The following is a 72089-nucleotide window of genomic DNA, read 5'->3' on the forward strand; positions in this document are numbered from 1 at the left end:
CCTAGGATTAGGAAGGTAGGTAAGAATCTAGGCAATAACTCTAAGAATTTTAGCTACAAGCCTAGAAACAAAAATGCTCATGGACTTAATGGAAAACCAAAAACTAAGGACTTAGTGATGGAAAATCAAGTCTTGAGGTCAAGACTTGACAAACTAGAAGAGACCCTAAAAAGGATGGAAAATATCCTTAAAGGACAAAATGAACAAAATCTAGGTTTAGGACAACAAGGGTCATCGAAGGGCCATAGGGGTTTGGGATACAAACCCAACACCAAAAGGGATGTGCCTTCTTACCATATGGTTCCATACAATTATGGAACCAACCCTAGGTCTAGTGGTCAAGTCAAGAATACTAGGAAGATTATTCCTAAGAGTATTTTTGCAACAACAAAAGTGACTAAGACTTCTAAGAAGTCAAAGAAAGTCATTAAGAAGGTCACAAGAGAAGAAATCCCTAGAGTTGACCTAGAAAAAGTGACCAAGGCTTCTAAGAAGCCAAACAAGGTCACTAGGAGGGTATCTAGGGAAGTTATCCCTAGTGAGTACCTAGAGCATCCAAGGAGCACCAATAGGTTTTGGGTTCCTAGGAGCATCTTCTCTACCCCATAGATGGGTTAGAGAGTGTCAACTCTAAGTGGGAGGGTAGTTAACCTAATCATTAAGAAGTTGACACTCAAGGAGCATTTTCAAGGTTATTATTAACCTTTGAAAATGAAATAGATTTATGATTTACTCTTTGAAAGAGTAAAATGTGCCGAATTTGAGAAGTATTGATTTTATTTTAAAATGACACATATTGGGAAAACATAAGGAAATACCAAGTTGAGATTTTGGTATTTTCTTAGTGTTACTCTTGTGGAAGAACGAAATATGCCAACATTTGAGGAATAAGCTTAATTTCAACTGGCATAAGTTAATCAAGAGAACTAGAAATGTCAATTCAAGTTTTGGCATTTTCTTGGAGCGTTTAGAGGGCAATCTAGGTTTAATTTTTAACTTAGCTAAGGTTTAAGGACACTTAGATAGGTAATCTAGGTATTTTATTTATGCTAAACCTTGCCATGATTGTTTGCTCACTATATGCCATGACATCATATTTAGTTTTGTATTTAGCATTCATGATTTACTATGAAAAATATAAAAATACCATGTCATGTCATACATACATCATGTAGTTATAGGAATCTTTCTTTTGAAAGCTATTTCTTTCTGATGTATGCCGTAACATTATCATGCATCATTTTAATTCCTTGTTTATTAAGGACTAATGACATTAATTAACAAGTAACATCCTTGGTGGATGTCTATAATTCAAAAATGCCTAGATAGATATGCATGATCCCTAGATTAGGGCAAAATCAAATTTTACATCTCACAAAGACACATAAGGTGACTTGTATGTGTTTTAGTGCACATTAGATACAAGTGAGATGTTAGGATGATGAACAAAACTTAAGATGTTGATTTAGTGCATTCTTTTGAGTTTTAAGTTCATCAAAACACATAGTTATGTGTTTTCCCATCATTGGGAAAGCTAATGTACAAGTCATGTACATTAAGCCCAAGGAACATGGTGGGATATTGGTTTTTGAAAATTGTTTTAAATATATTTTGGAAAACCTTGATGAAGGCTATCTTTTGATAGTAATCATCATTGAATAGTTGAACACAAACTTGAAAAAAACACTAAAGTTTTTACAAGTTTTCAAGGTTGTGTCAATCTTTGAAAATATGAAGTATTTTCATAGAAAAATATTTTTCCTTGATGGTATATGCCTTAAGGTATGTCTACATGAATTTTAATGATTTTTCGATTTTTATATAATTTTAGGGGAGTTTCTGAAATTCACTGAAATGAAGATTCAGTTTTTCAGACCTCCAATCGATCACCCGATCGATTGGAGTGCCTCAATCGATCGGGCGATCAATTGGAGTGCCTCAATCGATCGGGCGATCGATTGAGAGTAAGTTTCCCGCGAGCAGAAGCTTACTGGATCGATCAGCTGATCGATCCAAGCAGTCTGAATCGATCAGTGGATCGATTCAGCAGGGTTCAATCGATTGGAACCCAACTCCAATCGATTGGGAATGTTGATTTTGGCTGGTAAAGTCTGATTTCAGCATTTTGGACCAAGTTTAGTCTAGGAAACCATTCCTAACCCCTCAAAATACATTTGTATACATAAAAAGGGTGTTTTCATGTTGAAAACAAGGATGCATTGGTTGAGGAAGACTAAATTGAAGTTTAGGTTGAGGTTTGGTTTCAGTATTGAATTTTTAAACCTCAAACTTCTAAATTTGGGTTTCCTAAAGGTTTAGGGATTCCAAATCATTGTTGGTGCAATGATAGAAGTTCACGACCATGTCTTTAGGGGGGGTTACTCTTTAAGGACATGAAAATTATTTTTCATACACCTTGGAAGGTGGTTAACCTTCTGTCGTGAAAATGCTCAAGGTTGAGCATTTGTTTACAATGGAGAGTGGATATCTTCATTGTTTAAGTTAAAAATGCTCAAGGATGGGCATTTGTTTACATTGGGGAAGAATGTAGGGTTAAAGGAAAATGAAAGGTATGTGACTTTTATTATCGAGTTGATCACAACGAGTGAAGTTGTGAACAACGTTGAGTAACTCTTCAGGGGGAGAATTTGTTTTGATGTGTGCCTAAAGATGGGGAATGTTTGTGATGTGTGCCAATAGGGGGAGAAATGTAGGGTTTAAGTTAGGACTTTATTATCTAAGAGGGAGTTTGCCCTCTTAGGAGGAGAATGAAGGGTTTAACTTATGTCTTCATTACCTAGTGGCATGAAGGAGGCTTAGGCTATGAGATTAGCCTAACTTAAAGAAGGTATTGTCAAACATCAAAAAGGGGGAGATTGTTGGTGTTGGTTGCTACTCGGAAAACCTATAGGTTCCACTGTACAAAAATTTTGTACAAAGGTCTGAACATTTTCCTAGCTACCATGTGTTCTTTTAAATTAAATTTTGGATCGCCTGCGGAACTTAACACGTTTGATCCAAAACTTAATCTATTTGTTCTTTTAGGTTTTGACTTGGATCTCCTGCGGAACTTAACACGTTCGACCCAAGTCTCCTTAAGTTATTAATTCCATTAAATATTAATTTCCATAAAAGGTTCCCAGTACTGACGTGGCGAGGCACATGGCCTTCTTGGATATGGGAGCAACCACCACCGACTAGACAAAACCTTTTATAGAAAGCTAATATTTAATTTCCTAAAATAACTTTAGGTTAACCAAAAAGAACAATCAAATCACAAGGAAAAGAAAGAAACAAAAAAACACAACTTCGAAAAACATATTCGAAATTCTAGAACGTAAGCCTCTTGTATTTGGTATTATTTCCATAAATAACTAGCATGATGCGGAAAAGGAAAAACTACTAGTTATACCTTCTAGAAAGACCTCTTGATCTTCTCCGTATTCCTCTTCTAACCTCGAGCGTTGTGTGGGCAACGATCGAGAGCGAAACCACCAATCACCTTCTTCTCCTCCTAGCTAGGTTCGTCCACAAAGAGAAGCTTCACCAAGGAAGAAAATCAAAACACTAACCAAGCTCCAAGAGATGCTAGCTTTTCTCCTTCTTCTTCTTCTCCGAGTAGTATCCGGCCACCACAAGAGCTCCAATGGAAGAGAAGGGTTCGGCCACCACAAGAAGAAGAGAGGGAGAGGGTGGTCGGCCACACCAAAGAAGAATAGAGGAAGAGAAATAATAGAGGTTGTTATCCTGTGAAGGCACCCTCACCCTTCTTTTATATTCCTTGGCCTAGGCAAATTAGGAAATTTAATTACAATAAAATTTCCTCAATTTCCTTGACATGATTTAATTTAGAAAATAAAATAAATTTTCCAAATCAAACTTCAATGGCGGCCACATCATTGGAGAACAAATTGGACAAGTTTTAATCAACAATTAAAACTTCCTAATTTGTTTCGGAAATTTTAAAAATAAAATTTCTCTTTAAAATCTCTTCATGGTTGATAAAAGGAAATTTCTATAATTTTAATTTTATCAACATGTGAATAATTTTAAAGAGAAAATAAAACATCTCTCCAATCTACAAATAAGGAAAGAGATCTAATCTCTTTCTTTAATCTTTAGTAGATCTTTTACAAGAGAGATATTTTATTTTAATTCTCTTTAAATTATATCTTCCACATAATAATAAAATTAAAATTAAATTTCTTTTAATTTAATTTGGCGAGCCCCTACTAGCTTGGGTTCTGCTAGGCCACCACCCAATTTATACCAAGCCTACTTCCCAAGTAGCTTGTTCCGCAAGACCCTCTGGGTGGGTATAGAAGGTGGGTATAGGTGGGTATAGAACTCTATAAATAAGAGGCTACGATAGGGATGAGAGGAGGAATTGGTTTTGGTCTCCGATAAAATTAAGCATCCGTGTTTGCCCCGAACTTTTATCGATGATAATTCATTCCACTAGAGAACTATCATTGAACTACAGCACCCAATTACATTTTGGGCTCCTTCTTATTATGAGTGTGTTAGTCTCCCTGTGTTAAGATATCGAATGTCCACTAATTAAGTGAGTTACTGACAACTCATTTAATTAATGTCTAAGTCCAAGAGTAGTACCACTCAACCTTATCGTCATGTCGGACTAAGTCCACCTGCAGGGTTTAACATGACAATCCTTATGAGCTCCTCTTGGGGACATTATCAACCTAGTATCTCTAGGACACAGTTTCCTTCTATAATCAACAACACACACTATAAGTGATATCATTTCCCAATTTATCGGGCTTATTGATTCATCGAACTAAATCTCATCCATTGATAAATTAAAGAAATAAATATCAAATATATGTGCTTGTTATTATATTAGGATTAAGAGCACACACTTCCATAATAACCGAGGTCTTTGTTCCTTTATAAAGTCAGTATAAAAGAAACGACCTCAAATGGTCCTACTCAATACACTCTGAGTGTACTAGTGTAATTATATAGTCAAGATAAACTAATACCTAATTACACTACGACCTTCTAATGGTTTGTTCCTTTCCATTCTGGTCGTGAGCTACTGTTTATAATTTATAAGGTACTGATAACATCATCTCCTGTATGTGACACCACATACTATGTTATCTACAATATAAATTAAATGAACAACTACAAACAAATGTAGATAATTAGACCAAATGTGATTCTTTATTCATAATAAATATTTACAAAGCTTAGGCTTTCAGTATACACTCCAACAGTTGGTGCAATATTCCCCAGGTCAAGGTTGACCTAGTTTGACTGAGCTTGAATTGGGTCAAGCTCGAGTCTTAATGTTTATGTTTTGATGGTTTGACAATACATGTTGACAAGACATATAGACAACACATGGAGATTGTAGGTGCAATTGTTCATGTGTGGAGATTGTGATGGAGATTCAAGTAAGTCAAGGTTGACCTACTTTGACTGAGCTTGAATTGGGTCAAGCTTGAGTCTTAATGTTTATGTTTTGATGGTTTGATAATACATGTTGACAATACATATAGACAACACATGGAGATTGCAGGTGCAATTGTTCATGTGTGGAGATTGTGATGGAGAGTCAAGTAGGTCAAGGTTGACCGGATACTTGACTGGAAAGTTCTGGTGAGTGAAGCCAGGTGAAAGTCCTAACTTGGAGGTTAGGCAAAGGAAGTCCTAGTGAGTGAAAGCAGGTGAAAGTCCTAGTGAGTGAAGCTAGGTGAAAGACCTGGTGAGTGAAGCCAGGCAGAAGAGAAGTCCTAGTGAGTGAAGCTAGGCAGAAGGAAAATCCTGGTGAGTGAAGTCAGGTGAAAATCCTAGTGAGTGAAGCTAGGTGAAAGACCTGGTGAGTGAAGCCAGACATAAGAGAAGTCCTAGTGAGTGAAGCTAGGCAGAAGGGAAGTCCTGGTGAGTGAAGCCGGACACGGGGAAATCCAAATGGATCAAGGGTGACCAGACATCTGGTGAAAGTCCAAGTAGGTCAGAGGGATTGACCGGATACTTGGCACGAGGAGAAAAGTCCAAGTGGGTCAAAAGGATTGACTGGATACTTGGTGAGCGAGTTCTAGCAGGTCAAGGGTGACCGGATGCTGGGCAAGATAGACCAACAGGTCATGGTTGACCGGATGTTAGTTTAGGGGACTTTGAACTTGTTTTTAGGCAAAACCAAGGTGCTGGATCGATCAGCCAATCGATTGGGTGAGTCCTCACGACAAAGCTTCTCCCAATCGATCAGTGGATCGATTGGGGAGAAGCATCGCGCGAATAGAACACCTCTGGATCGATCGGTGGATCGATCCAGATTCCCCAATCGATCAGGCGATCGATTGGGAGGTGCGACTTCGTGCGATAAGCCCTGGATCGATCAGCCGATCGATCCAGGCGTATTCCTGAGAGCACAGAGGTGCTCTGGATCGATCAGCCAATCGATCTAAAGCCTCCCCGATCGATTGGGAGCAATCCAATCGATCGGGATTCGACCGTTGGCGTCATATTTAGCTGCAGGCGTTCGATTCCTTCAGCAGATCTTCCGAGCTCTTACACGGTTCACTCCAGATCCTCGACAGCAACTCCACAGCTCTCTCTAAGCTCCAGATCGCCAGTTTTTGAAGGTTCTTGGAGGATCTTCCAAGTCAAGAGGCGGATCAAAAGCAAGAAGAAGAAAGCTAGGGTTAGAGTTTCTTGTATTCATTGTAAGCTTTGCTTATACTTTTGTTCCCTTTCCTTTTTTTCTGTATTGAGAGTCTTGTAGGGCTTCTCCGCCTTCGGTAGTTATCGAAAAAGAGTGTTTATTAGTGAAGGCGTGTGTGTGTGCGTGGATCCTTCGACTAGTCACCTCTTGTGAGGTGGATACCAAGTAAAATCTATTCGTTAGCATTGTTGTAGTTGTTTATTGTATTTCTGCTGCATATTTCTGAAGAAACAAGCAACGACGAGCACCTAGCACGCACCAAGCTATTCACCCCCCCTCTAGCTACATTTTCGGTCCCAACAATATTTATTTCTAATTTGCTAAATCAATTATGAGCAAGACTTGGTTAAATTTTTATACTAATGTGTATTCGAAGAGTCACACTTATTTTGAAATATTCGAAGACGGTTGAGGTATCTAGAGAGCTCAGAATGAGATAAAATTAGTTTTTATGTGTTCATAAAATTCTCTTAATTTTATAAATGTCCTCAACTACTAATTTTATCCCATCGGTTATTTTTTACCACAAAGATGTTTGAAAATTATTAATAACCTTCATAAAATTAATAATCTTAATATATTAAGTAAAATTTATATTTGAGGGCAATCATATGATCAAGGGATTTTTAGAAATCCATGGGATTTGATTTCATCTCATTCTAAGCTCTCTAGGTACCTCAACCGACCTCTGAAAATTTCTTTTTCTAAAAAATAATATTCACAATCTGCGACGAATTTTTAAATTCATCGCAGATTTGAGTTTTTTTATATATAAATTTGGAATTTTCGACGCTGCTGGGTAAACAAATGATTTTTTGCGACGAATACTAAATTTATCACAAAATTGTGACAAATCCTAAATTCGTCTAAAAAATTACGACGAATCCTAAATCTGCCACAATATTTGCAACGGATATTTTAGTTAGTCGCTAATTTCCAATAAAATTTACAATGAATATTATTTTATTGCTAATTGGCGATGAAATTATTTTTGTCATAAACGTTGTTGTTAATCTGCCACAAGTTCTTTTTTTGTTACAAAAGTTGTCACAAATTTGCGACGAATAATTTTTGTCGCAAATATTTGTCGCTAAATTGTAGTTTTTTTTTGTAGTGGAAGGAAAAAGTTTGTCATCTTTTTATAATATTATTCTTTTCCTCATCCTTTAACTTAGCGTCGGAGTGACTGTATTTGATAACCTTTGATTGTCATTCTAACATCTTTTTCTCTTGTTTGATGTTGTCCAGGCTCATAGAACCATATTATCCTCACTGGCATCCAATGATTGGTGATTAAATTAGTAATAAAGTTAATTCATCAATGTTTCATACTTAGATGTTCCTAGACAAGATTAATTTCCAAGCATATTGAATTTATAAAATAGATGCACGTTGCATTTATTGAACTATATTATATTTAAAAATTCTTTTTGATAAAAATTAGGTTATAATGTGATTTATAAATTAATTCATGACTATTTTTACTTACTCGGGCAACTTATTTTGATTAATGCTAATCTGAAACTTTGAAATTAAAATTTTAAAGTCAGTATAAACTTCTTGACGTAATTTTTTTTCTTGACATCATCTTAAATATTGATATTGGTGTTTTTATTCTAATTAAAAAATTAAAAGTAAAATAATTTATAGGTCATTTACTCTGCTCGTGTTGAATTCGAAAGTCTAATTGATTTATGAATCAATTTACATTTTTTTAAAAAAAGGAATTTTGGCGAGTTTATAAATACTTAAATTATTTGTATATTTGATGGATTGTCCATAAATATTCTTTTGATGTCTGCGATGGCATTTTGATTTTCGGTCAACAAGAATTCGTCGCACGTGACGTCTGGGTCCATCGTCTGGCGCATCTATCTGTGCATGATATGAACCATCTGGTCCAATTGTTGACCTGCCTCTCTAATCTCACTCTTATTGGTCATCTCACCCGGCATTAACAGCGCCCGCACCGAGGAATCCGACTGGATTCCACTCCCTACTCTTACCCTGCACCCAGTCACCCGCCCACGCACCTTGCACGACCGATCCTCCGTCAACCTCATCCACACGCACGACGACACGGTGGGGAGGTTACCAGTACGATCGGTGACCCAATCCGATGTGCACGGGCAGCACAGGACCTTGACTGCGCCCCATGACCGGACCCACCAACCACTTCCGCCCACGTGATCCCAGGTGTGATCACCCTACCGGACCCACCACCGCGTCGACACTTCCTGCCGAGGCCATCCCGCACTCCCTGATTCGGTAACGTCACCGCGCTTACAGCGACCCGCACCTTCGCGAATCCGACACGCGGACACGGTGGGCCCGCTCGGCAGCGCAATAATTCGTGCAGCGGTGGGCCCCGTCGCGTCCGCATACGAGTGCCTTGCGTTTCCGCAGAGTTGGGGGCATTTGGGGGATTCCGAAAGTTAAGCGGAGCCTCCTCGGGACGTGGTGTGTCCGTGCGGCGAGCTGACTGCCACCGCCACTGCCACCGGATAAAAACTAGCGCGCTACCTGCACGTTGAGATGCTACGCGTACGGCTTACGGGCAGAATGAGAGCGTGACAAACGTCCCGTCACATCACAATTTTCTATTCCCGCGACCCTACTGCAGCGCCGACGGAGATATTGTGGGTACGGCCACCTTCAGTACACCAAAAAAGTGGTAGGCCAATCGCCGGAATCCCACAGGAACGGTCCGGATCAATTGGCGCCCGCTTGGACGTTGGGGATTGCTGCTGTGAAATTTTATCTTTTTTTGCCTATTCTTTGTGAAAGAATCTATTAGAACTGAAGTGGGTCCGCTCCTTCTTCACGTCAACATCCAATGACAAGTAAGGTAAAATCAAAAGGAGGGAAAAACGGTGTGCGCAGCGCTACCAAAATAAAGAGCTAAATGAAATGAAATATGAGCCGTTCGATTTGAGTTCTGGATAATCCGATGTTGATTATAATGTCACGCATATAGATTTTATGAGGTGGAAGGCAGGTATTTTTTTATTAATTTGAATTTTGCGGGCGAGGGTAACCATGAAATTTCGCAATCTTACTTGATTTGATGATATCGTCGTTCATCCGTCGCTGGCCACTCTGTTGCTTTACTGCGTTGGGTTCAGAGATTCTTGGAGGGCTCGGGCGAGGTGGATTCCCATGGCGACCTCGAAGAACGAGAGCTTCTCCGAGCTCGGATGAGCCCCCCTCCCTACCCCGCCAACGAATGCGCGTCCACGACGTCACCCTGTTCGGCGCCGTGAAGGTTGTCGCTTGCTCGCGTCACTTCTTTCTTACGGGGAATGCGTCGCTCTAAGTTATTTTAGGCATGTCAACCCAGCCTTCGCCTTGCCTCTGCGATGCTTGTCTTTACTAGTCGCCACTTCTCGGAGTTAGGGCTGCAATGACGTTGTTTTGGCAGTTTGAAGAGCTTTTGAAACCCTAGGTTAGTTCATGATTGCTTCTTTGGAGCTTCACTTCTAGGCATTGAGTTATGTGGTCCATGAAGTGGCAGGTGAGGTATTGATTAAAGTGGTCCGTAAAAGATGAAGCTTTCGACCGTAGGTATTGGCGAGCAAGCACAGGAAGGTGCTTTTTTAATCGCTTTTATCTTGTGTATTCGTTTAGTCGTCGTGCTAACATACGTGACCTTGGTCTTCGTGGTGTTATATTAGCTGAGGAGAAGAGATGCTTGAATTCGGAGCTCTGGCATGCCTGCGCCGGACCACTTGTATGTTTGCCGACGGCCGGTACTAGGGTGGTCTACTTTCCTCAGGGTCATAGCGAGCAGGTAAAATTGTGCAAATGTGTTTTTATTTTTAAATTTTTAAAAATGTTTTTACCACCTGCGAGAAGAAGTAGATGCTGACATACTATTATTTTTTTTATTCAATGTCGTCTTTAATTAAGGTAGCGGTTTCCACAAACAAGGAAGTCGAGGGACATATTCCTAATTATCCAAGTTTGCCTCCTCAGTTGTTTTGCCAACTTCACAATGTAACAATGCATGTGAGTTCATGAATTTATTATCTAGTCACACGTCAATATTCATTTCAGAATGAACAATCTATGTAATTAATGGATATTACAAATTATAGGCAGATGCTGAAACTGACGAAGTTTATGCTCAGATGACTCTGCAACCTTTAAGCTTGGTAAATTAGTTGAGATAAGCAGTTCCTATGGTCAATTTAGTTTAATGTTGGAAAAATTGTACATTGTATCATCTGCAGCAAGAACAGAAAGATGCATATTTTCCAATCGAGATGGGTGTTCTGAGCAAGCAGCCAACAAACTATTTCTGCAAAACATTAACTGCAAGTGATACCAGCACTCATGGAGGATTTTCTGTCCCTCGCCGTGCAGCTGAGAAAGTGTTTCCACCACTGGTACGTGGGTTAGACATAGAAGCAAATTGCATTGTTCTTATGGCAATTTATTGGAATCAGCAGAGAAATTAAGTTATTCATTGTTGCAATTTCACTGTATTATAGGATTTCTCCCAACAGCCACCAGCTCAGGAACTTATTGCACGTGATCTTCATGATTTTGAGTGGAAGTTTCGGCACATTTACCGAGGTAAGTGGAATGGAGTTCTAATCTCAGTTTATTTGCAGTAAATTAACCAGAAATACTACTCAAATCAGCAACATATGTTCTGTTATTAAGGCAATTTCTGCTGTCAGAAAATCCATATATGATTCTTGTGGCTTTGTGTTCCACTGATAAAATGTGCTTTATTTGCCTGTGAAAAATGATCATACAAAGCCTGAATACTATTTCAGCATAATTGATGTTCCCTTTATGTTACATGATTACCACTTCCCTTATTATTATCATTCAAAAAGGCAAGAGAAACAATGCTTTTCATGTCAAAGAAATGATGTATTAGGACCTCTGACATAAAAGGAAATCTCCTTTGGAAGTTTGTATTGGGAAATGAATAAGTCACAATCTTTTCTTATCCATATGATTATATGAACACCAATTTTTTGTTGATTCCAATGGCCATGTTGGAGAAGAATGAGATTGTAAGCTACTGAGTTGATGCAGCTCTGACATCCTTATGATAAAGAAACTTTTGCTTTGGAGAAGTATGGCTCCAATTGTATTATTGTTATCTATATTGACATTCTTCATTAATCTTACTTTGATATATCTGCTTCTTATTAATTTAGAAACTCAGTATTCTCTCACTTTCACGAATCCTCGTATCTGCTTTGTCATATTTATTAATATAATCTTCAGTTCTAATTATGCATTATGATGCAGCATGTGATGATCTTGTCTGAAGCTTAGAGAGAAACTAAATCAATTAGACATACTTGATACTAGATGATTTACAAATCTTCATAGTCAATTTCTTCAAAATTGATTGTTGTTTGTTAAAGATCCTTTTGAGTTTTGCTCCCCACTGAGATCCTGGAATAATTAGAACTGAGTCATTAATTTCTTAACAACTTTATTGTTTTACAGGCCTTTAATTTAATTTTGGAGATATAACTATTAGACCCCTCAAATTCAGCTGCAACTATGGCAACAATCCAGTCTCTCTGTTTAGCTTCTGAATAAGTTGTTTTATTGAATCATCCTAATTTTTTACTTGATGATTGCAGGTCAACCAAAAAGGCATCTTCTGACCACAGGTTGGAGTGTGTTCATTAGTGCTAAGAGATTAATTGCCGGTGATTCTGTTCTTTTTATCTGGTCTGCATAATTTTTCTTCTGCTTTCTGTGAGGTTTCAGATAAAATTTTCTCTACTTCTTTCAATAAAAATTGTTTTTCTTACATATAGGAATGAGAAGAATCAGCTTTTGTTGGGAATAAGGCGTGCAAGTCGACCACAAACTGTGATGCCATCTTCAGTTTTATCAAGTGACAGCATGCACATAGGGCTCCTTGCTGCTGCAGCTCATGCTGCCTCTACGAACAGTCATTTTACTGTATTCTATAACCCAAGGTAGCTACAATAGTTTGTACATATCACTTTTCTGTATCAGGGTGCTCACTAAAATAATTTCCCTATTTTTAATACAGGGCAAGTCCATCTGAGTTTATGATACCACTTTCCAAGTACATCAAGGCTGTTTTTCATATGCGTGTTTCTGTTGGTATGCGATTCCGAATGCTTTTTGAGACAGAAGAATGCAGTGTTCGCAGGTGAAATATTATGTTTCTTTGCATTTGATTGAAATACGCTAGTATAATTCTGAAGTCTAGCCAAGTTGATTCCCTTGCATAAACAGCTTTTCTTATTTCAATTTGTACTAAGCGAAGGTACATGGGAACAATTACTAGCATAAGCGATTTGGATCCTGTACGTTGGCCAAATTCTCATTGGAGGTCAGTGAAGGTAAATCTTATACTCTGGTTTCTGTTTATTATGTTAAGTTTTTTGAATTGTTTGATGATTGTTAATTGGGAGATGGTGAGGTCTATTTATGAATTTATTGTTTGTGTTGTCTTTCTATAAGTTTATTATCAATCTCCTTAATCCACGCAAGGAATCAAAGAAAAAAGTCATCAATGTGAAATTTGAAATGATTGGCAATTGTTCTATTTTGGTATGATATTTTTAATTTGGTAGAAGTTTAATGGGAAAGTTGTATTTTTAATATTTATTTCTTTGAGTTCGAGTCTATAAAAATAGTGCCACCTTAATATACAAGGTTGAGTCTATAAAAGAAGTGTCATGTTAATAAACTGATCATCTTTCAGTCAAAACTTTAGTTTGATTAATCTTTATAATAAATTCTTTTTCATCTTTTCTCTGTGAGATAGTTATTCTTGCTAAAGATATTCACTCGTACAAATGTTCTGTGAGTTTTGATTTGAGATTAGGTGTTACATCACTCTTGGTTTTCTCCAATTTTTCTTCTACACTTGCATGTGCTTCTGTTCTTTTATTTTTTTGTACATCATTCTTTTGAAGCATTAAGTTTCTCTAAGTTATTCTTGCAATGACATGCTTGTTCTAGCTGCACTGTTATGCACTAGTATGCAAGCAGGTATATATAGTTTAATATGCCCTCTAACATGTGTCCTAAATTTGGACCTTTTTCCTGACAAGTACCTGTGCTCGCACTTTGAAGAAATCATATTTGACACTAGGATACATATCCATTTTGAAAAAATCACTGTTATTTTGACCTCCTTATATAATATTTGAAAAACTAATGTTAATTTGCTAATCTGCAATTCAAATTCCTGAGCCTGCCATTGTAAACTGGACATGTGAACTGACCAGCATGGTGCCATATGGAGCCTAGCTTTCTTGCAGAGTACACACTTTGATGGTTGATGGATAATGATGTGAGTGCTCTTATATATTATAGCAAAAGGTTATTATGCTCATCTTAGACGCTCCTCACCGCCCGTTTCTAGGTTATGTGAACGGAGGTAAATCACGGGGTTAGCTTTTAGCCGACCATCAAGAGGCTAGGGGGAGGGAGGAGTTGTGAGTGCTCTTATGCATGGAACTTGGATGAGAAACATTCATGAGGATTATCATACTTAATAGTACAAACATGAATGTCAAATTGGATTTTGATTTGCAACCAAAAATAGGAGATACTTCAAACAATTAGGTCACCGCTTTAGAATAATCTTTCATAATAAAAATCTACTTTGTACATTTACAATCATCCTTGTACTCTTGGGACAACTAACTTCAAACCCATTGCCCGTGCTGTTTCCTTGATGTGTTTTGCAGTTGCTTCTGCAACATCAATATAGCTAATAAAATATTTTGTATACTTTGACAGAACTCTACTAAGACCTCATGTGAAAATGAGGTAACCAAACAAGTGAACCACCATCTATTGTCAGTAGCTTAAGTGCTGGGGCTATTACTGAAATGACTGAAACTCAACTACTCAAGTACAATTAAACTACTTGGAGTGGCTACCATTTCTTTGAAGTTTATTTGAGATGGATCACCTAAACTATTGTAAATCTGTAACGGAGATGCAATACCTTTGCAAGGAGTATGCATATGTATGAGTTGAGAGGTATAGGGATTAACTTGCTCATAATTCTGTTGATCATTGAAGTTAATTTACTAACAAAAGCAATGATGAAGGGAAAATTTGGAATACGTATGTGTTGGTAGTTTTGAGAGCATGAAACAAAATCTAAATAATGCGATAACCACTCATAGTGATCTCTCGAAGAATCGCAACCGAAGACGCCGATCGATGAAGAGATTGTCGTTGTCGGAAGCACGATCACGGAACTGTCGGAAAGCGCTTCAAGGTTCACGAGCCAAATCCCAACCTACGGATGTTCTCCCTTTGCTGCCGATCACCTCATTACTTCGATCACCCCGATCCGACCGTCACCGCTCCACCCCTCGATAACGATCGCTTCGACGCCATCTAATATAGCTAGCAAGAATTTACCAACCATGCGCTTGATGGTAGATTAACGGAGGAAGACGGATCGACACCCCGTCTTCCGACGTCAGCATCGATGCAACGCTCAACATCTCCTACTCGTCCAGTCAATTCATAGCGGTCACATAGCACCAATCACGCCACCACATGACTACATGAGCAGATCAGTAAGCCAAAATTAGTCACAAAGACTAAATAAGTCACGTAGACTTTATGAGGATCCAATCACGAAAACCAGAGCGAAATTAGTCACAAAGACCAAATAAGAACATCCATTCCATACATTAGGAAATGTGTTAGCAAGCACAATGAGCATTTAATTGCTAAGAAGATTGTCACACCTTACTTACTACCATGTAACAAATCGTAGACACAAATGTCCATGTAATCTAATCAAAGATATAAACGACTTGCTTTACCCCTGCATTAAATTATTAACATCACGTAAACATCTCAATAGTGACTTATGATAAGATCGAGATTAACTTATAATCTCAAGGGGTTCACATAGTAAACAAGCATGTATTCATTCTCCAACTACACTTATAATCGCCATAGCATATGTGATATGAATCACATGCTAAGATGTTATTCTCTTTACTAAAAAGAGGGCATGTTTTTCTCAAAAATTTAACATTGTACAAATTTTGATGTACCCATAGCCAATAGGAAACATGCTAAAGTAGCAAACACTAATTAGAACTTCAAGTATACAACTAAATAGTCACTTAGGGCAAGATTGAGATTAACTTATAATCTCAAGGTCTCACATAGTAGAGAAGCAGAGATCCATTCTCCTACTATCTTTATTGTCGCTATAGCACATGTGATATAAATCACATACTACGATGTTATTCTTTTTACTCAAAAGAGAGCATGTTTTTTTCAAAAATTTAACATCATACAGATTTCAATCTAAACATATCTAATGTCTAATCCTGAATTCAACATATGAATTCCAATCTAGCCTTAAGAAGATTCAGTAAATGGTGGGTGCATTTACTCCAATCATTACACAAATGATCTCATCTTGACACAAATATCAAGACGACCTTAACTTATGAGTATGTCTCTATTCACAGCTACATAAGCTGTCCCATAAGCAACGGTCTTGCCTCTATTAGTACTTAACAAATAGAGATGATTGTCCATGTGAGTGGACCAATCCCAATTTGCCAACATGCTTATCAAGACTTTTATTCGAATGTAACCAAGACATATACACTGAATAGATCATGACATTTTTCATTTATCAAAATGTCTTTACAATTGTTACATTCTTCGAAGTCCCAAAGACTTCACATGCCCATGAAATGACTTTTTAGTCAATGGCTTAGTAAAAGGATCAGCAAACATATTCCGTGTAGGGATGTACTCAGAATAATCTTTTTCTTGTCAACAATATCCCTTACAAAATTATACTTAATTTCTATATACTTGCCTTTGCTGTGGTATTTGAGATCCTTGAAAAAAGCTATCGCAGCCTGCTGATCCACAAGACACGGATACATGAACAGATTCCACTATCCTCAAAGAATCCTCACGCTTGTAGAACCTTCTAAGCGACAACCTCTTGTGACACCACCGTACATACTCGCCCATCACGACAAGGCTACACAAGCTTGCTTTGCTCCATGAGACGACACCACCATTCAGAAGAAGACATAACCGATGTGGATTTCCGTCATCAAGGTCCCCCGCCTAACTGTATTGAGTAACCACTAAGACTCATATCTGATCCTTGGAAACAGAGGCAATAATCACTCTTTAAGATATCTGAATATCCTCTTCGCCGTGCTTTCCAAGTGTCTCGATCCTGGTTCGACGGAAACGACTAACTAAGCTTAACAACATAGTTTATATCGACGGACACACAACATAGTGTACATCAAACTACCAATAACACTGGTATACGGTTTCTTCTTCATTTCAGCTATTTCCTCAGAGTCTTGGGATACATACTTTTGCTCAAGATGTGCCTTTTGCTATAGGCGTCGATCAATGTTGCAACCGACATATCAGTGTTGCGATCTGAGATATAAGCTTCTCGAGACAAACCCAAAAGCCTCTTCGATCGGTCTCTAACGATCTTCCTAAGATGTACTGTTTTTCCCATATCTATTATGTCAAATCTGTTAAAAGCCAACTTTTCACTTCTATCACACACTTTACGTCACTTCCAATTATTAGCATATCATCAACATATAATGATAAAATGACAAGCTTTCCTTTCCTTTCTTAGTAAACACAATGATCCTCATCGATCATTTCAAAACCATAAGATAATATTACTTCATTAAATCTTATATTCCATTGTCTCGACGCTTTAGCTCATATATAGACTTCAAGTCTCATACTCTTTTCTGGCCTTCAACAACATACTTCCTCTTGCCATATAGATTTTTTCGTCAAGATCGCCATTAAGGAACGCTTTTACATCTATCCGATGTAATTCCATGTCATATCGTGCTACTATAGCTAGATGACACGTATCGACACAAACTTCACAACTGAGAGAATGTCTCTTCAAAGTCAATACCCTCCATTCGGGTATATCCTTTGCGCAATTAATCGAGCCAGATCGATTAATCGATCCATCCGCTTCCTCTATACTTGAGAATCCACTTATTCCACCCCGGCCCGGAGGAAGATCACTAAATCCCAAACTTGATTCTTCTCATCGACTCCATTTCTTCATCCATCGCAACTTTCCATTCTTTTCTAACCGAGCCGCTCAAAGCTTCCTCAACTGCTCGAGGTTCCTCATCATCAACTGGAGAACCATCAATGCCTCATTCTCAATATCAAACCTTCTCCGAGGAATAATCGACGACTACTTCTTCGAAGGTTGGACCGCTGAGAAATCGACTCATTCAGTGGCAAATTACTCCCACTCGGTTGACTAGATTCGGGCATCTCCCGATCCGTTGATAAAGGAACATTATCCTCCTCCTATCTCATATAGAGGAATTGTCTTATCAACTTCACCTCGTGTTGGGAACTCGCTTCTATAAAAGTAGCATCTCTTGACTCTATTTCAGAGACGGTTTACTTGTCGCTCACCAATAAAAACATAACTCATAGTCTCAGTACCTTATAAAGATACACTTCTTATTTCGGTTCAATATTTGTGAGTCTTATCATGAACGTAGGCGGTGACCCCCAAGATCTCAGATTAAAATCTGATCCGTCAACGCCTCATGCTAGTAATGGAACCGACTAAGGCACTTTAAGTATATAGTCGCATTAATAACATCTCCCCAAAAGGAGATCGACAAATTAGATCCGCGCATCATGAACCAACCATTTCAAGAAAAGTCCTATTTCTTCTTTCAAGAACCCCATTTTCATAGCCTCGAGATCACAAATTAGATCGCGCCATCATGACTCCAACCATTTCAAGAAGAGTTCTATTTCTTCTTTCAGAACCCATTTTGCCTGTGGATAGTTATGTCTAATAATCCCTTTCTCATTACATATTATTTTAAACCGATCGGACAAATATTCTCCTCCACGGTCACTGCGCAAGGTTTTAACCTTACGCTCCAATCGATTCTCAACTTCGCTCAAGTAAGTAAAAGCAATCCAATGCTTCAATTGAGAAATCAAATACCACGATCAAACGTGTGAAGTCATCGATAAATGTAATGAAATAAGAATTCCATTTCTAGCCTTCACATTCATCGACCACAAATATCCGAATGAATTAATTGCAATGGTGATTCAGCCCTAATAGCCTTACCAAATGGTTTTCTAGTCTTCTTCCCCAAGACAACGCCACATAGAAAAGTTATCTTAGCACGAGTGCCTAATAGGCCTCCTTAGCTAATTTATTCATTCGCTCGTTCTATATGTCCTAATCTAGCATGCCAAATTTCATCATTAACGATTACTAGTAAGAGCAATGTTTGAAAAACTATTATTATTTCGTTCTACATCAAGAACCATAAAATCATTTGTTACATAATCATATCCAATTAACACAGAGTTAATTCAAGTTCCATATAGCATCAGAACTTAAATCAAGAAGACAATAACGGAATCAGATTCCGACTGACTCGTGAGCATAGGACATCACGTAAAACAAGGTGCCTTCACCACGTAGTCGAGCTTGCAAGTGCCAATTCCTTCGACTTCAACGCATTGCTTCCTCACATATATCCATTGTACGACTACTACATACGTAGCTCGATCACGAGCTACGTGGTTCGTTTCTCGAATCTACAATCCACAAAGGATACGAATCATTAACAACACCCAATATATCGCTGGAAAGAAGACAAAATGGATTTACCTTTTAGCTCAAGACAATCCCGAGCAAACGACCCTTCTTGTCAAATAAAGTAAGTCAACCCGCTTTAGGTTTTCGTCCATTTTTCCTTCTTCTTGATTCGTTTTTCGCATTAGCCCTTTCCTTCCCCTTTCTCGAACCACTTGTTCTTATTCGAACCGAACCTTCAATCAATTCGACCCGAACTCATGATTCAATCCTCTCCGCCTCAAGTTCCATACGACGTGAGACATCGTGAAAGTCTTGATACTCCACTACTGGGTCGTTCTATTTCATTGTCCAATCGTGAAGGGAACGGATAATCGTCGAACTCTATTCATCTAACGATAACCAGCTGCCTTAAGCTTTTCGATCATGCCACCCATCTCCCAGATGTCGAGCCATGGTAACATTCGAGCTACAACTATCAAACTCGATAGTTAGTCGACGGAGCTTACTCGGACCGACTCCACCGTACTTCTCTCAGGGCTAGCCAGACAGCATGAGCCAAAGATAATGGCTCATATTCAAATACCGTGTCATCTATCATCGATTTAATCAATACGCCTTAGCAATGGAATCATTCCTTTCCATTATGTAAGGTCAAGGTGTTCGTCGTTCAGTGAACCATCAACCGCCCTCCAAGAATTGAGTTATAGCCTCTAGAACTTTGTCCTCAAGAACATATCAGATCTCGAGTCAAGGAGTTATCTCATATAATTTCACCACTATTGATATGTTTAGTTTATGAACATAAATAAACACAAATTATTTCATTGTAATTCATATACGTGCAACTATTTATCGACTCAATGTAAATTAGTGTTAGTTTACAAAATCAAGTGATAACATTGTTTCCACTCATCATTTGTATGTTCTAATCTAATCAACACCGAACAATTATATTACACATATCCCAACTAATGAACTAATCATTTAATACGAACTAATCATATTTATATTAACTAATCATATCATGAAACGAACTAATCATTTTCAAGTTAGTTAACATATAACATAACTTTTATTTAATTCGTCGTCATAAAACACGTAAATTATTACATGACTCAAAACCAACGAAATGACATCGCTCGTCAGACATAAACGCGAAATGTAACACTAATAAACTAGATAGCCAGACTACTCCCACTAGACAAACACTAGTGTAGCAAACAACCACCGTCCTTATTAACGGACTTATTTAGATAATCTCGACGGGCAGCTCAGATTCTCTATCATTCATTTCTGGATCTCTTCCTCGAGCATCCTCGTCATCTTCGCACTCTTCGTTCTTCTTCACCTATACGGTGAAGTAGTTCACAAGATTATGACGTCCCTTCATGAAACCCCATACATAGTCCGTTATTATCCCGAGATACTCGCAACGAATGCATCAATGCCTGCATCCTATAATCGTCCCGGAAACTCTTCTCGCTCAAGTTTCCCAAATAGTCTATCCAAATTGCCAACACGTCCGCCGACTCCATAAGGCATTTATACTCTATCTCCGAATCTCCTCCGAGTCGGTTTCACGCCACACTGTCAACGTGGTAATCGTCCGTGTCATCCTAAAAATCGAATTTAAAGTCAAGACAAAACCGACTAACTAGTACAAAAACCAGTAATTCAATTTATACAGCGTACCATCATTATAAATTAAGAAAACAAATCTTCTTTTCGAGAGTTTAAGTCGACCCCATTACTCGCCAATCAGAGTCCTGATGTTAAACTTCTATTGTCCTTATTAGAATTAATCTAATCGACCTATGCTTATGCTATTGTTTAAGCCAATTTGAGTCAATCACAAACTTATTAATCAAACTCGTGTTCGTCGATTCGTCCATTACCCATCGATTAAGTCCGACTCATTAGAACAAATCTATGTTTCGATCAACCGACACAACGGAACTAATCCGTCATTATTGATTAGCCCAACTAATCAAGATCATCCTAATTAATTCAATAATAACCGAGTTAAATCAACAAACAATTGAAGTTTAAGTATCAATCAATTCGTCCGCTTAAATCAATTAATAATTTAAATCAGACCTGAGTTCTAAGGGAGTTGGTCCGATTCCATTTTTAGTAAATTGAACCATAATTATTAAAATATTTATTAATTAATAATACATTTATGTATTTATTTAATTAATAAATATATTTAATTAAAGTTCAACACATATTGTTACGAAAAAAAAATTAAAACACGATCACCTCCAACCTGCGGCTGAGGCTGACCGAGGCTCCCCAGTAACCCAGAACCGACCCGCTCGAGGTGTCCGCTTCTAGGATACAACGACCGACCGTGAATCCGACAAAACATGGTGGTCACGGAGTGGTATCCTCAACTATGCACCTCGCAAGCAAAAGACGCAGCGAGGAGGAAGAAGAAAACGGAGAGCCTTTGTTTTGTTTATATTTTTCACGATCTCGCTCCTTATACGGAGCTGGATCAACCAGAGTTAATGATCTTAATGGTCATTATTAATCGAATAAACGACCACCATATCACCATTATTATTACTCGATTTTATTCATTAATCTCGAATTTAATGCATCCGTCACGAAGAGAAAAGATCTACTGGCAAAATGTCGGTTGCTCCACTGTGGGCAAATTCTGCCTCGACCGGTCCGATATGTGTCACGCCAAAACGAGTCATGGTTCCTGGTTCAAGGCAGATTTGACTCACCCACGCGCTGGAGAGAGCCTCTCCTGATTATTGCTCACATCCTCAACGATGAATTAATATAAACCAACAAAATGCCTTGAAACTTTAATGTGGACTAAAGTCCCATTCACAACGGAGCTTCCTCTTTCATTTCTTCTCCATTCATTTATTCAACAATTTCCCACGAACGGAGATAGGTTATAGACGTAGCAGTCAGCCAAGTATGGATAGGTAGGTTTTTCAATCCTCAAGATCGTGCAGCTTACACACAGACAAGACTGTCCTCGAACTATACCGCTGTCTCGAAGAGTGACAAATCTCACCCAAGACTCTCCCCGATACAACCCGCCTCATGAGTGTATTCTGCTCGCCACGAACACGCTTCGTCTCGTGAGAAGTTCTAAGAATCAGGCTTCCAACTTCACCCCACTTCTTCTCACATATAATCCTCAAGAGTTAGCATACTCTCTCGATCATTAAAAGTCCATCACGACTTCCGGTCTAGTCACCTTCATCGATTATTCCCATGTTGTTTCTAGTCACATTAGTCGCCTTCAACCTAATTTCGGGATCTCCAACAAGATAGTCAAGTCCTCACACCGATCGCCGACAACGACATCGCCCATTCCTCGCGGGAGCTCAGAATCCAATCTCGATTTAATCCTTCGTTAGCAAACCATAGTTATCCTTCGACTTCACATATAAATGATAACTCGCCGAGAGTAGTCCTAATGGTATTATTTCACGATGATACGCTCAGACTTACTATTATACGATAACTCTACGCCGATCGATCATCATCGACTCGTGAATGTATGCAAATTATCACATTTTGCCATCGTGGAATATCTTCTAAGAATCACAGCTTTGACTCTTCACCACATTCACAAGAGCTATAAACTCAAATTCCATCGTGGTTACGATTTTAGAAGATTTCTAAGAAACGACAGACCGCTAAAGTGAAGACATATCCACCATACAGTAGTTTATATCGAGCATCAACTCATGATCGTCAGATCCTTCGATCATACAGGATATCTCAGATAGTGCCCATACTTACGAGTATACCTCAAGTACCTCAAGTTTGTTATCCTTTCCAAAGGCTCAACACCGATTACCAGATATCTACTCACCACCACAGAGGTAAGTCCTGCAGACAATCCATCACATCGACTCAATCACCCGAGAGTACTCTATCCGAGAGATACTTTTACCCCGATTTTCGGATGACGTGACCAGATTCTAAGATTCATTCGCCAACGCAGATCACCTTCGTGAATTTCAAGAATTCACGAATGAGACCCACTAAGAACAAGTCCTTCCGCACTAAGAATTTCGATTCCTATAATCACATCACCAGCCCATGTCTTCATATCAAATCGAGCTTAAACATTTCTGGATCAGATCATCTTATCATTACTTCCAATGATAAATACGCTCTGAGGCACAAGACGGCATAGTCACCGCTTTGTATTATACTATCACATCGATCGATCTCAATCCACATTCCTTCACGGCATTATCAAATTTTTCATGCCACCGCGCTGATGCTTGCTTTAAGTCATATAATGATTTCACCAATCTACAAACCTTGTTTTCCACCCCTAGTACGTAACCCCCAGTTCTCATGAGATTTCTAAATTCCGCTAGAAGATTTTACATCCATTCGATGTATTTCGAGATTCCATAGAGTATGTAGCCAATGGGAAGTTATTCTCGACATCGGATCAAAGGCCTTCTCGTCATTTGCATCCTTCGATTACTATCCTGACCTTATACTTATCAATCGTGTCATTCGACTTCATTTTCTTCTTTAAATTTGCAACCTAGTGGTTTACTTCCTGAGGAAGATCCACAAGTTTCCAAGTGTGATTGCAAGATAAATTCTATCTCGTATCAACGCTCTCCAACAGTTCATCAAGAGCCCATCGCTTCGAGTAACTTCTGGCTCACTCTCCAATCACAAACCGATAAAATCCGATCCATAGGATTTTTCACCCAAATTTTTGTCTAGGCTCAACCTCCATGTTCCTCATCATCTTCTTCTTCTGCCTGTTTTATTCCGCTCGCCTGTGAGGAGCTAGCATTCTCCTGTCTTATACTAAACACACGTCAAGAACAAAGCATTTCATACTGATTATCGAGTTCTTGGTATATCCCAGAGATGTGGACTAATACACAAATCTATACAGTATATAAATAATCAATAGTATTCGTCCTATCTTAATCCTTTTTCGAATCGTGCACCAATACTTGGCAAGACATTTCCACTTTCAGAATTCAGAGGAGGACGCTTGTTCATTCCACAACTCATAAGGACTTTATCTATTTTCTTCCCGGCATCTTATTTAAACCGCTCCTGCCACAGACTCTTCTGCTCAAATGACTCCAGTCAAATTCAGCACATTATCTTCCAGAACTCCATTTTGTGGCGAGGAGTATATGTTGTGTGTCCATCCCATGTTCAAACATCTCAAAGAAAGTGATACATATTCACCGCTTTCATTCTTGAACCACCTTAATTTTCCTATTAAGTTGGTTTTCTATCTCAGAGCAAATTTCTATAGTTTCATCCTTACTTTGAGAATATACACATAAAGTATTTCAGGTTTATCATTTACAAAAGTGATGAAGCATTTACCACACCACATGTCACGCATTTAGTCGCATACCATCGCTGGATTAGGTCAAGTGGCTTCATTACTTTTTCAATACGTCGAAAGGACGACCTTGTCATTTTCGCTCAACACAAATCTCACACTGTGTTGTTTGGTTATGAACGAGGTATGTTGTATATTAATCACCAAATACATCTTAGTTAACATATCCACCACACAAACACGAAGACCAAACATATAAGTAAGAACTCTTTATTTATGCCCAATCACCATTACATCAACTTAAACAACCCAGAGAGATGTCCTTCCTACAAACACTCCAATTCTCCGACCATGCAAGCTTAGTGTGAAGGATCCTGACACTAGATTCTTCCAAATCTTCTAACATACAACACATTGTTCGAGTAAGGTCCTCTCCCGAGGTCATCTTCAAGACTACCTTCCTCGGCCCACGATGTCCGGAGTTGCCTTGCCATTTCCAATTGTTCTTTTTTCAAGTCTGAGCAGCCTCGTTGCAGAACCATGTCTGTGACTTCTGATCAATCCACCATCGTTGCGGTCTGAACCGACCTGTTCGCTCGAGATTACTACGCAGAGGTCGCTCAGTCGACTCCTTGTTCTCTTCTTCGATTTCACCAAGACATCCCACCATAGTCAAGCACTTCCTGGGGTCAGAAGGGGTCAATAGTCTAAAAAAATTAAATCGACCCTTCTCGACTTTTCAAACCAACACTCAAGAATAATAAAATAAACAGAAAATAAAAACGAGGCACCTGATTCGACTTGTTATAACCGGGAGGTTGTTAATCCAAGAAAGACGATCACACTACTATCAGTGGAGAAGCCTCTTTACAACAAACAAAGAAGTAAAGAGAGAAGAATGAGAAGCACAAGTGTTTACAATTTTGAACGATCAAAGTTCAACCAACCAATATTTATAGCCTGTGGGCACAAGCGGTTCCGAAGGCCCCTGGGATAAACTTATCCTCAACGCTCAGATCGAAATCGACTGATCCGTCAAACTTCACGTCCGGCGCCTAGGTTCCTACCGGCCGGCTGGTCCGGGGGCGCCCGACTCTCCGGGCCTGGATCGCCGGCGCCCTCTGCCGTCAATGTCAACAGATCTCGACTTCGTCAGCCTTGACCGGTTCTTCCGGCCTCGCGATGTCGCCATTTCACTGGGTGATTATCCAAAAAGGGCTCACCCAACCCAACTTCCTTCCCAGCGGTGCTTCCTCCCGCCTCGCCTCTCTGACCGTCACGTGTTTCTCTCGCCCCAACAGAATCATCTCAGAGTCTTCGCCCTCGATCGCGCCTGCGGCCGACCTTCCTCGCTCGCCTCTTCCTCCCGAGCAATCTTATGTTCCGCCGCCTCTAACCATCGCACGCCTTCTCATCTCGCCAGTACTCTTCAAAGACTGCCCCTGACGATCACAGGCAGTCCTCTTCGCTGCCGCTGCCTTCCGCCGAGTACCGTGCTCCTAAGCCCCGCACACTCTTGACACAAAGTTAACACAAGACCTAATTTAACTTGTCTGATCACACCAAAACAACTTTGGGTTTCAACAATCTCCCTCTCTTTGAAGGAAACCAAGTTTTAGAATGTAAAATATAATATTTAACTAAATTTATAATTATGCAAAATAAAAGTTAAATTTCGATCTACTTAAACTTATTTTTCTTTCTTGATCACATAAAAAATGAGGTTCTAAAAAAAATCTAAGGGTAAAAACTTGGAAAATTTTGAGATCCTTAAAAATAATAAATTTTTTTGCAATATTAAAAAGTCTCTGTAAAAAAAATTTTAAGTAAATTTTCTAAGTGAAAAAAATTCTAACTTAGACTGCTTTGTAAAATATTTTTTTTTTATAATAAATTTTTTTTTCTAAGTATAAAAGAGAATTTTTTTTTTCTAAGTTAAAAAAATTTATTTTTGAAAAAGAAATTCAAGTTTTTGCAAAATTTATCTTTAAAAGAAAAAAAAAAAATCCTGACTTAAGGATTTTCTAAGTAAAAATTTCACGTAAAAATATTTTGAAAAAAATATTTGAAAAACTTTAAAAGTATTAATTAATTCTAATTTTAATGCTTTGATCGAAAGTTAATTAAACATTTATTTTAATATTTTGGTTTCCAGGTCGTGGCGAGACATTAGACCTTCTTGGTTATTGGAGCAACAACCACTTCCTTAGACAAAGCCTCATAGAGAAATGGACTGTTTAATTTTCTCACTGAAAGCATCAATTTCAATTTCGTTTAAAATTTAGACTAAGCAAGATTTAGGAACCTAATATAGGTTCCAGCCTACTGGATTAACTAAATATTTCTTGGGTATATATTTTTTTGAAATATTCCTAATTTGTCCCTAGTGATATCTATAATACCAATTTAAAATTTTATATTTTCTAACATTAGATGAGCATGCATGATTTTTTAAATTATCTACTTGAATTTTCAGATCTTTATTTTATGATTTCAATTTCTCATTTTCAAATTTTGATTTGTTTAATTCTTTTAAGGGACAAGATTTAGCCAAAATTATTTTAAAATTTTTTATCTCCTTTTCTAATTTGCAACAGTCTTTTGTTAATAGTTTAACAAACTTAAAGAGTTTATCAGGAGGAAGTGATCGTACCTCACTTACCTTGTCGATATCGTCTGCTTCTCCCCCGAACTGCTGCTTCCCCGACATGGCCCCCTTCATCGCTCATTTGAAGAGCTTGACTCGATGCCTTGACGACTGCCATTGAGCAAGTCCGAGAATGCCGACTCGACCCGGCCGACGATCGCCCCACGCCGCCTTTGTGGCCTTCGCTGATAGCTTCTTACCCTTCTCCTCGTCTTCTTTTAGTCAGCGCTTGTCCGATGTCTTCATCGTAGTAGTAGCAACGGATCGCCTTTTTCTTTTCACCGTGGATGGTTAGTAGATCTAGATTTACAAAATTTTCGACTCTTCTTACCATCATTATCATTTCGTCATCGAGAGAAGATTCCACTGTTCGTCCTCTCAAGCTTCGAGGGCGATGTTGTTCTTTGCTCCTTCGAACCCCGACATCTTGATTCCAACTTCAAAAGTCGAGAAAATTTCTTAACAAAAATCTTTCTAAATCTTTAGAAATATAAAAGGCATCTACTAACGATGCCCATTCGTATTTCTAGAAAGGAATTCAAATCGCACCTTAATCCTACTTATCTTTTTCCGAGATTCGAGAGTCCTGACGATCTCCTCGATTCTCGAGTGCAAAGCAACTGCTCTGCTCCCAAGTCGCAGTCAGGAGCTGATCACAAGGTAGATCTCTTCCAATGAAGCTTGCTTCGGTGACGTCCCTTCGGTCCACAAGGAACTCTCAAAGTTTCACGAGTCGAGTTCCCGATCCTATCGACTTCGAGGCGGAAGAACACTTAGCAGATGATATTCTGCTTTTGTCGTTCGCCACGAAGTCGGCCTGCTCTTTTTCGTCCAATTGTTTTTCTCCCTCTCCGCAGTCAGAAACCAAATTCCATCAGAAGCATTAATTCAAAATCGTGGTAAAGAACACCGTCATGCCTTTTTCCAAGTGGGCGAATCTCCTTCATTTCACAGATCCATCTGTCTCGTTTTAGTCCTCCCGCGCCCGCCCGACGATACACCACTGCCTCAGCATGGCAAGGATGGGGTGAATTCCCCAAAAATTAAAATCGACCATTTTCGACTTTTCAAACTAACACTTAAGAATAATAAAACAGAAAATAAAAAACGAGGCGCCGGATTTATCTTGGTTCTATCTGGGAGGTTGTTAATCCACGGAAAGACGATCGCACTACTATTTCCTTCTGGAGGAGAAGCCTCTTAGAAGTGTAGGCACAGAAAGAGAGAAGCTAATCTAAACAAGAGAGGCTTACGCGTTGTTGCTACAATCCTCAATGCATTTAAAAGCGATCAAGGCTATATGAATCCTCGCCGCGCTGGAGGGTTTGCGCTGTGGATAAAATCTATCCCCAACGCTCGGATCGAGATTGGCCTCGATCTGGTCAACCACGGCGCTCAGGCCGTTCCGGGGCCGTCCGGGGCGGCTGGTCGGGCGCCTGCTCCGGCGCCGACCCCAAGTCAACAGATGTTGACTTTTTCTCCCAGAGGGACTGCGCGGTCCGGGTCTTTACTTACTCCTGATCCCGCCACTGGTGATTACATCCTAATCAGGGCTCACCCGAACCCAACTTCCGCTTCTCGGAAAGTGCTTCCTTCGACTTCGCCTCTGAATTGTGTTGTTTCCTTTTCGCCCACCAAAGATATCCATCCGAGCTTGGCCCCTCGCTGCGCCGACCTCGCCATCAAGCCTCCACAAGTTACGAACCATCCGTCTTGCTTCTCTTCTCATCCCACTACTCTTCCGCAAAGATCGCCGTCCCTAGCGTTCGAAAGTACCGTGCCCTAAGCTCTTGCACACTTGTATTAGAAACACATCGACCTAATCTTAATGCTGGTCACACCAAAACAACCTTGTTCCAACACTCCGCAGAACTTCTTCTTGATGCCTGGTCCCATCTCGAAGACTTAGATTCTTCCGCTTCGAAGCCTGAGCGTTCACCACGTGGCTTTTTTCACAAGCCCCGAGAGAACAGCTTTCTCAACTTTGTTGTCTCTTCACGCGAAGTCGAACAAAGAGTTCCTCCACATTCATCTCCTTCCGCCAGGTTTCCTGTAGTTCGGTCTTCCACTGTGAGGCAACTTTGAATAAGCAGCACACGGAAGGTTTCACTCGTAACCATCCTTCCGAGTGATCTCGCAAGATCACCAAGCTCCCCGGACTCCGATCACCATCTCGAGTCAACCATCTTGTAGTCCGTGAATCGACCCAACGATGAACTTTTTGCCCGCATCCTCCGCCTTGTATTTCTTGTCCCGAGACCTCACAACCCATAGCCGCTCTTCATGTTATACATGCGCACCGGTCAAAGATAGTCGAGAATGTAGTTTCGTAGCTGAACTCGGAACGAGTCCATGCCTCCACCTGCATCACGATCTCGCGAGAGATCCTCAAGACGCTGGAGGGTCATCGTCAAGAACCGAGCCGCCGAGCGTGGTCGAGAAGCATCTTCACACCTCTTCGTCACCACTGAACTTCTCTGGCTTTTCCCCGTGGTTGATTCGCACAGTTCCAATCGGGGCGGAGAGGGACTGCACGTGTTGAGTCTGTTGCACCTCAACATTTCGTTGCGTGACCATCTCAACAGAAGCGATTCTGTTTCAAGATTGTTGGAATACAAACAATCTGTTGCGGAAGATTTTTAGGGGATTTAGTTGAATTTAAAAATTACACAAAATTTAATTTCAACTTACAGTTGAGCTGACCTGAGCAGTGATCTCAGGCTGTCAGTAGGGGCTGATTTTTATCCAAGTGTCAACCTCAGAGTGACTGAGTGTGCAGAGCGTCCGAGCAAAGAGGCCAGTTGGACGAGACGGACATGCCTAACATGAGAGGCCAGTTGGACGAGACGGACAGGCCGAGCAAGAGAGGTCGGTCGGGTCGAGCAGACAGACCGGGCGATAGAGAGGTCGGCCGGGTCGAGCAGATAGATCGGTCGAAGCAGATAGGTCGGGCTGTCAGAGAGGTCGGTCGGGTCGAGCAGACAAACTGGTCGAAGCAGATAGGTCGGGCTGTTAGAGAGGTTGATCGGGTCGTGCAGACAGACCAAGTGAAGCAGACAGGTCGGGCTGTCAGAGAGGTCGACTGGGTCGAGCAGACAGACCGAGTGAAGCAGACAGGTTAGGTCGGGCTGTCAAAGAGACTGGCCGACCTGACAGGCCGGGCGAAGACCCCGAGCGGGCAGAGAAGTCTGTCGGTCTGACAAAGAGACTGACCGGGCGTGCTGACCGAGGCCTGCGAGTCACAGTTTCCTTGAAACAGATTCACCCACCTCTGGCTGCACTTCGAGGCTTACAAGGATCGTCTATTTCCTAGAATACAACGGCCGACCTTGAATCCGATCAAGCACTGGTGGTCACGGCGAGCTGAGTGGTACCCGAATGCTATCACGGGTACTCTGTCGAGCAGGAGATGCACGATAGAGGAGGAAGAAAAATGGAGAGCTTTTGCTTGCTGTATTTTTTCTGCCTATGATTGGAGCCTCTTTATATAGGAGCTCGGATCAATGGTCAGAGTTAATGATCTTAATGGTCATTATTAGCCGAGTAGTGAAACGGTCACTGTTTCACTCATTATTACTCGGCCGGTTTAATTCTACATTAATCTCGAATTTAATGCATCCGTTTCACAACAGCAAAAGATCTACGTGGCAAAATGTTGGTTGTTCCACTTGAGCAAATTTTGTCCCGACCGATCCAGCATTCGTGTGCACAGGCCGTGCTCACACACGTGTCAATTTGGTTTAGTGCAATCCAGGTCTTGGATTTGCACTCCCCTTACGCATCCACGCGTGAGAGAGAGCCTCTCCCCATGTTTTTGTTCACATCCTCAATGTATGTGAGTCAATATAAACTAAGAAAAATACCTTGAAATATTCAATGTGGGACTAAAATCCCATTCACAATGGAGCCTCTTTCCTCTTTCATTTTTTTTCCATTCACTTATTCAACACTGAAGACCATATTATTTCAACTAGAGGCTGAAATAGGTGCTGATATCAAAATTTTAGACCTTGCTTTTTGTCATCAACTGGAGTTTTCTTTTGCTTTCTGTGTGTCCCTCACTCTTCTAATCAATTCAACTTGCCAAATTATAAAATCTAATTATTATTTTATGAACATGGTCATTCCGTTTTACATATTTTTTCACATTGCATTCTCCTAAACTATACTAGTTGCTCTATTATAGAAGTTTTTTTTTTTTAATGTTTTTAGTAATCACTCGCATGTCATCAGAATGGATGTTTGAGGTTCTTAAAAAAAATAAAATTAAGAATTTTATGATGTAATTTATGATATTCTCTGATATCGATACTAAGATATTGATTAGGGATAATTTTTAGTTTTTATATTGCTCATTTGCTGCTATTGAACTGATATACCATTCTAGTAACTGCAGGTTGGATGGGATGAATCTACTACAGGTGAGAGACAGATGAGGGTCTCATTGTGGGAAATTGAGCCACTAACAGCCTTCCCTATGTATCCATCTTTGTTTCCGCTCAGGCTCAAGCGTCCTTGGCATCTTGGTGTCCCCTTTCCTAATGGTAAATATTTGAACTCCACTAGTACATGTAATCCATTCAATGCTAAGAATGTTTAACTGTGTTCATCGTCAGGAATGGATCATCTTGCACTAATCTTTCTCAAATGGCAAGTACTTAACAGTGTGCTGAATACTAGATGATATCCATGTTTTAGCGACTGATCATAGAAAATAGTGTGCATTATCAGTAAATTTGACAGTGCATCAAAAATTAGACAATTTTGGTAAATTAAGCACTTATGCATTTTCATTACATTTTAGAGACCAAACAAGATGAGCTAAATGCTCTTATGTGGACGAGGATTGGGTCTGGAGATCAAGGTTTGCAGTCCTTCAATCCCCAATCACTTGGTATGAGCTCATGGATGCAACAGAGATTTGACCCATTGTTAGTAGGGAGTGACATCAATCAATATCAAGCTATGACTGCTACTGCTTTGGAGGACCTGCGAGGGAATGATGTTCTGAAGCAACAATTGATACAAAATCAACAACCATTTCAATTTATTCAACAGCCCTGCTCAACTAGCCATTTGATGCCTCTTCTAGATTTTCAGCAGGCTCTGCAACAGCATATTATTAGTTCTCAATCTCAACATTTACGGGAGAACCAAGCAAATTCTGGGCCCCACCAGCAGTTGCAACACTTACATAATGACCAGCAAAAGCCTCAGGCTCAACAAGCACATGCCTATGCAGATACATTTCTAATGCGTAATAATCATGAGCAACAACAGTCCACTGTGCCTTCTCAATTTTATGAAAGGTCAATCTTTCCTGATTCAAACTTAATTTTGTCATCGAATGTTCCATCAAGTTCTGTACCTGGTGTTGTAGTATCTGCTTATCCTGAAGGAAACACTGACCTCTCTAACTGTTCCCAACTTGGTCTTTCGATGATTAACCAGCAGAGTCAGCAGCCATTAGTACTGAAACAAACTATGGCTCAGGTGACTCCTTTTGATGGTAAAGTTATGCTTCCTTCATTTGTGGAGAACGATAGTTCATTTGTGGAGAAAAATAATTCTGATGATATTGAAAATTCTCCTAGTACCCATAAACATGCACCATTTGGGCTTAGCAAGGATCCGTCTTTCTTCCGCTCTATTGCAGCTCCTAAGTTAACTTTGAATCCAACTGTCAGTGATCCATCTAGCACTGCATTTGTTGCTTCAAATGTTCATAGCTCTCTCTATGGGTATTTGGATGAATCTTCAAACTTACTGCAGAATGCTGGAGAGATTGGTCCACTGGCGCAAACATTTGTTAAGGTAAGAGCTACAATCCAGATGAAGGTTCCACTTCATTAAGTTGGATCCCAAACAATTGCATTCTCCATGCAGGTTTATAAATCAGGATCAGTTGGAAGGTCATTAGACATATCACGGTTCAGCAACTACAATGAACTGCGCATGGAGCTGGGTCATATGTTTGGTATTGAGGGTCTATTGGAGGATCCTCGTAGATCAGGCTGGCAGCTTGTATTCATCGACAGGGAGAATGATGTACTTCTCCTTGGAGATGATCCGTGGGAGTAAGAAATTGTTCCAGGCATCTTTAGTAATGTTTAGATTAGAATAAGAAACCACTGCATTTGTTATTGGTTTATACTTTCTGATTCATTTAGAAGTTGGCTAAATTTCATGATTTATTTGTGGTGTTTGCATGCTAGACTTATGCTTAAATATTAAGTGATTGCTTTGAAGATTGATTAAAAAGTGCATACTCTATATGTGCCTTGTAAGAATATGCATGCGGAGAGGGATTGTCATAGCATGTGCATTTTTTTCCTGGACCAGGGGAATTCTGTTATTTTACCTCATGACAGATCTTTCTGGAATTATTCTGCTTTCTTTTTCATTGAAAAGAAAGTGGACTGATTGGAGTTTCACATGAACTTTCAATATAGATTCTGAGGACTGATTGTACGTGTAGCACATATTTTTAATGTGGGTGTTCTCAGTAGATAGGATTTGAATTGAAAAGCTACGTTGCTCAGAGTATATGAAATATCCAGCATTTGTTTTGGATCTAGCTGGCAAACATATCCTACCAAATCTGGAATTGGAACGAGGGAGATTGAGGTGCCTGACACTTCATACTCTTACCAAGATCTTATCAGGTTGACATGGGTGCATGGTAACCCAAAAGTCTAGAATTTAAATTTATTTGCAGGAAGAAGTAGAGTAATAGATGTCTTGGATGAATGATCGAGAGAGAAATAGAATTTTGAAGTAGCACACAGTTTTATGTGAAATAACGCTGAAATTGGTTGACTCAAATGGTACACTTAAATGACTAAGTTTTGATTATGAGCTATTGGAAATGCATCAACTGCTTATTCCTTGTAACTAATGAAGTCCAACACAATTTTTTTGTTTAGCTTCTACATGATTTGTTGTTTAAATACCTTCATTTGGCTCTAAATGCAGATCATTTGTGAATAATGTTTGGTATATCAAAATACTTTCTCCAGAAGAGGTTCAAATGATGGGAAAACAAGGGATTGAATCCATATGCTGATCCCCTTGCACTTCAAGGTATTTGAAATATATGCAGCCATAGTGATGGCCTTATTTTCCAATTAGTCCCAAATAGAATCTATGGTTAGTATGATTTTAATTTAATTGAATTTTTTTATGTTTATTCCTACTCGATCTATTTGGTCCAAATCTTACACCATCAGTTTAATATAGGCTTTCATTTCATTGTTCATTCAATGAATCAATAATAGTTTCTCTCTCTCTCTCTCTCTATATATATATATATTGTAAGCTTACTGTTGCATAAAAATCTTGTTCATGCTGCATCAATTGTAGATGTGTTTGAGAGATTTCAATTATTTTCCAACTTTGATGGATGAGATGGTTTTCAAGAGTTGCCTCCATCAGATATTACATTTTTACCTTCCCTAATTGGCTGGCTTACCTTATTGATGTGGACTATTGAGGAGTTATAAATTAGAATTCCAGGTTTAAAATTTTTTTACTTTGAGTAAGTCAAGAGAAAATTAGTAAATTTGTATTATTATGATGGGGAATAAGTTATTTGTAGAATAGGGCTTTATTTCCATGTTTAAATAAGTAGGATTATTTCTTTTCAAATTTAATTTAGTTTATTTTTAAGTTTAATTTGGTTGGGGTCTTTGGATGCTAAATCTTTCCTCTATTTTGAGGCATAGACAAAGGCATGCAATGCAGGGTAACATTCCTGCCGTGTGACCTCGGAAACAACCTCTTATAAATGTAGGGTAAGATTAGGTACAATAGACTCTTCCTTGGGACCCCGCATTGGCGGGAACTTCGTGCATCAAATTTTCTTATTTTTTGAGACAAAGGCACGCAATATGTGCGATGCAGAGCCACAGTTTCACCTTTTTTGTTTTGGTGCTTTATCAAGTGGCATTAGAGAAGTTTGCCAAACTCCTGGTTCGATATTCATTGTGTCTCTCTAGCCCAATTCATCCTCTTCCGTATTTTTGCACAACTCAAACTTCTACACATTCTGGGTGCCCAAATTGAGCCTCCATACACCTACTATTGCACCGCCCTCAATACAATTTAATCGACTTTCACTTTGTGCATTGACTGTTTCCTAGTAGATGCTGCATGAGTCTGTCCTCCATGCGAGCCCTTGATAAGTTTACATCCAGCCTTGCTCATCCATTGAAGCATAATGGCAAAATTTGCGCACCATGGGTGAAGGCCTCAGCAGCCTCCACCAGCAGTGGCCGCTTCCAACTTCCTCTTGAAGCACCAAATTCATGGAGGATCACAGCTACAATCTATCCTCATCGAGAGCCTAAAACTTTGCTTACTGAGTGCCAAAGCACCACATAGAATGCTCATGTTTCAGCATATCACTTCGCTATAGATCCACCTTACATCTGTCAAATCCAGCCACAAGCAATTCATGCAATTTTTGCTTGCACCTAGAACTATTGGGTTCATCACCTCTCACATTGTAGAACAACTGCTTCTAGTTTTGACACTCAGCCTCAATGCCTACCTTCAATTTGCAGAAGATTCACTTGCCCAAGAAGACCTATGAGTTGGCAGATTCATCCTGTTCTTCATTGACATTGCCAGAAGGAAGAAGACCATCTCTTAATCTCTCTTGTTGTCAATGCTAGATTCCAGATCCGCAACCAAGAGCTGAAACCAGGACCTATTTGTTTCCCCATTCACCTTTTTTTCCCCTTGTGTGCGCTCCAGTGAGATTCCAACTGGCAACGCCTGGGTGAATCAATCTTGAGTGGGTGCCATCTATAAAAGAGATTTGAATAAAAAAAATGTTGCAAGTATTTCCCATTATTAATTGAGATATATTGCAAGGTGTCCGGTCTTGTGCAAGAATTGGAACCAGTTCTAGATTTGAAATCTTAGTGAAGATAAATATCAAGTCCATTCTCTCAGCCATGTGATTAAAATGAAGCCTTGTGCTAACCTCTACAAGGGATAGACTCACACCATGATGGTTCAATCATTTTAAAAATTGTTTTTGTTTATTTTATTAGTTATTTTAGATTTTATGCATGAAATTTTTTCTCATAAAACTGCTAGATATCATTATAACGTATTCGCAGAAAGTACCATTATATTTAGTTTCTTGGGCTGCACCTTTGCATCCCTCGTATAGTTGTTCATAGAATTGATCCATCATTCAAAAATGAAAATAATATTCTCTTCATCGTGCTCTAGTTTCTTATAATGCATTGTATTAGTATCATTGTTTGTTACTATGCTTAGGTTGTCATAACGAGAGTACACACCATCACTGCTATGTTGTTGAAACAACTGCATATATAGAGAGAGGATAAAGCAGGTCAAAAAGGCCTTAAGGATTTATATGTGACTCAATGAATAACATAAACTTTCCTCAATGGTCATATTACTTATGAGCCATTTAAGAAGTAGATCAATTTTTTTGGAAACAATAATCTATATAGATCTAGGCATAATAAGGTAGGAAATCTCTAATTTTGACTATTCATTAGATATGAATGCATTTCTTGATTGGTTAGTTGAATTGGAAAAGTATTTTGATTATAATACTCTCTAGTGAATGAGCACAAATGATCAATAAAAGAAAATTGGCATAATGTTTAAAATCCAAATTTACTTGGATATCTAGAACTCTAACCCATTACGTATGGTCCCAGATAAAATGTTGACAGATAGAAAAAGTGGGACAGGTATTGCAATATTAGGGAATAGGCTTGGTGGTCCCTTTTATCAATTCATTAGCGAACTCAGGTTAGAGTTTCTAAGAGAAGTTAGATTAGTTTCATTTATTTCAGTAGATGAGTCCTATTATAAATCTACAACTATTCAATACTATAATCAACACAAAATTTCATAACAAAAAAAGAAAAAGGATAGTCCGATCCACTAAGTTCCCGTCAATGCGGGGTCTTAGTAATGGTCTATTGTATGTAGCCTTATCTTGCATAAGGGTGAGTATTTGGTTAAAATCAAACTTATTTTTTTTTCGAACTAACTGAATCGATTGAATTTTTAAAAATAACAGATCAAATTGAATTAATCTAATTTTTCTAATTAGGGTATAAAATTCGGTTTCGGTTTAAAAAATAGGTTATAAAAATTCATTTTGGTCTAAAAAATTAGTTTATTCAGTCTACTCGGTTTAATTGAATAAGAAAATTTAAAACTGAACCTAAACCGAATTAATCAATTTTTTAGGAAAAAAAATTGAAATTCTGAATAAACCAAATCGAATTTTAAAATTCAGTTGGTTTGTTTGATTTATTCGAATTTTTGCTCACCTCTAATTTTGGATTGCAAGAGGGTATTTCTAGGCCTCGAATCCGTGATCACCAGGTCATACGATAACAACTTTATCGTTGCGTCAAAGCTCTGCTTCAGTTGAGTTTCTGCTTTAAAGAAATATTTGAAAAACATGCAAAATACAAGTTGAAAAAGAAATATCCCAAAGTGAGTTTCAACTTTAAAGAAGCTGCCCAAAGCCTTGAGTTAAAATCTGATTGATCTATAATTGAGTTACCTCATTTAACTCCACAAGGGTCTTATGATGGTAGCTCTTTTAAGAGGCATCTTCGCTAACTAAAAGATGACCAATATCATTATCTCACCTAGTGATGCGTCTCCTGAGGATAAAGAAGCTTTAATGAGTCGTAAGACTAGACCTTAAAGGTGTCCCTTATGACTAGGAGCTTTTAGGGAATATTCAACATACCAATTCATGACTTAGACCTACAAATAATGACACATTCTAGCTACCTTGAGAAACCAAAAGAGAAAATTCAAATAAAAAAGAAAAAAAAAGATAAGAACATGAGTTTTTTTGTTTTTTTTTTGTTTTGACAAACACTAATTATTTTTGGGCTTTTATTGGTATAACCCTTTGTAATCATTTATGAGGGTAAAGTCCATAAAGTTGGTTGTCTTCTCTATTTTTTCCCATTTCATTCTGTGTTTTATTGAGCTTGTGCAAGACACATGTCGATGCTCGTAATGAGGAATCATTATAAAGTATATGGTGAAGAAATAGATTATACTTCTGCATTCATGAGCTTAAGCAGTCTCACAACAGCTCTTCTAAGAGATTTCTTGTTTATTTTATTGAGCTATATTATGACAAAATTAATTTTAATGTTTATGCACCTAGCTTGCTAACTTAACAATAGTTTAATTTCAAAGTAGAGGATTTGTTATCTCACTAGAAGATGTTCGAGCTTCCAAAATTGCATCACTAGAAGATGTTTTGATGCTTTGAACATCATCTTGGAAGTGTTTTTGCCTCATGATTAGTCATGATTTTTCCTTATTGGAGGTGACAAGACAGACTGCAAATAGAAGATTCTTAAGGATCAGAAAATAAATTGAGATGCAATTATATTTACTCTTTGGAGGAGATGATTAAAGGAAATGTTGATGCAAAAATTATGTGCTTTGTGTCGGATTGAGACGCACGTGAGACAGAGGGGGGTGAATCACGTGATTTTCAAAAACTCGTCTTTTCGGTTTTGAAATCAAAGTATAAACAACGGAAAAAGAAAATGAAAATAAAGAACGTAAGAAAAACACGGACGATTTTACTTGGTTCAGAGCCTTCGGCGACTCCTATTCCAAGATCCAGGTCCCACGAATTTATCGATGGGTAAATCACTATAAACCTCTTCCGGTACCTCCGGAAGAGAATCAGGTACAGAGAAAGAAGGAACAAGTGCAACACTCTGCAGTTGTCCTATTGGAAATACAACAACAACAAAGTCTTTTCCCACTAGGTGGGGTCGGTTGTATGAATCCTTTTACGCCATTGAGATTTATCTCCTATTATATCATCATCTATATTTAAATAAATTTTATCTTGTTTTATTGTTGTTAACTAAGTTTTTTTTGGTCTTCCTCTTCCTCGTTTGATATGCATGTTTATCATAGTTTCATATCGCCTAACTGGAGCATTTATTGGTCGTATAAGTACATGTCCGTACCATCTTAAACGTGTCTCTCGGAGTTTTTTTTTGGTCTCTCTAATGCTCTCATTTCTTATTTTGTCCCTTCTCGTATGTCCACACATCCATCTTAACATCCTCATCTCTGCAATTCTTATTTTTGCTCATGTGCTCGAGTCATAGCCCAACATTCAGCACCATATAACATAACAGGTATAACCGTCATTTTGTAAACTTCCCTTTAAGTTTTAGAAGTACTTTACAATCACATAAAACACTCGATGCTAACCTCCATTTCAACCATTTGCTTGTATTCTATGTAAGACATTTGTCTCAATCCTTCTATCGTTTTGCCAAAATGATCTTAAATACTTAAAGCTCTTAGTTCTGATAACTCATCATATTCTATCTTAACAATTGTTTCATTATGGCTAATATTTGCTAAACTTAAATTTTATATATTCTGTCTTTACTCTATTAAGTCTAAAACCTTTCACTTTTATTTTTTCAAGATTCTAGTTTAGCATTTACTCGTCTCATCTACCAAAATAATATCATCTGCAAACAACATGCATCGATACTGGGTCTTGAATGTCCAGTGAGTTCGTTCATAATTAGTGTAAAAGATAGGGACTTAGAGCTAACCCTTGATCTTTACTCCGCCTGAAGTCTTTACTCTGGTCGTTACATCCTCATACATATCCTTAATTAGTTTAATATATGTTACGCTAACACCTCACTTTTCTAAAATTCTCTATATAATTTCTCTTGGGACTCTATCATAAGTTTTTTTTAAGTCAATGAATACTATGTGTAGATTTTGTTTTTGCTCTCGATATTTTTCAATTAATTGTCTAAGATGTATAGCTTCTATTGTCGACCTTTCAGGCATGAACTCAAATTGATTTTCTGTCACTGTGGTCTCCTTCCTTAATCTTTTTTCTATTACTTTTTCCTAAAGTTTCATAGTATGACTCATTAGTTTAATATCTCTATAATTTATACAATTTTGTATGTCTCCCTTGTTCTTATATAAGGGAACTAGAATACTTATCCTCCATTGATCAGACATTTTTTTCGTTTTCAATATCATATTAAATAATTTTGTTAGCCATTCAATATCTTGTTTCCCTAAACACTTCCATACCTCTATCGGAATATCATCTGGTCCAACGACTTTTCCATTGGGCATCTTATTTAAAGTTTGTTTTATTTCTAAAGTTTGAATTCTACGATAAAAATTAAAATTTTTATGCTCATTTGACCTAATTAAATTACCTAAGTTAAGTTGGTCATCTAAACCTTCATTAAAAAGTTGATGAAAATACCTCTTTCATCGCTCTTTTATTTCTCCATCGTTTACTAATACCCTATTACATTTATCTTTAATACATTTTATTTGGCTAAGATTTTTTGTTTTCCTTTCTCTCATTTTAGCTATTCTATAAATGTCTCATTCTCCTTCTTTTGTATCCAATTTTTAATATAATCGTTCAAAAATTTCATTCTTTGCTTCATTCATTACTCTCTTAGCTTCTGTCTTGGCTATTGTGTATTTTTTTAAGCTTTCCTCGTTCTTACAAATATATAATTTCTTATAAGCTATTCGTTTTTCCTTCCCTTTCTCTTGTACTTTCTCATTCCACCATCAAGATTCTTTACTTAGTGGTGCATGTCCCTTTGACTCATTGAGTACACTCTTAGCTATTATTTTCAACTTTGACATCATCTTATCCCATGTTGTATTAGAGGCATCCTATATTTCACCTAATGCTTGTACTTCTACCTTCTCCTTAAATATATTTTTGCTTCCCATCCTTTAACATCCACCACTTAATTCTAGGAATTGTATATATTTTCTTTCTATTGATACTATGTTTGAGGCGTATATCCAACACTATTACCTTATGTTGGGTAGTTAAGCTTTCTCCAGGGATGATTTTGCAACCTTTACAAATCTTTCTATCCTTCTTCCTAACCATAAGAAAGTCAATTTGCGATTTATTATTCTCACTTTTGAATGTGACTAAGTGTTCTTCTCTTTTCTTAAAATACGTATTAGCTAATATAAAGTCATATTCTATCGCAAAATCTAATATAGTTTTTCCTTCCTCATTCCTCGTTCCAAACCCATAACTCCCATGTACTCTCTCATATTCCTCATTTTCCACTCCGATATACCCATTTAGATCACCTCCTATTAAAATCATTTCATTTGGTGGAATATTTTGTAATATTTCATCTAAGTCCTTCCAAAATCTTGATTTGGTAGCTTCATCTAATCCTACTTGTGGTGTATATACGCTAATTATGTTCATAGTTTCTTTCGCCATTATTATCTTAAGGGTTATAATTCTATCCCCTTTTCTAACTATTCCTACAACTTCATCCTTTAACAAACTATCTACAATAATATCCACTCCATTTCTTGCTTTACTCTTTCCAGTGTATCATAACTTAAAACCCAAGTTCTCTATCATCTTTACTTTCTCGCATGTCCATTTTGTCTCTTGTACACACAAAATATTAATTTTTCTCCTAATCATCATATTTACTACCTCCATTGATTTACTAGTGAAAGTTCCTATGTTCCATGTTCCAAATAGATTATTAGTTTTATCCAAACATTCTACGGTTTGAGAACTTCATTTCCACCACAGTGGAGCAATCCAAGGCAAGAGACAAGTGCGTCGTCATGTGAAAATGTCTGATGTAAATGTTCTTCTTCATATACACTAACTTCAGGTGCATTATTAAAAGTTTGGTGTAAATAACATGGTGCCAACGTTCTTATAATATACATAAATTTGTAATAGTTTAATGGATTCATTCATTGAATATTTTTCATAGTTTGACGCGCAACCTAACGTAATCCTCCTTTATCCGGGCTTGGGACCGGTCGTCATGGACGGAGTTGTCCTATTGCAAATAATTAAAACTTAATTACAACTCGTTACCCAACACCTTCGAAGATTGCTTGCTTTGGCTCGGTGTTGGTCAGTTCCTCGGCAGTAGTCGGGCGTGTCGTAGCAGGGTCACAGCAGTAGGCCGGAATCTCAATCGGATGCGTAGAAGGTTGTATATCAGTTGTTTCAGAAGCTTTGGGCGAGCAGCCTTAAATTGAGCATGGAAGGCGTCTTCTATAGCCATGGAAGGCGTCTCCAATGAGGCAAGTTTGATCCCGAACAGCCCGACACTTATCCGCTGCGACACTAAAATTTTATCCAATGGAAGGTGCCTTGTATAGCTATGGAAGGCGCATGGAAGGCGCCTTCTATGAACAGTACGAAGGTGCCTTCACTGCTTGAAGGCGCCTTCGGACACTGTTCATCCGAAGACAATTTTCTTCTTTTTACTCTGCAAAACAATGTTAGTCCAAAAATATCCTGCAAAACAAGTCAAGGTCTCAGTTTAGGGATCCCAAATAGACCTAAACTGAATTGACGCCTACTATCTCTTCAACTGAGACGCGTCCTCACTTGGTCATTCTCCTCCAACTGACCTTAACTTACCTGTTTGCTAGACATCCAGTCAGTCCGTCGACCTGGACTTCGTGCCAGCTATCTGGTTGGTCCGTCGATCTAGTTGGATTTCGTACCAGCTATTTGGTGGCCCGTCGACCTAGCTGGATTTCGTACCAGCTATCCGGTGGCCCATCGACGTAGCTGGATTTCGTACACACTGAATCAAGTGGTTAGATCACAACAAAGCCTAACTTAATTTACTTGTCATTCATCAAAAACCCGAGTTAGACCATTAGTGCAAACCGCACCAACAATCTTTTCCTTTTTGATGCAATGACAACTTGGGTTAAGTTGGGGGAAAAATGCAATCATAAATAAACACATGATATGGTTTAAGTTTTTCGGATTTTGATTTGTTTGAACTTAACCCCTTAATCCTCCCCCTTTGACATTCATAAAAAAAAATCATGAATAGACAAAAAATTTACTAGAGAAAGTAAGAAACATTTTTACAATAATTTTCAAGATTTCTTTTAAGGGAGGAAAGAAAAAAAATGTATAACCATAAAAACTTGTTTAAAACATATATTTTAAAAAAATATGTTTAAAGATGGTTTTGAAACCACTTAGCCTTTCAAAAACAACTTATTAAAAATTTTATAGTTAAAAAAATAAGTTTTGAAAAGAACTTTTTCAAAATGTTTTCAAGACATCCTATAAAGCAGATTTTAAAGATTTTTTTTTAAATATTGTATATTAGTATTTTCACAAGAGAAATAAAGTTGAAAATACTTTTAAAGCTACTAACTTTAGAAAATTTAAAGTTTTCAAAATTTTTTTTTAAAGTTAAAGTTCTCCAAGATAAAAGTAAAAATACTAAATGTTGCAACATTAAAAATTGTTTTAAATTAGTTTGGAGAAAGTTAAATAGTTTTCAAAATAATTTTTCAAAACATGTAATAATTTTAAAAGTGGATTTTTGAAAAAGTAAAACGGAATGTTTTCAAAGTTTTGTGGACTTATTTATCCTCCCCTGAACCTGAGAGTACTTCAAAATAATCTAATCAACTACAAATTGTCCTTAACTGTCTAACCGTTGGTTACTAATTATCAAAGGATAGCAGTGTTCACTTGGTTAGTTATGTTAAATCTTTTTATCCTGTTAGTATTTGGCTAACCTGGATTACTTAACCTAATCACTATAAATTTGGTATTTTAATGCCCAAACTTATGTTGATGCACTGATATAAGAATCTTAAGTCCAGGCAAACTATCTATGCATCTCACTCTTTTCTAAGTTTGGAATACACAAACAAGGTAGCCCTAATGTGTTGGTGAGATACTCAAGTTCTAAATCTATAGGAGCATGCTTTCTATGGGTTCGATCTAGACTAAGGTTAAAATTGATTTTGAAAATTCTAAAAATAAGGGAATTTTGAGAAAAGTACATAAAGAATTTTGCCCTAGAATTTGGAAATGTTGAAAATAATATTGAAAATATTGATCATAGTCTATTAAACACATTCCTAACTGACGTCATAAATTGTTAAATTCACTTTCAGGGAGGGGTTTAGTGAATATGCCCGCTAAGTTTGACTTGGACTCAATGTAATTGGGTTCAATTTACCACATGATCTCTGATAAAGTGGTGTCTAATTTCAATGTGTTTGGTTCTTGAATGATGCACAGGATTTTTTATCAAATTAATTGAGTTAACATTGTCAATTAATACTTTTGTTTTTGTAAAGTTTAAATTAAAATCTTTTAGAGTGTGCATGATCCATAACAATTGTGCAACGCATTCTCCTATTGCTATATATTCTGCCTTAGTAGTAGATAAGACAACACAATATTGCTTTCTACTAAATCAACTGACAAGTGATGGGCTAAGTACTGACATCCACCCCTTGTACTTTTACGGTCTAGTTTACAGCCAGCATAGTATGAGTCAGAGTAACCTATAAGTTCAAAATTGATTGTTTTAGGATATCAAATTTCTACATTTGAAATTCCTTTTAGATATTTGAAAATTCTTTTTACGTTAGTTAAGTGAGATTCTTTAGTACAAGTTTGGTATCTAGCACACATACTAACGGTAAATAAAATATCAAGTCGACATGCAGTCAAGTATAGAAGGCTACCTACGACATTTCTATAATATTTTAGGTCAACTGATTTTCCATTTGAGTCATTATCTAAGATTGTGTTAGTTATCTTTGGTGTTTTCCATTTTTCCTTCATTAGTTTATTTAATTTGTAGTCCTAAAAAGTAAGTTAGCTTACCTACTAAGCTTATTTCGAATTTTTGTTCCATTAAGGTTATGAATTTTTGTAAGAATTCTGAATTAGTTGAACCAAAGATTATGTCGTCTACATATAATTGGGCTATAAATATATATTGTTTGATTGACTTTATAAATAAGGTTGGGTCAATTTGTCCTTAACTGAACTCTTTGGAAATTAGGTAGGAGGTCATCCGTTCATATCAGGCTCTAGGTGCTTGTTTAAGACTATATAAGGTCTTTTTAAGCTTAAAGACATAGGTATGATGATCTAGACTCTCAAATCCAGGTGATTGACCTACATATACTTTTTCTTTTATTAGCTCATTTAAAAAGACGGATTTAACATTTATTTGATAAAGTTTAAATCCTTTATGGGATGCATAGCTAAGTAGCATTCTAATAGATTCAAGTCTTAGTTACTAGGGCATAGGTTTCATCATAGTCAAGTCGCTCGACTTGACTAAACCTTTTAGCCACTACTCTAGCCTTATTTTTAATAATTTTTTCATTTTCACTTAGTTTAGTTCTGAAAATCCATTTTGTTTCTATTATCTTTTTATTGTTAGGTGGTGGTACTAAGTCCCAGATTTTGTTTATTTCAAATTAGGCTAGTTCTTCTTACATGGCTATGATCCAGTATGAGTCAAGTAAGGATTCTTCTATCGTTTTGGGTTTAATTTTTTAGATCAAGGATATTTGATTTAAATTTCTAAAGGATGATTTAGTCTGAACTCTTAGGTCTGGGTCACCAATTATTTGGTCAATTGGATGATTTGGGTTTACTCTTATGGTTTTAGTAGGTTCATTCAGTTGAAGTTGATCTTCTTCTTCGTGACTTAGGTTTTCATTGACTCTCCCTTGGCTAGTGGTACCTCAAACAAATTCGATTGTTTGATTCTGGGTTTGTTCTAGGTTTTGGTTGGACTCTTCAAATTTTATATTTGAGGTTTCTTCAATTCTTAGTGTAATTTTATTATATACTCTGTAACCTCTACTGTTTAGCGAGTAGCCTAAAAGATTCCATTTTCTATTTTTGAGGTAAATTTTTCTAAGTATTCTTTTGTATTTAGTATATAGACTGAGTATCCAAATACTTTAAAGTATTCAATATTGCATTGTTTATTATAATAGAGTTCAAATGAAGTTTTTTATTATGATTTTTGTTTATAGTGGCCCTGTTTTGTACATAGCAGACTGTGCTAACAGCTTCTGTCCAAAAGTATTTTGGTAGGTTATACTCATTTAACATTGTCCTAGAGGCTTTAAGCAGAGTCTGTTCTTTCTTTCTACTATTCTATTTTGTTAGGGTGTCTTAGGGCATGAATATTCGTGATGATAAACATTTTTAAGGCAGAATTGATTGAAGTTGTGATTTCTAAATTCGTTTCCGTTGTCACTTCTGATTCTTGTAATTTTTTTGCCTTTTTCATTTTCAATTTTTTTGCAAAAATTAATAAAGTTTTCAAATGTTTCATCCTTATTTTTTAAGAATTTTATCTAGGTAAATCTAGAGTAATCATCTATTATTACTAGGCAATATAGACTTCCATTTATTGATTTGATCCCATGGGAGTCAAATAGGTCTAAGTGTAATAGTTCTAGTATTAAATTTGTTTGAAGTTGATTAGTTAATTTGTGAGTAGATTTTGTTTGTTTTCCTTGCTGAGAGATATTACAAATTGTTCAGTCTAAGTTAGGTAATTTTGGTAAGCATCTAACTAATTCATTTAATTTACTTGGATTTCTAAAGTTTGTGTGTGACATTTTTCTATGGCATAACCAAGTTTCTTCCTTTTGTGTTAAATAACATTTAAGTGAGGAAGTGGTTAGGTTAATTGCATAGATATTGTCTTTTCTAAATCCTTTTAGACTTATAGAAGGGTTATCTAAATGCTTAATTAGGCATTCAGAGGATAGGAACCTAATCTTATATCCAGAATCACACAATTAACTAATGATAAGAAGGTTGTATTTGAGATTTTCAACAAATAATACTTTCTTAACAATAAAATCAGTTTTAAGTTCAATATTACCTTGAGTTTGCCGTTGTTTCCAAAGGCAACTGTTCCTAAACTTTTGTATGTTAATTGAGTGAATTTGGTGTGATCCCCTGTCATGTGTTTGGAGCAACCACTGTCCAATATTCACTTGGTTCTTACAATAGGTAGGAGTTAATATCAATTTAAATTTGAGCTTATTTTTAAATTTTTTTTTTAATTTTAAGTTTAATTTTAAATTTTAAATTTTAATTGATAAATTATCATTTGATTTTCAATTTTAAGTTCCTTAGTCATTTCATCCGATCTATATTTTCAATCAGAGAATCCTATGATTTTGTGAGATGAATTAAGTTTAATTTTAGGGTTGAGTTTAATTTTGTGTTAGATTCAAGTTTAGATTTGGGTTCAACAAATAGATATTTTTTGGATAAACTTCTGGGTTATGGTGAGTCACTTGGATATCATTAGAATAACCATGCCTTCGAGGTTTTCCAAATTGTCCTATCCACTGAACTTAATACAAAACCTTGGTCTAACTAGTTAGGATCCGTAAGGGGTAGCTTCAGTTAGTTCCACTAACTCAAATGCACCAGGTCGAAGCCATATTTTCCTAGACATGCATAGACATAGTTTCCCTAACATACTATCATCTAAAACTTCACCAGTACTTTTGTCAAGTTAAACTATTGTCCTTATTTTAGTTTATCCTAATTATGGGTAAGTTATTGTTTTGGAGGTGCCAACTAATTTGGAGTCTCCTCCTGAATTTTTAAACATTTTAAGTTTTGGATTTATGTCGATTACTTTTATAGTATACTTGATTATAATTTTTGTTTATATTGTATTTATTTAAGTTAAGTTTAAATAACTTAAGGTTAACTTAAGGTTTTTCTTTTGTTTTGTATTTATTTTTGAAGAATTGACTTTAGAGTTTAAGGAGAGTCTTTTGATTTATATAATAATTTTTATCTTTAGGTATGTAATATTGATTGAGTCCTACTTGTGTGGTTAGACACGTTTTCGGAACCCAAGCTTTATTTTGATTTTCATAAATAGTTAATTTCCTATTTAAGCATGCAATGATTTTAAAATTTTTTTTATTTAAACTAAAGTATACCTCATCGGAACCTTTGGAAACAAGTATGGACTCGTGGCTCGACTCGGGCTCGGACCCGTCTTTCGATTCACTTTCTTATTCTGGTCCGTACACCATCAGTGCGAGGTAGTTGGAATGCTTCGTTTCTTAGTTGTCTGAATCTTCCCCTACCGATTCGTCCCACGTTGCTTTAAGAGCCTTCTTCTTTTTCAGATTCGGGCAGTCGATCTTGTAGTATCCCTTCTTATTGCATCTGAAGCAGGTCACGTTCTTGTTGTTGGAGTTGGAGGTGGAGTTGATCTTCTGCAGGTCTTGTTTGCTGAAATTCTTTTTTTCCTAGTAAATATTTTTCTTACCAAGTTCACTAAGTGTTCATCATCTGAGTCTGGGTCAAACTCGACTTCAGGTTCCGGTTTGGATTGGACTTGTCTTTTGATGACCTTGCAATAAGAGCAAGACCTTTCTTGAATTTGGCATTAGTCTGTTCGTGCAGTTCTAATTCACAGAATAATTCATCTTGTTTTAACTTTGACAAGTTCCTCGAAATCTTATAGCCATCGACGATGGATGCCCCGAGTGCGTTTCGAGGAAATGTGTTTAAGGCATGCCTTATCAGATCCCGGTTCTCTAATTGGTGGCCGATTATGTGGAGTCCGTTGAGGATGTTCTTTATCCTCGCGTGCAGTTGACGGACAGTCTCACCTTCCTACATTTTGACATTAAACAATTTATTTAAAAATAAATCTCTCTGTTACCTTAGCGTCATTGGTTTCCTCGTGCAGTTCTATGACTTGTCCCAAAGTTCCTTTGCGTTTTCGTGTGGGCCGACGCGGTTCAGCTCTTCTTTCGTTAGTCCGCACTGAATTGTGTTGAGAGCTTTGAAGTCGATCTACGTTTTTTTCTTCATTTCTGGATTCTAATGTTCCAAGTCCTCCGGCGTTGCCGACGGGAGCTTTGTAGCCTCTGGTGATGTTGAATCACTGGTCGAAGGGCGGTCTTCAGGTACACCTCCATCCGCTTCTTCCAGTAGGGGAAGTCGTCACCGTTGAATAGGGGAGGACGAACGGTGTTGTACCCTTCAAGTTGTGCCATTTTACAACTATAGAAAGAAAAACTAAAATGAGGTACCAAGACTTAGTCTTGAATTAGAAGTGTTTGAGATAAATAAAATGTAGAAAAATTTGAGAGGTGTTGCATCAATCTCAAATTAAAATCGAACGAAAATAATTATCTGAATAGATAAAGTTTTACCAATTCAGATAGAACAAAAAAAAAAAAGGCAATTCCCCCGGCATGATTGTGGTTGCACCAAATCAGAGCAAAACCTGCTCTGATACCACTTGTTGGATCGAGACGCACGTGACGGACATTTTTACTTGGTTCGGAGCTTTCGGCGACTCCTACTCCAAGACCCAGGTCCCGCGGACCTAACGATGGGTAAATCGCTATAAATCTCTTCCGGTACCTCCGGAAGAGAGAATCAGGTACAGAGAAAAAAGGAACAAGTGCAACACTTTGCACTTGTCCTATTTCAAATAATTAAAACTTAATTACAGCTCATTACCCAACACCTTCGAAGATTGTTAGCTTTAGCTCGGTGTCGATTGGTTCCTCGGTAGTAGTCGAGCGCAACAGCGTCGTAGCATGGTCATAGCAATAGGCCGGAACCTCAATCAGATGCGTAGAAGCTTGTATATCAGTTGTTTTAGAAGCTTTGGGCGAGCAGCCTTAAATAGAACATGGAAGGCACCTTCCATAGTCATGGAAGGCGCCTTTAATGAGGCAAGTTTGATCCCGAACAGCCCGGCACTTATCCGCTGCGATGTTAAAATTTTATCCTGTGGAAGGCGCAGTCATAGAAGACGCCTTCTATGAACAGTACGAAGGCACCTTCACAGCTTGAAGGCGTCTTCGGACACTGTTCATCCGAAGGTAATTTTCTTCTTGTTGCCCTGCAAAATAATGTTAGTCCAAAAATATCTTGCAAAACAAGTATTAGGACAATTTAATAATAATACAGAGTAGTAATTAGTTTCTGTCCTTCCAGGACCAGGAACTAGTTAAGGTCTCAGCTTAGGTCTTAGCTTAGGGATCTCAAATGGACCTAAACTGGACTGACGCCTACTGCCCCTTCAACCGGGACGCGTCCTCACTTGGTCACTCGTCTCTCGTGATTTACCTTAACTCACCAGTTTGCCAGACATCCGATCAGTTCATCGACTTGTCTAGACTTCGTGCCAGCTATCCGGTCGAGTTGTCGACCTAGCTGGATTTCGTATTAGCTATCCGATCAGTCCGTCGACCTAGCTGGATTTCCTGCACAGTTAATCAAGTGGTTAGATCACAACAAAGCCTAATTTAACTTGTCATTCATTAAAACCCGACAGTTTGGATGTCAATTTCTAACTCATTCAAAAGGATGCCTGAATTACAAATTGAAGATGCTACCAGCTCCTTTGGAATTGAATTGTGAATGCTGTGAATTACTTAGGAAGTTTTTACTTTGGTAGTTTCAAATTAGAAAGTTTAAATTTTACAAGGTGTAAGATTTTACTCTTGAGAATAGGTAAATTTGTATTGTTATTTTAGGGAATAAGTTATTTAGAAAATAGGTTATTTGTTTACAAGTTTGAATAAGTACTTTAGGTAGCATTATTCCTTTTCATGTTTGTTTTGGTCATTCAGAAGTTTATTTTGATTTAGGCTTTTTAATATTATGAATTTGATAAAATTTTGGTTGTTCTACAATCTTTCCTTTGATGAGAGATGTCAGTGGAGGCACGCAATAAATGAGATGCCAATGGAGGCACATGGCTTTATCTTCTGTCCTGGTGCTGCATTACTTACTATGAACTTTGTAGATCTTAGGACAATTCCCTTTAGGAATTTAAGAAATTGTGACGAGTAGTGGAGGATAGGAATGAAATGATAGTGGAACTACAATTAGGAAATATTTCTATTATGAGTTCATTTGTGTGATCAACCATAGAAATATTGATTCTATTTAAATTGAATTCATGGGGAATGTATTATTTTTCAATTCAAATTCATAGGGTGGAATGGGGTGGCTATCTGCCCACCATAATTTTTTCCTTTGCAACACATTCATTACTTGTAGGATCCATCATTTTTTAGGGAATCAACGTGGTGTTAGTAGCCTCTTTTACTCGTGGTATGTGAACTTCATGACATGCAAGTGATGGATCATGTTACTAGAGAAACATGGAGAAGACCACAAGAAGTTATCATTTGAATGAACTACATCTCAAGTTGTATCGGTTTGTCAACTATGTGGGTTTTGTTTGTTTCAGGACACCCTCACCCTCAGATAAGAGAATTGATAAAGCATTGTTAGACTCAACTACCGTCCTGAATCATCTAAACTTATAAAGTTACTTTATTAGCTCATAGCTTATCATGTGGGAGTAAATTAGGATATCTTCTTTAAACTTATAAAGCTTCTTTATCAACTTAAACTCATTATGTCAAATTAAATTAGGCGTTGCAGATTGAATCTCATTTCTGGTGCTCAGTGTGAAATTTGTTTGATCAGTTAGAACATGAACTGTTTTTGGGTTGTTCTTGAGAAATTACGTATGCTTTATCAGTTACTTTTCCTTTGAAGAAGATGCCTTTTTATATCAATTTTTACTAAATTAACTTTCCATCTTTCTCTTATACAGATTTCGAGGTTGTGCTCATGTGATGATTGATCGTATGCAACCAAGATAATTAGGACGTCCCATCGGTTTACTCTGTTCTACTAGTTGTATTTGGCAAGTACTTGTCAGCTCAAAACTTGTTATTACGATGATGATATGAAGTTTGAGCTTTGCTGTGTGTTGTATTTTCCAGTAGCACAAATCTCCTTAAAATATATTGTCGTGAACACTGATAATTACTAGATTGCTGTTTGCAGATTAAGATGTTATTACTGTTTGCTGAAGAATTTTTAAAGTTTTGAGCATAAACGTGGTGGATTTTATGGGGTTCGCTGTTCTTGATGTTTATGTTCAGGGTGGAGTTCTTATCGAATATATTTTCTTCAAAGTCAAAGTGCTAATAGTAAGTTTGATTCATGCAATGAAATTGATATTTATAGTGAATAGAATAATTACTTGTAGGGAATCTGAGTTGGGGAATGAAATAAAAACATGTATTTTTGAATTTGATTTAGAGTATAAAATAGATGGAAACTTTTCATAATTGTGTTAACTTTGTTGTAATATTATAAATAGTATATAAGGATCCACTCTAACTAAAATTATGGTTCACTTAGTGTATCCATTTTGTGTCATTTGTTTGGCGTATCTATTTGTCTCTCAACCAGTCAGTTCCTTTGGTTTGCTAGGCTCAGCTATTTTGGCCTTCTGGTATATGCACTTTCTTTTTTGGCACTATAGGTTTGTTTAGCCGAATGTACCTAGTCTGAGTAGGCTACTTAGTTCAACTAGGTCAGGTCTCTCGAAGACTCGACCTTCATCTAATTTGTCGAGTTTGCTCGTCTCAGTTTGTTTGCCTAGCTTAATCTATTTTGATCCATTGGGTTTGTTTTGACTTTGACAGTTCAAAATTTTTTTTAACTAAGTAATTTTATGAGTTTTGCACAGAGTGTTATTGTTATTCAACACAATTCATCATCAAGTTATAGAAAATGGACATAGATAAACCACAGGCCTAGGACAAACTCAGTGTATCAACCCAGATTATTTCACAAAATGACCAGAAAACAAGTGGCAAAACACAACCTAACCACCTCCTCCATGATAGTCCTCAACTAACAATGCTTGGTGCATAAACACCGGCGGCGGAAGCCGTGGCAATGCCCTCCATAGAAACCTTCAGTCTTGCAAACATTGGCACAGTTGCTGGCCCTGATGCAGAGCCCCTTAAACTTATGGCTCGCCGATTCGCATGTCCTCGCCTCTACCTCTTTCATCCCAATTCCTTCCACACACAGCAAAAATGTATACCAAGTACATAAGCACTTTATTCTTACTCAACAAGTTTCAAATATGAAGATATATAATTGAATCAGTAGAGAAAATAACCAGAGGAGGTCAGAAGCAGAAAGAGTAGGAGAATGGCTGGAACAAGTCTCCTGGAACCCTCCATGGCTGATCACAGGGAAGTTGAGTGAAACTGAATTAAGTGGTTCTTCCTTATATAGGGTAGAGGTTTAACAGGGTATTTGAGACATTTTAGTTGGGAATGTCACCCGTTTTCTAAAAGGTCCACTAGTGCATTATCATATGGACACTAGCTAGATATGATTCATTGTTGCTGTTCTCACTAGTTTTATGGTCTGGGATTCTGGCCTTTGTTGAAAAGCACTCACAAACATGTGTCCATAAAAGAGAGTGGAAAGATAAGATAGTGTAGAAAAACCATCCTGACAAAAGTACAAAAGAAAAAAAATTAAAGGCAAATAAATGTATGTGCCGACTTTAGACCATCATCAAGAGAGTGGCCACTAGAACTCTCCCCTCTGGAAATGAAGGTTCAAGAGAACTTACAGATGATCAAAGTTTGCACAACATGATCAGGTTTATGGAGCACCTTAAACTCACTTTTTCCTTCATATTAAGTGAAATTGTTAAAAATCGAAAAAGTAAGTGAGGAGCTGGCACTATTTAGTGTTTCAACCATTGGCTTCTGTTATCCATCTTTTTCCAAAGCCTACTCGACTCAAGTGGGTAAGTGGGTGGATGACAAAAGCAGCTGGCACAACGAAGAGTATCCACAACTTATAAAAAATACTTCATAAAGATGAGAGAAATCTCAAATGCAGTATTAGACTACTGCCTACCTTGGTCCATTCCAAAAAATAAAAATAAAAATAATCTCAGTTAATCTCATTGATTATCTCTAGTGATCGGTTCAGGATAAATTAAGAAGTGCATGCAGCAGTCAGCCTAGAAGTCCAACATTCTTTGGTTACACCCCCTATTTGAAGGAAATTTTTTTGTAAATACGTCGTAGTTGGGGTTTGAACCACGGATACCTGTGTGACAACTTGAATATTCTACCGCGACACCATGGCCCGAGGACTACCTTGGTCCATTCAAGAACTGAGGCAATTATCGAAGTGTTATTGTTCAGTCCAAAAAATCCATGCTCTTGTAGCTTGTTAAGTTTGCTCACTGATTTGTTTTCATGGACATTGCTAATACCAGTCTGCAATATTGTGCCAATGTCTGCAGGATTCCACCCCTTGTCAGCTGTGATTTCCAATATAGATTCAATAAAAATGTCATTACAATATGCAGCTAGCCAATTAATTAACAGATAAATTATCTGCTATTTTCATTCCAGCACATGGACAACAAGAGCTTTTTCTTCAGACTTAGCTCTTCAAATCCATAACAAATATTTGGTCTTTCCACCTTGAGAGCACGGATTTCACATTTACATTTTGAGCTTCTGAATATTATATCACATCTGGAAGTCTAATTTGTGTAAATCCAAGTTTGAATAATAGAATTATCCCCTCTTGCAGATCTTAAATCACTTTTGGACCTTTGCTAATAGTGAATCCCAACATTTTGTTCTGTGGTTTGCCAAAGCCTAGCTAAAGGCTCAAGTATTTGATTGTTTGAAGATCCACAAGTGGGAATTCGAAGAGTTGTGCTAACTATCACCATTCTCTTTATCTTTGCCTCCTAGGAGAATGAAAACTTTGAAAGGTTACGTTGATTCTAAGTTCATTGTAATGCGAAAAGGCAGCCAATATGATCTTTAAGTTGCGAACGGAGTCCTAATTTGCTCATGGTAAGAGGATAGTGCTATCCACAAATTAATGGATTTGAAAATCTTGATGCATACACTTCCTTGTGACCGCTCAATCAGCTCTAAAATTTGATGCAAATATCAGTTAATAAAATGGATAAGCAAGGAGACAATGAATTACCTTACCACAGCCCCTTCTTGCATCGAAGCCATTGCCCCCTCTTGATTATTAGCCAAGACAACTCCTTTGTTATGAAAAGATTGAGGGTAGATCGATTACTACAATTTCTACTCCTTTTGTTAGTTTTTTTTTTGTTGCACTAGTTCAAGAATTCCATGGCACAGAAGAAAATAACCTATAATAATTTCATTTGCCCTCCTTGACAATAGATCTAAATTCCATAGCCCTACACGAACCTTCCACTTTACGGATCAAAGTCCAATAGAAGTGATTCAAATCACTCATCAGTGATGGCTCCTTATAGAAGTATCAAATAAGGAGAATACATCTTACCCCAATACATTCCACATTGAGAATAAAAATTCAACATTAAAAGTGTTGGGGCTTGGGCTTATATCTTTTTCCCCATTCCTTTGATTGCAACACAAACTCAAATATATAAAAATGTTGTAATATCAAGAAACCTTCAAGCTCATTTGACAGGTATAAAGAAGAATTTTCTCTCATCCAGTTCTTATAAGTTTTCCCCATGGCTGTTTCTAAAAGTGACATGAAGTTAATTTTATCTTCTCCTACCATTTTCAATTGAATGGAAGTATTTTGTGTGATCTTCGTAACCTTCACCCATCATGTTTTAACTCTTTGTCGTCAATGCAATGCTTTCCGCTTGGAGTAGTTGATCCATTTCCATTTTGTTTCTTTTGTTCAATCTTTTATGTTGGTGTTAGGAGCAAAGCATTTAACCTAGAGTTTTGATGTATGACTACGGTTAAAATTAGGTTTGTTATGATATAACAAGTTATGTCAAGTATGCATGAGCAAGTTACTTGACAAGTGACAAAGTCTTAGTGAAGGTAGGAAAGTGAAGTCCTGGTTATGAACCAGACAGTGACTAAGTCCTAATAGAGCTAGGCATCTGAAGTCCTGATTGAGAGTCAAGTAGGAGTTAAGTCTCGGTTGGAAACTAAGCAAGAAAGTCCTAGCTGTGAATTAAATGAATCAAGTCCAAGTGGAGCCAGTTGAGAACTGAAGGCTTGACATATAAGTTCAAGTGGAGTAAACTGGGAGTTGAAGCTTTGTTGACAAGTTCAAGTGGACAAAGCTATGAGTTGAGACCGAAGAAGGGCTATATAAAGAGCATCGAGGCAGAGCTTGAAAATCACTCAAACACTCATTCTCTCAATCTCTGATACTCGATCGTGCTCTAGTGCTCTCTCACCTTCTGTGCTGCGACATGCTGCAACTTGCACTTCATTTCTGATCAGCAACACCTAAAGTAACATTTCATTTGTTTTTGTGTTGTCATATTCATTGTACTTGTACTTAACTTTTTAAATTTTTTCCTATAAGGTTTTCTCAACTCCAAAGGCTTTTTGGAAAGGAGAAATTTGAAATAAGAATCATATTTTTATAATTGTTGCACATGTCTATGTTTCTAATTTGGTTGATCAACTATTTGCATGCTCAATTTCTAATTAAGTAATTTGCATGCTTTCATTGTTTTGCTACACTTGATTGAATCAATTCTAAGTTATTTTTATTTTTATTGTGCTACTCTATTGATTCAATTATTTCAATTATTATCTGCTCATAACATTCATAATGCTATTCACCCCTTCTAGCGTCAAGTTCGATCCTACATTTTGAAGTTCCAAAGTAATAAAAGCTTCTCTACAAAACTAATTCTTTAACTTACCGCAAACGGTTCTTCATTTGGAGTTTTAAATACTAGGAGAGGTTCTAACAGATAAAAATGCCCTCTTGACATATTTTTATTGAGGAAAAGTTAACTCAGTATATTTTTTTTATTAGGTATTCAGATCTTATAACCCAACTAATTTTCAGATATATAGTCTGGTTCCACATTCCACTCATTAAGTAAATCTGAGAAGTGTGGTGGCTCCTGACGTGACATCCCAGCTTCACTAGTAATTTAATCACTATAGATATATCCTACGTAGAAATTGAACCCTAATTACTTAAAAAATACGCCCTATTTCTTACCACTACACCCAAGTTTAGGTGGCAATATAGTTAGTTGTTCTCAGATAGTAAAAAGGTTTTAATGCTTTATCAATGCTTCAACTTTTCTATTGATATTAATTCTATCTAAATTATTGCAACGAGGCACCCCACATCTGATTGGACACCAAGTATATCTTTTGTTTTGAATTAAAAGGCGTAAGATGAGCTGCTCCACAAGTCAATTTCTTATAGGAAATTTACCTCCAAGTTGTTCTCATATCGTTCGACCGTTCTCTACCGTGAAAGCATAATTAAAATCTTCTCACATTTCTTTTATCCAAGCATACTCCATAAAATCTTGAAATTATGTTTTCCGTCCCCATAGGATGTCCAGTTGGCTAGAGGGTGATATATCTGCTGATGCGGGTTGTGTTGGAGATCGGTGGCTTGCTAGAAGGGGGGTTGGATAGACGGCGCACCCAAATAATCGCTTTCTACGTATTTGTTAGTTGCGCAAGCGGAAATACAATAATACAAACACAAATATAAAAGCTAAATACTAAAGGAAAGAATGCAAACAAACCGACACGCCGGTTTACGTGGTTCAGAGATAAGGCTCCTACTTCACGACTGTCCGTAAGGTGGACGATCCCTATCCGTCGGTGGATTACTCCCCGGAAGACCTCCGGCTAGCTCACGTAGCTCCTTGTGGGTGGAGAAATCTCACCACAACTCTCACCAAGGACTCTTGAGAAACTAGGACACTGGTAGACTACTAATATGGGTTAACCACCTCTATTTCGTCAACTATAACCAAGCTCCTAAGCTTCGGTTATATAGGCCACGGGTTGGAAACCCTGCCTACCAGTCGACTGCCAAAACCATCAATCGACTGCCCTCTTGTGGAAATTCGATCGTTACATCCCAACGGCTTGATACCAGTTGACTGGTAAAAGTACCAGTCATCTGCTACACATTGGTCGAGCGAACAAAAGTATTCTGTTCGCTCCCAGTCGACTGCTCAATCGACTACACCAGTCGACTGATGAAACTACCAGTCGATTGGTACCCGAGTACAATCTTTCAGCACTCGGACTCTCACTTTTACGACTCATTTGACGTTTCCTTTGCAGCCTCGACCTCTTGCCTTCAAGCCTATTTCCTTTAGCTCTCGTCCCTCGGATGCATTCAAGCTTGCGGCTCATCCCCAATGTCATCCTTCGTGTATTCCTCGAAGTCGCTTCCCTCGGCCCTTGTCCTTGCTGCTTTGTCCACGGTCCCTCGGATGCTCCATCCTTCACCGGACCTGAAGCCGTCAACCTGAGTCACATGTGTATCCTGCAAACCTGCACACTCACATACACATATCAAATACAAGGGTGAACCTAACTTAACCCTTTGCCCAAACACCAAAACACATGGTCGCATAGATCATTGGGATTGCTCCAACAATCTCCCCCTTTTTGATGTTTGGCAATACGTTTAAGTTAGGGAAAACATAATAGCAAAACAATATGCTAAAAACAATGGACTTATGTTGCCAAGGCTACACACTTGGACTTATACCGCCGAATGGACTTACGTTGCCAAGGCTACACACTTGGACTTACACTGCCGAATGAACTTACGATGCCAAGGCTACACACTTGGACTTACACTGCCGAAACAAAAATGCAAACATGCATTGGAACCTATCCCAAGACTCCCCCTACACCTATGCTCCCCATTGAACTAGGAATTTTCCCATAGGGCTTTTTAAGAACCTATCACAAGGCTCCCCCTACACCTAAGCTGAAATTTCCCCACAGGACTTTATAAGAACCTATCACAATGCTCCCCCTACGCAAAGATATTTTCAGGTTTTCCCAACTAAACCTTACTTCTCCCCCTTTGCCTAACATTCAAAAAGTTCTCCAACAATATCCCAATTGCTGAAAACTTGTCATCCAAGCTGACCCTAAACTCGTGTATTAATCCCTTATGGATCTCATACACCTAAACGAGTTGACTCGGTCACAAACCAATGTTGAAAACAGTTTCAAACTGGTATCAGTCGACTGCACCAGTCGACTGACATTATCGAAACAACACACAGAACCATTCTATATTTGATATTCACCGTTACCAGTCGACTGGTAACTGTACCAGTCGACTGACACACTATTTCAGCCCTTTTAACATTTCTGACCCAATTTCAGAAATGCGCCAATAATTCCACAGACATCCAAAAATCCCCAAGTTTTGTGGAGAGGTATGTTTTACCCATGTCTACTTGGGAAAAATATATTACAAAATGTATCTATCACCAATCCCAAGATTGACACAAAATTCAAAACTAGCTAAATGGTTCAATTGAACCTTGACCTAAAGTCCTAGCTTTGACTTCCTCTTGATGTATTTACCCATACTAAACCACAATGCATCCATAGCATTGGTTTATATGACATCTATACATCCAAAACCAATTATCATGCTATTTGACCTCCAATGACACATTTCTAAGCATGAAACATAAACCATATGTGCCAATTTCCTAAGGTTGAGACTTAAATCCGTCTCCAAACCATTTGACACATTCCATGGCTCCTCTAAACTCCCAAGTAAAATCCACTTGAGATCCATTTGCCATGGGTCCCAAATTGACTCTTTGAGCTCTCCATAGAGCTCTTAACCTTAGCCACCTCCCTAGGTGACTCATCCACAATTGCTAGGCCACATCGGTACACTTCCGGTGACACTTGACCTACAAACCTAACCTTTTTAACATTGGACACCTTCTCCTTGATTAATTTAACCTTACCATTAAATGGCTTTCTCTTGCCATTTATTGACTTCTCCTTGCTATAGTCATATGCAACCCTAGCATAAGACTTTCCCTTAGCATTGGAGACACTAGATCGGTATCCCAAATTCGATCTATCATTATTAGATTTTTAACTACCCAGCACCATACCTAAACCCCTAGATCCAGCATTGAATCTTTCTAGGGTTTTTTTTTTCCAATTTATCAAGCTTTGCCTTAAAAGCTTGATTTCCCTTTTCTAGGTTCCTAACCCTAGAATTGGCTTATCCACATTGGACATTCCTAGACCTACCCATTTTTCTAGGCATATGTCTCCCCTTCTTGGGATTAATGCCTTGGGTCTCCTTAGATCTAACGTTTCTAGAGTTATCATGAATGAGTTTCCTAGGGTTATGATCTACATTTACTCTACTCCTATCATGATATTTAAATCCAAAGTTTTACATGGGTAAATAATAACAATTATTCCTAGCATGCATGAAGGAATTTAAATTTGACTTCAAATTTAAACTAGGGTTTACCTTACCTTTTACCTTTGGAACTCCCCCTTAACATGAGCCTCCATTATTCCTCCACTTCTTCTCCTCCTTCTTCAAATGCACCAACTTCTTGATCTCTTTCTTCTTTGGGCATTTGGTGTGGTAATGACCCATTCTCCACATGTGAAGCATCTAATGTGCTTCTTCTCCTTCTTCTTCCTACAACTCAAATTAGATTCTAAAGAAATTGAATTGAGTTTAGGAGATACCTTCTTCTTACTCATTGGACACCTACTCTTGTAGTGTCCCTTCTCATTGCACCCGAAGCAAGTGATTTGGTCCTTTGACTTTACATCGGTGGAGGTGCTTGCTAGGTTGACCACTTCCAAGACCTCTTCTTCATCCTCTTCACTTGTCTTGGATTCTTCTTCAATCCTTGAGGATGTGGACGATGTCTCATCTTCCTTATTCACACTTGTGGATGTCCTTTCTTCATCATTTTCCTCCTCGGAAGTTGAGCACTCGTCACCTTCTGGTTGCTCCTCATCTACTTGAGCTTCTTCATCCGTTTCTTGGGATTTTCTTTCTTCTTGTGTAGGGATGAATTCTTCCCATTGAGCATTCTTTATCTTGCTCCACAAATTGTGAGCATTTTCGTACTCACCTACACACCTCATCACATTAGAAAGCAACATATCAATTAAAATTGATATTACCTTATTGTTTGCCTCCGATCTTGAGGTTTGCTCCTCCGTCCAATATCATGGTCGGAGCTTCTTTCCTTTCTTGTCTTTCGGGACTTTGAACGGTTCCTTGATCACCATCATGGTATCCCAATCCATGTCGAAGAAGACCTCCATCTTCATCATCCAATAGGTGATGCCTCATAAACCACCGCCTTCAAACTTCGGCGGTTCAATCAAGCCGATCATCTTCTTGTAGTTACTCTTCTCGGCGGTTAGTCCGGTGAAGTGCGACCTTCGCTCTGATATCACTTGTTGGAGATCGATGACTGCTAGAAGGGGGGTTGGATAGATGACACCCCCAAATAATCGCTTCCTACGTATTTGTTAGTTGCGCAAGTGGAAATACAATAATACAAACACAAATACGAAAGCTAAATACTAAAGGAAAGAATGTAAACAAACTGACACGCCGATTTACGTGGTTTGGAGATAAGGCTCCTACTCCACGGTTGTCTGTAAGGTGGACGATCCCTATCTGTCGGTGGATTACTCCCTAGATGACCTCCGGCTAGCTCACGTAGCTCCTTATGGATGGAGAAACCTCACCACAACTCTCACCAAGGACTCTTGAGAAGCTAGGACATTGGTAGACTACTAATAAGGGTTAACCACCTCTATTTCGTCAACTATAACCAAGCTCCCAAGCCTTGATTATATAGGCCACGGGTTGGAAACCCCGCCTACCAGTGGACTGCCAAAACCATCAGTCGACTGCCCTCTTGTGAAAATTCAACCATTAGATCCTAACGGCTCGATACCAGTCGACTAGTAAAAGTACCAATCGACTGCTCCACACTGGTCGAGCGAACAGAAGCATTCTGTTTGCTCCCAGTCGACTGCACAGTCGACTACACCAGTCGACTGGTACCCGAGTACAATCTCTCAGCACTCGGACCCTCACCCTTACGACTCATTTGACGCTTCCTTCACAGCCTCAACCTCTTGCCTTTAAGCCTACTTTCTTTATCTCTCGTCCCTCGGATGCATTCAAGCTTGCGGCTTATCCCTAATGTCATCCTTCGCGTATTCCTCGAAGTTGCTTCCCTCAGATGCTCCATCCTTCACCGGACCCGAAGCCATCAACCTGAGTCACATGTGTATCCTGCAAACCTGCACACTCACATACACATATAAAATACAAGGGTGAACCTAACTTAAACTCTTTGCCCAAACACCAAAACACATAGTCGCACGGATCATTGGGATTGCTCGAACAGGTTGCACTAACGGTTTAACTCAGGATTTGATGAATGACAAAGTAAGTTAAGTTAGGTTTAATGTGATCTAACAATTTAACTAAGTGTACAGGAGAAGTTCAGATAGGTCGACGAGCTGACCAGATATATGGCAAGAAATCTAACTAGATCGACGGGCTGACTGGATAACTGGTACGAAGTCTAGATAGGTTGACGGACTGATCGGATATCTAGCACGAAGTCCATCTTGGTCAACGGGATGATTGGATAGTTGACATGAAGTCCAGACAGGTTGACGGGCTGACTAGATGCCTGCAAAGTGATAAATTAAGGTAAGTCACTAGAGGAGAGTGACTTGATGAAGACGCGTTCCCCGTTTGAGGGAACAGTAGGTGTCGATCCAATTTAGATTTATTTGGAAAATCTAAGTTGAGATCTTGATTAGACTCTGGTCTCGAGGAGATAGAATCTAATTACTACTCTTGACTATAATTGTGCTAACAATTATTTTGCAGGGTAATATATGTTTTATTGTCTCGGACTAACTTCATTTTGTAGGAAATAAAGGCTGTTGGAAAAGTTGGCCTGGGTGCCCGGAAGGGATCCGAGAGCCTGGAGTGGTCCAGGTGCTCGGAAGTGATCCGGGTGCCTGGAGTGGTCCAAGAGCCCGGAAGTGATCCAAGCGCCCGGAATGTCCAAAATCAATCTTGTCGCTAGCTTGGAGCGTGTTGATTGGATGGCTGACGTCACAGTCCAAGCGCCCAGAAGGGATCCAGGCACCCGGAACTACCTATATAAGCAGCCTTCCACCAGGAGCTCAGTATACAACTTCTCTCTGCAACTGCTTTCTTGCGCATTGCTCCAAAGATGCTCCTGCGTAGGTGTGAAGCCTCTCCGATAACCTGCGGCTCAGTTTTTATTTTCCTTATTATCGATAACTTTATTTTATAGTTCCTGAACTTATTTTGTAACTCTTTTGCGAATTATTAGTGGATTGCCCAATGAAAGCACTCTCACATGCGGGCCTTGGAGTAGGAGTCGACGAAGGCTCCGAACCAAGTAAAACTTGGTGTGTTAATGTTGTTTTCGTTATTATTTTTCGCTGCGTACTTTGACTCGATAATGATTTTTCAACGATCGCTATTCACCCCCTCCTCTAGCGTTCTTTTTGATCCAATAAGTGGTATTAAAGCAGGTACCGCTCTGATTTGGTGCAACCACCAATCAGACAAAGGGGGTGAAATTTTTTTCTTATTTTCGATTTTAAGTTTTTTGACATAATCTAAATTGGTACAAGTACCTCTTTGGAAATATTTTCTAGTAGCACACCAATCTGAATTGGTGCAACACCAATTCAGCCTTAATATTTTTATGTTTATCCCACACTACTAATCCAAGACCAAAAGTCTTGGGATCATCTATGTTTTTCTTTATTGTGTGCAAGAATAATGGCCCAAAACGAGGGATACAACATTGTCCGTCCTCCCCTCTTCAACGACGATGACTTCCCGTACTAGAAGAAGTGAATGAAGGTTTATTTGAAGACCGACTTTGACCAGTGGTTCAGCATCACCAGAGGCTACAAGGCTCTGGTCGATAACGCCAAAATTCCGATGGACCCGGAACAGTAGAATTCGGAGATGAAGAAAAAGCCCAAATAGATTTAAAGGCTCTCAACACCCTCCAGTGTGGGCTATCGAAAGAAGAACTGAACCGCGTCGATCCACACGTAAATGCGAAGGAACTGTGGAACAAGCTCATCGAATTGTATGAGAGAACCAGCGACGCGAAGGTAACCAAAAGAGACCTTTATCTAAATAAAATATTTAATATAAAAATACAGGAAGGAGAAATTGCGAGTCAACTCCACGCGAGGATAAAGGACATCTTCAACGGGCTTCACAACATCTGCCACCAGATGGAGAACCGCGACCTGATAAGGTATGCCTTTAACGTGTTTCCTCGAAATGCACTGTGGGCAATAATCGTGGATGCTTACAAGATTTTGAAGAATCTTTCTAAACTAAAGCTAGATGAACTATTTTGTAAACTCGAACTCCATGAACAGACTAACCCAAAATATTCACCAGGAGAAAGAAGAACTTCAGTAGAAATGACCTGCAGAAGATCAACTCCACCACCAATCCTAACAACAAAAATGTGACCTGCTTCGGATGCAACAAGAAGGGGCACTACAATAACGAGTGCCCAAAGTTGAAGAACGACAAAATCAAGAAGAAAACACTCAAGGTGACGTGGGGCGAACTATCTTCGGATGAATCAGACGCCGAAGAATAGAAGCACTAAAGTTACCTCGTGCTGATGGCCTGTGAATCAGAATCGGAAGGCGAATCGACAGATGAGTCCGAACCTGAATTGAGTCATGAATCCGTACTCATTTCCGAAGGTTCCGATGAGGTATACCTTAATTTAAGCAAAAAAAATTTCAAAATCATTGCATGTTTAAATAAAAAATTAACCAAAAATGAAAATAAAAATAAAATGCTCCTTGAGGAAAATCAATACCTCAAGGAACAAATAAAAAATTCCAATCCAAGTCAAGTTGTAAAACTTGAGGAGGAAAACTTAACATTAAAAATTGAAATTAACAAATTTAAAGGGCTGTTAGAAAATTTTACAACTAGATCTAACAACTTGGATCTAATCCTTAAAAATCAAAAAGCTATATACAATAAATTTGGGCTTGGATACAAGTACAATTCAACAAATAAATCATTCATATCACTCGTAACTCAAAATAAAACACAAACTAAAGTTTGTGTTCCAAAAGCGTGTCTAACCACACAAGTAGAAATTAACCAATACAATATACCCAAAAAACAAAATATATTATGTAAAATCAAAGTCCAAAACATAAAACTAAATCAACTAAACCAAAGACAAATCATAGAAAGAACTACAGAACTAACTCAAACTCAAACTATCATCAAGTCTATTATAATTACAAAAGTAACTGACATAAATCCAAAACCAAAACTTAAGAAATCCAAATCAATAATTCAGGGGGAGGCTCCAAACTACTTGACACCTCCAAAGATAACCTACTCGGCAAGGTAATTAGGATTTAGAGTAAAAAGGGACAAAAGTTTAACTTGACCTACGGTACTGGTGAAATTTTGGATGATAGTAGGTTAGGGAAGCTCTGTCTATGCATGTCTAGGAAGATATGACTTTGACCTGGTGCATTTGGCTTAGTGGAACTAATTAAAGCTACTCCTTACGAATCCTAACTAGTTAAACCAAGGTTTTGTACTAAGTTCAGTTGATGAGACTATTTGAAAAACTTTGAAGGCATGGTTACTCTAATCATGTCCAAGTAATTCACCATAGCCTAGAAGTTTATCCAAAAAATGTACATTTATTGAACCTAAAACTAAACCTGAATCTAATATAAGGTTAAACCAAATCCTGAAATTGAACTTAACTTATCTCACAAAATCATAGGATTCCCTGATTAAAAGCATATATAAGGTGAGATGACTAAGAACGTTAAATTAAATTAAACATAAAATTAAAAATTAAATTAAACTTAAAATTAAAAATTAAATTAAACTTAAAATTAAAAATTAAATTAAAAACTTAAACTTTAAAAAAATAAATTAAAAACTTAAGCTTAAAATTAAATCAAACTTAAAATTTAAAATTAAATTAAACTTAAAATAAAAAATTAAATCAAACTTAAAATTAAAATTAAAATTAAAAATTAAATAAAACTTAAAATTAAAAAGTTAAATTAAAAACTTAAACTTAAAAAAAATAAATTAAAAACTTAAACTTAAAAATTAAATTAAATTAAATTAAACTTAAACTTAAAATTAAATTAAATTAAACTTAAAATTAAATAAAAATTAAACTTAAAAATTAAATTAAACTTAAAACTTAAATTAAATTTAAACTTAAAATTAACTTAATTTAAATTAAAAATTAACTTAACTAAAACTTAAGTTAATCTAAAACTTAAATTAAAATTAAAAACTAACTTAATTAAATTAACTTAAAATTCAACTTAAATTAAATTTAACTTAAAGTTTAAATTAGATTGCTTAAAATTAAAATTAACTTAAAGTAAAATTAATCTTAACTCCTACCTGCTGTAGGAAACTAAGTGGATATTGGACAGTGGTTGCTCCAAATATATGACTGGGGATCACACCAAATTCACTCAATTAACCAACCAAAATACTTTGGGGCAGAAGCTGTTAACACAGCCTACTATGTACAAAACCGAACCATAATAAATAAAACTCATAATAAAACTTTATTTGAAATATATTATAACAAATAACCTAATATTAAGTACTTTAAAATATTTGGATGTCCAACTTATATACTAAATACAAGAGAACACTTAGGAAAATTTGCGTCAAAAATAGAAAATGAGATTTTTATAGGATACTCATTAAATAGTAGAGGTTATAGAATATATAATAAAATTACACTAAGAATTGAAGAAACCTTAAATGTAAAATTTGAAGAGTCCAACCAAAACTTAGAATAAACCCAGATTCAACCAATTGATTTTGTTCAAAGTAACACTAGTTAAGGGAGAGCCAGTAAAAATCTAAGTCAAGAAGAAGAAGATCAACCTCAAATGAATGAATATACTAGAACCATAAGAGTCAACCCAAATCATTCAATTGACCAAATAATTGGTGACCCAGACCTATGAGTTCAGACTAGATCATCCTTCAGAAACTTAAGTCAGATATTCCTAATCTCAAAAATTAAACCCAAAACAATAACTGAATCTTTACTTGACCCAGACTAGATCATAGCTATACAAGAAAAGTTAGCCCAATTTGAGAGAAACGAAGTCTGAGACTTACTACCACCACCTAAAAAATAAAAAGATAATAGAAACAAAATGGGTATTTAGAAATAAATTAAGTGAAAATGGAGAGATTATTAGAAACAAGGCTAAACTAGTTGCTAAAGGGTTTAGTCAAGTAGAGAGACTTGACTATGATGAAACATATGACTCAATAGCCAGACTAGAGTCTATTAGAATGCTACTTAGCTATGCATCCTATAAAGGGTTTAAACTTTATCAAATGGATGTAAAATTCATCTTTTTAAATGGGCTAATAAAAGAGAAAGTTTATGTAGGTCAGCCACTTGGGTTTGAGAGTTTAGATCATCCTGACCATGTATTTAAGCTTAAGAAAGCCTTATATGGTCTTAAATAAGCACCTAAGGCATGATATGAAAGGTTAACTTCTTACCTAATTTCTAAAGGGTTCAACCAAGGATAAATTGATCCAACTCTATTTGTCAAATCAATCAACTAAGATATTTTTATAGCTCAAGCATATGTCTACATATGCTTGACAAAGTGGTAAGTTAAGGTAAGTCACTGGAGGAGAGTGATTTGGTGAGGATGCGTTCCCCAATTGAGGGAACAGTAGACGTCGATCCAACTTAGATCCATTTGGGAAATCTAAGTTGAGATCTTGACTAGATTCTGGTCTCGAGGAGATAGAATCTAATTACTACTCTTGACTATAATTATGCTAACAATTATTTTGTAGGGTAATATAAGTTTTATTGCCTCAGACTAACTTCATTTTGCAGGAAATAAAGGTTGTTGGAAAAGTTGGTATGGGCACCAGGAAGGGATCCGGGAGCCTGGAGTGGTCTAGGTGCTCAGAAGTGATCCGGGTGCCTGGAGTGGTCTAGGAGCCCGGAAGTGATCCGGGCGCCCGGAATGTCCAAAATCAATCTTGTTGTTAGCTTGGAGCGTGCTGATTGGATGACTGACGTCACGGTCTAGGCGCCCAGAAGGGATCCAGGCACCTGAAACTTCCTATATAAGCAGCCTTCCACCAGGAGCTCAGTATACAACTTCTCTCTGCAACTTCTTTCTTGCACGCTGCTCCAAAGACGCTCCTGTGTAGGTGTGAAGTCTCTCAGACAACCTGCGGCTCAGTTTTTATTTTCCTTATTGTCGGTAACTTTATTTTATAGTTCCTGTACTTATTTTGTAACTCTTTTGCGAACTATTAGTGGATTGCCCAATGAAAGCACTCTCACGCGCGGACCTTGGATTACGAGTCGACGAAGGCTCCGAACCAAATAAAACTTTGTGTGTTAGCGTCATTTTCATTTTTATTTTTCGCTGCGTACTTTAACTCGATAACGATTTTTCAACGATTGCTATTCACCCCCCTAGCGTTCTTTTCGATGCAATAATATTTGCTACAATATAGCATCGACAGCTCTGGGGTAATGGTCAGGGGTCGATTCTCAGAAACTAACGACATGAAATTTATTATACCATGCGTCTAACGCCTGTATACATGTATTTACCTCCCTCTATATTCTGGGGTTGGCACTAAAGGGGTTGTTAAGGTAGCGGATCTACCTTTTTTGAAATTATTTTTCCTATCTCCACAGGGTGCCCAATTGGCTAGGGGGTGACATATTTGTTACAATGGGGCAGAGATCAAATCTTGACGGGTGCATACTCTCAGGGAAAAACTCCTCTCAACCCCTAGTCACTTTACAATCGGCTATAAGCTGACATTGTGATTTACCTTCCTTCACATAACTTGAGGATAGGCTATGAGGGACATCTGGAGTGAACGTAATCACATTTTTTTGCTACAATTGAAATTGTTTTTCTACTTGCAAGGTGGATTCCTATAACACCACGAATCAATCCTCAGCTGAGATATGTGTGGACACTTAATTTAGAGGAAAAGACTTGTGTTGAGGGATCCATGGTTTGAATACCTAGTTCGGGGCACTCACAACCCTATAGTGATTGATGGCCTGTGGAAGTCGACTGCTGACGCACTACCGTGATCGCTTTCAAATTTACTTGATGGGCAAATCAGGGGAGGACCACCCATCTCCTGAACTAGTTGGGTCTATAAAAGTCTGGGCACCTGGATTGATAAAAATAAATAAATTATCTTTTTTTTTTAGTTTCTCTTTTGATATATTGATCCTCATGAGCTAGTTTGTGACCTATATGAACAAATATGATTCTCTATAAGAATTTAGTTGGTGTGAAGTATCAACGGTTATAATGTTGATAAATGTTATAAATATCTCCTGTCTCATATATAGTCACTCTATGATCCTCCTTCGTAATACGTCCTCGGAGAATACCCAAAGAATAAATGCTTTTATGTCTCCATCTCTCGCTTATAAAATATACAATACTTAGGAGTGTCTTTAGAGGAAGTTGAATCTGGACTAAAGTCAATTATTTTGTAATATTAGCTTTAATACACTTGATATGAAGAGTTAGAAACAGTTATATTTTAGATGAAAAATATTTAGATTGTGAGAAAATTATTTATAGAGGTGTACAAAATTATATTTATCGAATGTTGAGAATGAGAATGTTGAAAGTATTCTCTGATTTGACACTGTAATACAGTGAGATGCTATTAATCTCCGGATATTGTACTCTTATTTTATCTTGATATATAAAATATGCTTATCCAAAAATAAATAAAAAATGTTACGGTAAATACTATTAAAAGAGAATTAGGCCATGCTAGTCTAAATAAATATCTAAATAAAAGAAAAGGACGGTGGACCAAAATTTCTTTTCTTTTTACTTTTTTTTTAATATAAAAATGATATCCTCACTCAAGCATTTCATTTTTACATTCCTAATATATTTAGATTGACTTTGCCAAACTAAAAATATTGTTTTTAATTTTAACCTCACGGTCTTCCGGCGACCGCAGCCATGGCATTGCCGTCGCCGCCTCCAGCTCCCGGTGGATTCGCCTTCCTCGATGCAGAATCAATCCGCCGCGTCGTTCCCCTCTCTGCCCTCATCCCGCATCTCCGCTCCTCCCTCCCATCCCTCGCAGCCGCAGTCCACTCCCCTCCTCGCAGCGCTTTCCCCCTCCCCTCCTCTCCCTCCGCCTCCCTCCTACTCATGCCCTCCTGGTCATCTTCCCCTTCTCTTCCCTACCTTGGCGTCAAAATCGTCACCTCCTTCCCCTCCAACTCCACCCTCCACCGCCTACCCGGCGTCCACGCCTCATATTCCCTATTCCACGCCGCCACCGGCGTTCCCATTTCCTCCCTAGATGGATCCCAACTCACTCTTCTCCGCACGGCCGCTGTCTCCGCCGTCGCTGCTTCATTCCTCGCCCGAAACGACTCACGCATCCTCGTTATGGTCGGCGCCGGTGCCCTAGCTCCCTACCTCATCGCCGCCCACCGCATCGTCCGACCAAGCATCGAAAGGGTCATCGTCTGGAATCGGAACCCCGACAAAGCTCGGATCCTGGCCGAGAAATTGCAAGAAGAGGAGAGCGAGGCCGGCAAAGGTGTGACCTTTGCATACTCGGAGATCTTGGACGAGGTGATCCCGCTGGGCGACGTAGTGAGTTGCGCCACAAGCTCCGAGATTCCGATCGTGCAGGGGGAGAAGCTCAAGCCCGGGGCGCATCTGGATCTGGTGGGATCGTTTACGCCTACGATGAGGGAGTGCGATGACGGTGCGTTGGCTCGGGGAAGGGTGTTTGTGGACTTTGAGGTGGCGATGGAGGAAGCAGGGGAATTGGTCGGCGCATTTGAGAGAGGTGTTATCTCGCCTGCGGACGTGGGCGGTACGCTGATCGAATTGGTCAGTGGAACAACGGCGGGGAGGATGTGCGACGATGAGGTGACGGTGTTCAAGTCTGTCGGAACGGCGGTGGTCGACCTTCTCGCTGCACAACTGGCATATGAGAACTCTTTGAAAGGTAGTTTTTTGCAGTTCAATTCTATTTGTCTTCTTCATTTATACTCAATGGTCAATTTTGAGTGGTACCTGCTCAGTAGATGTGGGAAATTATCCTACTTTTTTACAAGTTTCAATCTAGTTTTTGAAAATTTTGCAAGTTTCAGTTGTGTTCTTGCAGTCCTACAAGGTAATAAATACTAGTTACCTCTGCTCAATCAGAATGCCAGAACTTCTATGCATGGTAGTACCTTTTCATGTCTCAATGTACTGAGTTACTATTCCCTTTTCATCCTTAACCATTCAAATTCTAGAAATACTTGTTATTCTTCAAAGAATACATATTGAATAAGGTGGACAGTTAGTTCAAACAAGGTGAACGTGCCGACGGGTGTAGGTGGGTTGGAGAAAGCAAGTAGACTAGTATATTGGGCGATTGGTGGGCTAGTCTGTTGCATAGATTCAGCTAACCGAACAGGAAGGGCAAACTGAATGGCCTAGGCAAGCTAAGCAAACCAAGCAGGACCATATTGGTCAGATGGGCTAGGTCAGCTAAGCAAGTTAGGTGGATCAAAAGCATGGAGTGACCAAGTGCATAGGGAATTGAAAGGGTTGAGTGGAGCACAAAGGCAGAGCCAAACCGAGAAGGTAAGGTAGATGGGCACAGGGTTGGAGTGGGAAAATTGGTCATTGAGTAACTAAGCGAGCCAAGGGGATTAGATGTGGTATTTCTTATCAGATTTAAAATTGTGGTGATCCTTCCTTCTCAGTTGCATATAACATTTCTGTGAACCAAATATAGAAATGAGAAGGATTCATGTATTTCATTCCATGAACCTTAGTTCTTGCCACTGCCAACTGATAGCTGTTATGCTCGAATTGCTCCTGGTACTCATGAAGTCTTATCCAATTTGATTACTCCAATCAAACAGGTTGTTGTACAATTTTTCATTGTGTGAAATTGTTGTGTTTTGTATTTCGCATCTCATGGGCAGTAGCAAGCAAGGACAATCAACCATGCATTTCAAAGAATAACCCTGCTTTGAAGTTGGAAGTCATCCGAACATGACATCATTTTATGCTTGAAGTTGAAGAAATCTTACTCTATGTGCTTTTCCTGTGATTCGACGTTCACCCCTTAAGTTTCTCATCCTGAAACGTTTACTTTGAACTGTAATGGTGC

General features: G+C 38.1%; 3 protein-coding genes across 3 annotated transcripts in view; 2 read left to right on the forward strand and 1 right to left on the reverse strand.

Annotated features, from left to right (window-relative positions):
- Nucleotides 1-9746: 9746 nt before the first annotated feature.
- Nucleotides 9747-52051, forward strand: LOC121974837 (auxin response factor 12-like). The gene is made up of 16 exons (XM_042526096.1): nt 9747-10136; nt 10206-10279; nt 10366-10481; nt 10601-10699; nt 10789-10845; nt 10924-11079; nt 11185-11269; nt 12307-12397; nt 12487-12651; nt 12729-12851; nt 12969-13044; nt 31668-31815; nt 32076-33085; nt 33158-33348; nt 34247-34354; nt 51778-52051. The coding sequence occupies exons 2-15, from the start codon at nt 10237-10239 to the stop codon at nt 34335-34337; spliced, it is 2451 nt and encodes an 816-aa protein (XP_042382030.1). The 5' UTR covers nt 9747-10136; nt 10206-10236; the 3' UTR covers nt 34338-34354; nt 51778-52051.
- A 660-nt stretch (nt 52052-52711) lies between these two features.
- LOC121977446 (defensin-like protein 2) lies at nt 52712-53226 on the reverse strand. The gene is made up of 2 exons (XM_042530017.1): nt 53146-53226; nt 52712-53041 (listed from the first exon to the last, which is right to left on the reverse strand). Exons 1-2 carry the CDS (start codon nt 53207-53209, stop codon nt 52872-52874), a joined length of 234 nt encoding a protein of 77 aa, XP_042385951.1. The 5' UTR covers nt 53210-53226; the 3' UTR covers nt 52712-52871.
- Nucleotides 53227-69852: 16626 nt separating this feature from the next.
- LOC121974838 (protein SAR DEFICIENT 4-like) overlaps nt 69853-72089 on the forward strand; it is a 2609-nt gene continuing 372 nt past the window's right edge. The window contains exon 1 of the mRNA XM_042526097.1: nt 69853-70928. Coding sequence (XP_042382031.1) covers nt 69920-70928 — 1009 coding nt within the window. The 5' untranslated portion in view covers nt 69853-69919. The remainder of the gene's footprint in view (nt 70929-72089) is intronic.

The sequence above is a fragment of the Zingiber officinale genome, chromosome 4B (assembly GCF_018446385.1).
Source record: "Zingiber officinale cultivar Zhangliang chromosome 4B, Zo_v1.1, whole genome shotgun sequence".
NCBI lineage: Eukaryota > Viridiplantae > Streptophyta > Magnoliopsida > Zingiberales > Zingiberaceae > Zingiber > Zingiber officinale.

Coding starts and splice junctions, on each gene's coding strand:
- LOC121974837 (XM_042526096.1), top strand. CDS start 10,237: ATGAAGCTTTCGACCGTAGGTATTGGCGAGCAAGCACAGGAAG. Junction 10,846..10,923: donor CTCTGCAACCTTTAAGCTTG/GTAAATTAGTTG, acceptor TATCATCTGCAG/CAAGAACAGAAAGATGCATA. Junction 31,816..32,075: donor TGGTGTCCCCTTTCCTAATG/GTAAATATTTGA, acceptor ATTACATTTTAG/AGACCAAACAAGATGAGCTA.
- LOC121977446 (XM_042530017.1), bottom strand. CDS start 53,209: ATGGAGGGTTCCAGGAGACTTGTTCCAGCCATTCTCCTACTCTTTCTG. Junction 53,042..53,145: donor TCTGCTTCTGACCTCCTCTG/GTTATTTTCTCT, acceptor TGTGTGTGGAAG/GAATTGGGATGAAAGAGGTA.